At 33.5% G+C, this 72,089-nt stretch overlaps 4 protein-coding genes across 9 annotated transcripts in view; 2 read left to right on the top strand and 2 right to left on the bottom strand.

The window, feature by feature from the left end:
- The window catches only part of LOC124544087 (insulin-like growth factor I), a 16,076-nt gene extending 9,851 nt beyond the window's left edge, over positions 1 to 6,225 (bottom strand). For 2 of the 4 annotated variants that reach the window (XM_047122512.1, XM_047122513.1), the window contains exon 1: positions 6,048 to 6,225. The gene's annotated coding sequence lies outside the window, so the exon portion shown is untranslated. The remainder of the gene's footprint in view (positions 1 to 6,047) is intronic. The other 2 variants (XM_047122514.1, XM_047122515.1) reach the window with 1 other exon arrangement.
- A 14,632-nt stretch (positions 6,226 to 20,857) lies between these two features.
- On the bottom strand, positions 20,858 to 30,884 carry LOC124544515 (ras-related and estrogen-regulated growth inhibitor). Of its 3 annotated transcripts, none has more exons than XM_047123112.1 (7): positions 30,631 to 30,884; positions 29,286 to 29,413; positions 28,227 to 28,363; positions 27,918 to 28,076; positions 26,515 to 26,667; positions 22,958 to 23,123; positions 20,858 to 21,352 (listed from the first exon to the last, which is right to left on the bottom strand). In XM_047123112.1, the coding sequence occupies exons 2-7, from the start codon at positions 29,398 to 29,400 to the stop codon at positions 21,117 to 21,119; spliced, it is 966 nt and encodes a 321-aa protein (XP_046979068.1). In that variant the 5' UTR covers positions 29,401 to 29,413; positions 30,631 to 30,884; the 3' UTR covers positions 20,858 to 21,116. The 3 variants fall into 3 exon arrangements, with proteins under 3 accessions (XP_046979068.1, XP_046979069.1, XP_046979070.1); XM_047123113.1 differs by having other exon boundaries at positions 30,640 to 30,884; XM_047123114.1 differs by lacking the exon at positions 30,631 to 30,884 and adding an exon at positions 29,821 to 29,839.
- Positions 30,885 to 34,269: 3,385 nt separating this feature from the next.
- Positions 34,270 to 40,882, top strand: LOC124544180 (probable glutamine--tRNA ligase). Its single transcript, XM_047122640.1, has 12 exons — positions 34,270 to 34,508; positions 34,589 to 34,987; positions 35,193 to 35,307; positions 35,387 to 35,755; positions 35,832 to 36,019; positions 36,162 to 36,388; positions 36,697 to 36,833; positions 37,319 to 37,490; positions 38,072 to 38,309; positions 38,930 to 39,075; positions 39,754 to 39,943; positions 40,753 to 40,882. The coding sequence occupies exons 1-12, from the start codon at positions 34,392 to 34,394 to the stop codon at positions 40,798 to 40,800; spliced, it is 2,346 nt and encodes a 781-aa protein (XP_046978596.1). The 5' UTR covers positions 34,270 to 34,391; the 3' UTR covers positions 40,801 to 40,882.
- A 2,136-nt stretch (positions 40,883 to 43,018) lies between these two features.
- LOC124544207 (MAP kinase-activating death domain protein) lies at positions 43,019 to 71,685 on the top strand. Its single transcript, XM_047122670.1, has 41 exons — positions 43,019 to 43,195; positions 46,907 to 47,117; positions 47,649 to 47,829; positions 48,003 to 48,144; positions 48,411 to 48,549; positions 48,786 to 48,943; positions 49,780 to 50,030; positions 50,452 to 50,704; positions 50,900 to 51,026; positions 51,480 to 51,512; positions 53,198 to 53,289; positions 53,609 to 53,819; positions 54,293 to 54,451; positions 54,535 to 54,745; positions 55,048 to 55,149; positions 55,227 to 55,321; positions 55,764 to 55,952; positions 56,324 to 56,476; positions 57,020 to 57,154; positions 57,259 to 57,312; positions 57,930 to 58,130; positions 58,216 to 58,390; positions 58,642 to 58,820; positions 58,922 to 59,080; positions 59,172 to 59,439; positions 59,512 to 59,639; positions 60,592 to 60,711; positions 61,190 to 61,337; positions 61,528 to 61,865; positions 62,131 to 62,272; positions 62,736 to 62,863; positions 63,485 to 63,610; positions 63,892 to 63,933; positions 64,902 to 64,910; positions 66,893 to 66,965; positions 67,054 to 67,100; positions 67,754 to 67,912; positions 68,300 to 68,538; positions 69,123 to 69,234; positions 69,411 to 69,505; positions 69,818 to 71,685. The coding sequence occupies exons 2-41, from the start codon at positions 47,016 to 47,018 to the stop codon at positions 69,972 to 69,974; spliced, it is 5,832 nt and encodes a 1,943-aa protein (XP_046978626.1). The 5' UTR covers positions 43,019 to 43,195; positions 46,907 to 47,015; the 3' UTR covers positions 69,975 to 71,685.
- The last annotated feature ends 404 nt before the right edge of the window (positions 71,686 to 72,089 follow it).

Here is a 72,089-nt window from a genome sequence, read left to right as displayed (position 1 = left end):
GTAGGTCAGTATTATAAGAACAATAATTATGTAACCGTCTTATAAAAAACACGTGATTTAAAACAACATTCCATAAAACTATGCGATTTATGTTAGCAGAATGCTTTATCATAAATGATTACAAGTAGGTAATTAATTTTTGCATTCATTTACATACAAAATATTATAAACATTGAGTTAGGTTAGTTTTACAATAGGTATTGGGAAAGATAACAACTATAGTTTTATATTTTTATAAATTCCAGTATAAGTCGATTGTATTAAGACTATATTACGATAGATGGTGCAATGAAAAGTTGTTAGTGAGTTAGTAGTGAGCGTGAATACCAAGTACTGTGTCAGAGGCAGTCAATCGGTCACATGCAAGATGCGTGCACTCGCCGTTTCTAACTCGCTTTACCGCGCCTTGCGTTGACCTCTTTCATAGGGCTTTTACATAGAGTTATCCTTGAATTATATGATATATTTTAAATTAATATTCTAGAATCATCATAAAGTATAAATTTGTATTGAAAGTTTTAATTATTTTCATAAATAAAGTACTCAAATTATTCGCAAATACTAATAAGTTATTATTAAGATGTGAATTGTTTATAATGTAGACGAGTAGGTATAATATTATCCCGATTAGAGTTTTTGGTAGCCCTAGAGATCCCACAGTGTCTGATGAACGCTCGCTTCGGTGCTCGTGCACTCGATTGAATAATTACATCTTGATCTGCAGCCTTGCCAACTACCACTGCTTTAGTCAATAAACTTTGAGTACCATATTTGAACAAATATAAAGCCGCAGCTGTTTAAATCAACACTTAAGATCGGATTGTTATTTAAAAATCATACATAGGATAATAATACAGATTAAAAAAAAAGCTCAGGTATCAAATATATATATAAATTTGAACGTAAAATTATTATAACAAGTTTCAAAATATTTAGTAATTGAATCTAAATTTTTAGATTGTACCGCAAATACTTTTATGTGTTATTTATGTAATTAATCATTATTATCATTACCATTCTACAACCAGACTTGATCTACAGGTGGGTTATAAGACACTTCTTTTTAATCGCTTGTTTTTATAATTTTGTATAGCTCAATGAGTTGTGAAATAAATAAAATGGCTTATAAGTCTGAGATATAAAGAAAAAAAAGCTTAAGATTTGTATTCGTGTGTCTATAGTGTGTACCTGTGTCTTATAAATGCTTAGCAACAAGACACGGTAGTGCGAATAAGCAGACGATAGGTAATTCAAGAGTTGCGGGGTCAAGTGTATCGTCGGCTCTCCCAATTGACGTTTCGCGGCAGCGGTCAGTGCCTTCAGTATACACACCGATACTCTAGCACCAAATAAGTGTATTTTCTTTTATCTTTACGTCATTATTTGAAAAATAATAATAGGGTAATAAAAATTACATAAGTTTGTCTCTTGTTTGTGATTCGTTGTAAAAACTTTAGGTAACAGAAACACATTTTTTTCCTTCTAAATAGATGATACATGTCATTTTAATTTGATAAAATAAATTTAAAACTTTTATATTAATTAGAATGGAATTCCTTGCCGTTTTAAGTTCAAATTGCTCAAATGTAACAGTGCAAAAATCTAGAAGATACCCGGTCTTATTATCTCCACTAGGTGATTAGTGATAAAAGGCTCGTTAGATTTTTTTACAAACCAATTTAGGATTTGCGATTCAACAAGGATTTGCTGCTAATCTACCATAATTTTGACATTAGCCATGTTTTATTTTAATTTCTATATATTTCGTAAACACTTAAATGTAAATAATTCATAAATAAGAAGGTAAATTATTATTTTTAATAAACTTCCATTCAAAGAAATATATAATATAAAACTACGAGCATATAAACGTACCTACTTATCTTTTTAGTGTATGATGTTGTTGTTATTGTTTATTTTATTTATAAGTCCACAACAGACACAGTAAATTGAAATTATTATTAATTTTCATTTTTAAATTACTCTCTTATTTTCTGTCTGCATGTATGTATTCGTATCAGTAAAATTGTTTTATTAACACGATATGGCAAAGATTTGATTTGATTTCAACATGTTTAATTTAAAATATTTATTTCAATTACGGTTATGTTTTGATAAACATTATCATATAAGTTTTAATTAAAATATCTTGTGTCTCGTGTCATCTAGCTTTCAATATTTTGTTGGAGACAGACATTCGATTTAATGTCTGAGAGGCAAGGTCGCAGGTAGCAGAATGCCCGTTCGATGAACGCCTCCGACCCCAATTTAAAATTTGACCTTATAAGATTCATACACTTCGCTTACTACATTACTTTGTGAGTGATTTTGATTGAAAACAGTTGGATTCAGCACTCGGAACACTATGGGTTCAGTTATTATTTAAACTTTTGACATATACAAAATAACGCTAATAAAATTAATTGGTCTAAATTTTTAAGAAGGTATTTTATCATGTTGGAATGATAGTGTAGTAGGAAGTTGTATAACGATACCTACTGATATTTTAATACAAAATAGAGCTAGTTTCAATCAGGGCGTCTCATGCTGCAAGATACGCCAAAATAATGTACTCTAGTTCATTTGACGAAGGTCTAACGCAGTAACAGTGAGTGTCTTAAACTATGGTCACAGGTTCTCCCGGGCCGGATATTCGCATTTGCCGTTGATATGAATTGATATGTAAATATGTGGTGCTTAAGAAATAGAAACGTTCAGTTGCCATGGCAATAAAATTCATATAATAGGTAATCAATAATAAAATATTGATGGCCATCGTTTCTATTTCTTAAGCACTACATATGAATAACCCATGCACCTTTATGTTTCAATATGTATACCATACATGCATATGTTACTTTAAAGTTAAATTTGTTACACGATGGAACAAAATAACAATGTTTTAGGGCTTCTAATGCTTATCGAAACCTTTTCACTCGACTGTCTGTTCGTCTGTCACATCCTATTTTACCAAATGTGGTGCACAATATTACGAGAAATTTGATACTTATATTGATTTCCGTGCCTATTAAGGGATTATAGAGTCAATAAACATACTCTGAGTTTGACCCACCAAAACTGAAAAATAATGTTTCAAGTCCACATGTAATATCAAAAGTCTTGGTCTTGAAGAATATAAATAAGTTTTATTTTAAATTCAAAACTGCATAGTTTGAAAAGAGATTTTTTTCAATAAGAAAGCATTATTCTTTTGAATCATTATCCAGAAAATCCTAAATAATCATTTTTTTAGTTTTGATTATATTAATGCTACATACATGACAAAAAAAGGGAAAATAAATACTAGTGTGTAAATTGGAAATTATGTATATGGGTCGTCTTAGTAGGAAAATGGTTGTACGTTTTTATGAGATATTGTTGTTATACACATTATACAAGGAACAAACGCAAACTGTTGACACTTGTTAGTCGGCAGCACAGAAACTATAATAATTTCGCGTTGTCATATTTATGGTTTTATAACATAATTCCAGAGAACTAACTTTGTTGGAAATGGAAGGTATTTTTTATATAATTTAGATATTTAAATTGAAACTTTTGTGCCATAAACATCTACTACTATAATATAATCAAGCTGAAGATTTATTTAATAGTTTAGGTTGTATTCTTATCCATTTTTTTCTATAAAGACAATATTTTTGGACTGTATACAATAAAAACAATCGATTCCAGAAAAAAAATCACCAGAATTCTAAAGAATAACAGTAAATACGTCAGTCTTTATACTTTAAGTAAGGAAAAGAGAGGTACAAAGGCTTTGTACCAATAAAAGGGATCTTTCTATATAACAGGTAACAACTTTTGAACAATAAAATAATTAAGTTATTTAAATTGAAATAAGAATAATAATAGAGTAAATTCAAAATGAACCTTCATGCGAAAAGGAAATTTTTTTTTCTTCATTTTAATAACAGCAACAAATTGGCTTTGGCGGCATCGATAAAGATTTACGATACACGCTCCAAAGTTAAGATCCATCATAAAAGTTCTATCTTTTAGTAAACGACAGACTGTTGATGTTCTTTGTACCTTTTTTATGAATAGCAGTATTAAAACGAACAATGTATGCCTACATATGTGCCTATACTTAAGCTGTCGTTAGGTAGTAGATCGCACCCGTAACGAAAAAAATATATGTAGGTACATTTACAGTGTTGGTTTGTTCAATCCTACAAAAATATATAAATTTAATATTACGATGCGAGTTAAAAGTGTATTTTGAGAAAACTTTTGAAGTAAACAACAAACTACCTATGCAACGAAAAATGTTACATACTATTTAATTTCCAACTTTAGGATGATTTTTTAAAATGTTAATAGTAACCTATTTATGTGATAATTTAATCTGTAAAAATAAAAGCTTCAAAGCCGTTTTACCTACTTGGTTTATTAATTTTTGGTGTATTCACCTATTTATTATTAAAAAAAAAAACAAATGTCAGACCTAAAACGGTAAAATGAACGAATGAATAAATAATGTTTTCTTTTTTCCTTGCCTTCAAATAGGAAATAAATGTTTATTTGGAAGTTTGTCATTTCTGTTAGTTATATGGAAATCTGCCTATAGGTTCCTGTTTATCAGTTAATGTCAGTTTTTAAAGATTTTTGAAAGTCACCTAAAAGCATGCTTAGGATTGGTTTTATACTAACGTAAATCATGTTTTTTAATTATTTCATATTTCATATATACGCTTGTAACAGTATTATTGAAAAAAATAATTATTTAAAAGCATGAAATCAGGGTTATTTAAAAGAATGATAGTTTTTATGCAAGAGTTATTTTTTCAATTCTAGATGTATCGGAAAGCGATGGTGAGGGTTCTGCTTATGAAGCAAAGTTTTTTTTAAATTAATTATTTAAAAGTGTGAAATTGGTCAGGCTCATGATACTCAATATGTATGGAAGTTCGATATTTTTGATATCAGAAATATACCTAGAAATCAGTTTCTAAGGTACCGTTTATTAGTTAAACACAGTTGATGAATATGAGCACTTTTGTATGGTTTTTCGACGCAAACTAAAAACAAATAATAAAACTACTAAAACTATGATATCTTTTTTACTACTAAAAGTTATGATATCTTTTTTACATCGACATTCTCATCATAAAACAGCCTGTAAATTTCCCACTCTTCTCCATTGCGGAGAAGCTTTTTGGACGCTGCACCTTTCCAGCACGCTGTTCCATTGCTGGAATACATATGTGGCAGAATTTCTATGAAATTAGACACATGCAGGTTACCTCACGCAGTATCTTCAGTGGTGCTTGCCTGGGTTGAACCCGCAATCATCAATTAAGATGCACATGTTTAACCACTGGGCCATCTCGACTCACATATCATCAATATTCATTTTTTTTCAAATTAAAGAAATTTATTTTTAGCATCCCATTAGTTTTATTGTTTTTATTTTTGTTAAATGCTTTAACAGACTAGCATTAAAACATAGCAACCGTTCATTAATGAGAGTTGTTTAATCACGTAGTCAAGATCTTTGCAGCAGGGTAAATATGAAACTTGATTTGTGGACTTAGGTTTTATAGAGAGTAACGAATTTTGTAAATGTTTGAATGGCAAGTAATAAAATATTAAGCTTGTCAAATGTCATAGTTTATCACTGATTATTTTTGCTTTAGCATTTTAATAAATGACCATGTAAATCACGGACGGATTGACTTATAAATATGTGTGAAAAATAATAGTTGAATTCTAATTATTTTGTTAGACAAAATTAGTGTATAAAGCAATGCAGGTAATCTAAAAATTCTTATGACTTAAGAAGAGTGAACTACTATATATTGTTTCCGATGAAAATATATCGTAAATATGATAATCGGAAGCATCGACTAGATAAAAAAAAATACAACTCTAAATTATTGTTATTGTAAACATTATCACAAACAAAAAAATGGAAACATACTTTGTTCAATTTAATATCTATTTATTTTTTATGTATGAAATTAATAAAAAAAAAAGGATTTCGGACGGTTTTTATGAAATCACTGATAATGCATATCAAGACTTACCTTTGAAGACCTGGAATTTTGGTGATGTATGATTGTTTCACAATCGGGCACTTGCGCTGATCGGCGCGCGAAATTCGATCGGTCGCAGTCGTGGCGCACCGCGCACGCTATAGCGTCGTTCAGTTGCGCTGCTCACGCTGTCACCAGCGCGTACGTCGCTCACGCTTATAACTGATGATGGGCGGTGTGTGCGCACCCACCACGCCCCGCCTCGTCGCGCCCCGCCCGTAGCGCCTTCGACACGTGAAAACTTTGCACTGAGTGTGTCCATGTACACCTTGTTCGCGAAAAATGACTCATTTTTACTGTTATTATTGATTTAAATTTATTATCTCTTTATTTATTGATTATTGTTTATAAATATAACAAAAGACAGCACTGTAATTTAAATTTATGGTATATATTCAATTAAGTACGTAACATTTAAGTGATATCCCATATTTTCGTATTTAAATAACATTACCTAGTAAGTAGATAGTCGATAATATAATTAAACCGCTTTCGTAAAAAAATATATATAAAAATGGTGTTAGCTAATTTAAACAATAGTTTACGCAGCGATATCACAATTAGAGACTACTATCTCGATAGTATATTCTTTAGGCGGAGTCAACAAACTAATGATTTCAAATGTAACAAGAGCTTGTTGTTTTCATTGTTATTTTTAGAAACGAACTTAATCATACTTAATTATGTAAACAAAGAAGAATTGACGACAAACGTAGATATTCTTGGCTCTCATTTTAGATTTTTTGTTTAAAAACTTATGTCAAAAGACATAACTATAGGTTTTATTTAATACTTAGTGTATACTATTAGAAGATTTATTTTTAAGATCATTTGTGACCTACATTGTTACTTGCGCGTTTATTTTCATTTCACAGGAATATATGTAGAATGGTCTTTAGTAATTAGTGGTTTAATTACTACTTACAGCTTCTGTACAAATATACTGAAAAAGTTTAAAAATATTTAGTTAAAATGATGTCAATTTTGAATATACAATAAGCAATGGAAATGGCGTAACTTAGAAGCTGAGTATGTTCATTGTGAGTAAACATTAAGGTATGGAATATCCCGCGGTGAGACGGCCACTGTCTACCAGACGCCTATAGCAAGTCACTGACATTAGTTATTTATAGCAATTTCTTTACAATAACTCGAAGAGTTTAATATAGCAGTAGTATTTAAAGGAACAGTGACAATATATTGATGGATGTAGTCCTTTGCGTGTTAATGATAATTAATCATAGTGCAACTGTGTCGCCTGTTGTCATTTATAATAGGTACGAGATGTAATTAATTAACTCAAGTGTTTACACGGTCTTGAGACTAGCTTTTGTTCGCGGTTTCGCCAGCGTCGGTTTAATAACTCATCTGGTGCAATAACCAGTGTGTTATGTCATATGTTAAGGATATTTTGCGATAAAATATTATGTAGAAATAACTGTTTATAAAATGTCATATATTTAAGATGTCTATGTGATTTTTTCATGATAGGGTTGCATTGGGGATTCGTACGTTTTTTTAATCATTGGAACTTACGAAACTATTAAACATGTATAATATGTTGCATACAGACTTTATACTTCATGGAGAGCCGAGATGGCCCAGTGGTTAGAACGTGTGCATCTTAACCGATGATTGTGGGTACAAACTTGTACAAGCACCGCTGAACATTCATGTGCCTTATTTTTTGTTTATAATACATCTCCAGCTCGACGGTGAAAGAAAACATCTTGCATGTTGTAGTCTAATACAGCGATTTCTCCTAGAAATCCTTTGAGTACAGGTGCTGGATCCATTTCATATTTTTATTTAAAAAAAAAAATATATTAAGACTTAAATAGCGGACAAGTATTTGTCACATCTAAATTACAAAATAATTTAGAAACAAAAGGTACAGCAGACCTGATTTATCATGAATGTAAATTTATCCCACTGAGTTTCTTTCGCCGGTTCTTCTCAGGTCCGAGGCGTTTCTTTCCGACAACATTCTCAATCAACAATGATCGCTAAGGTGAATAATCGAATAACCACATTTCTCTAACCAACATTACAATATAATATTATTTAATTATTCACATCTATTTTTAATTATATTTTTAATTTCCATTATAAAACAATAAAAATGCTCGAATATTAATATGTACTTATTATGTATCTAAATAAAAAAATAATTGCTTAGAAACATTAATATAATCAAAGAGTTTTATTATTCTCTTTAGAAATATTTTTTTCCGCTACATTTGACCAGTATCCAAGATAAGTTCTTAGCAACAATTTATTTAAAAAAAATTACACACTAAAAATGATGTTAGCCTTGAATACCATATTTTTCTTTAACGTACCTACTGAGATTACAGTGTAAATAAGAGATTTTAAATATATCTAATAATAAAGCATGATATTTGCTAAATATTAGCTTTATTGTCGTCTCTGAGACAGCGTCAGCAGTTAACTTCACTTTTGTGTAGATTTCGGATTATTCAACAGTTAAAATGACACAATAGATAAAATGATTTAAATATTTTTTTCAAGTAATAGCTATTATCGTAAGTACAACACCGTTTAACGTACGACAAGGTTTCCTTACATATCTAGGTATCTCCTTATACCCCATAACAGAAATACCAAAAACTTATTAATATTAAGCTTTCATATTAATCAATCATCCAACATATTAATTTTAAGCGGAAAGTCAGGTGAATCTCGTAAACCTAACGAATATTATAAACGTATAATTGTGTTAGTTTGTATGTTTCGCATTTATAGCTCGGTCGATCATCATAAAATTTAGCAACACGTTGTTAGGGGTACAGAAAAGGACAAAGGGTACCTAATAAATCTCCGTCATTACACACGCGGCCGAATCCATGGTTTAGAGGTCAGATAGGTATTTTAGTCACAAACATAATTATAAACAATACTATTGTATGTTATGTATGTATGTTATTCGTTAGTGACACCTTATGGTTTCTACATCCTTTAAAACTATTATATTTGTGAAATCTCCTAAAGATTCCATTAACATTGAAATAATATATTATAGGTATAAGACGCAAACGGTGTCTTTAACAGAGCATATTTATTATTTTACAAATAAAATTAGATTTAATATATATAATGACAGAACAATGCATTGAAAAAAAAATATAATAACATACAACAATGATAAAAAGTCTAATGATAATCTGTAAATATTTCAATTAAGTTTTAGATAAAGATAAATGAAGTTAATAAAAAGATTTAATTTGTTCGATCTAGCAAAATGTCCGTTAATTATAATGATCTATTAACTGTTATAGTGATTATTACACGTTATCATTCATTCTGTTCCTTTATTTAATTAGAATAGATAACATATGACAGTTGCGGTTGGCGCCGCTAGACGTTTTAGGGAATCACTTACAGCGTACAGTTATTGACTACGACTTTGCTTACATTATTTAAAAATTCTTAGAAATAAAAACACTGATTTATGATGATTATTCGGTGTATTCAGTTCGTAAATGAGGAAATTTTAAATGTGCAGCAAAAAGCTTATATTTAGTATTGTATGTATAGAAAAGATTAATTTTATCATATTTACAGATAGATAAAATCGCGAGTGAACTTACTTATAAGATTATACCAATAATTACTGACAATGATGACCTGCACCCTTGTGGTGATAAGAAAATATTTCATGTTTTAAACATTGCCCTAATTCTGTTGCTCCAAATTAGACAAACAATAATCTATTTACAGACATGGATCTAAAATTGTCGTTAGATTGATGTTTCCAATCTAGAACGCGACAAGGCCAGTTATCGGCATTTGTTTTGTTCTCCTATTAACAACTAATAAACAACGCCTCATTAACTGCAACTAAGTGATAGAAATAGCTTTGAGTGATTGGCCTACGACCTAAAATGCACCTATCTAGATCGTAGGTTCGTCTCTTCCTTTTTAGCTTATCTAAAGTGCCATGTCTGATATTTCCACTGAGTCTTTCCCAACCAAGGATGGATTTAATTTTGCTCTTATAGCTTTATTTATTTAAGAACCTACTTTCATGTAATTTTCTTTTTGGTATGAAACATTAACGTTTAAATTTAACAGGCCGGTGGCTGGGCGTGACGTATGCTTTAGAAGAATATTAATGTGTCTTCATTTATTCTTTTGTCAAACATTAATGACTGGTAATATTATAACTCGACTTTTAACGAATAACGAATTAAACATGTAGGAAATGCATTACAAAGGCTACAAAGCAATTTTTATTGAGAAAAACTGCAAACATATCAAAATCAAAAAATCAAAATCAAAATAAACTTTATTCAAGTAGGCTTTTATAAGCACTTTTGAATCGTCATTTTACAATTAAGTGAAGCTACCATACATTAGGTATCTCATTGGTTTATCTTATTTTCTATGAAATACGCTTTGAATATTATGATATCAGCAGGACATGCTGCTAGGATTCCACGTGACTATAATATTTGCAAAAAGTTTGTTTACGTCATTATGTGTATATATTTAGCAGGTGCATTTTCTCCTACGTTACGTCAAAAATTAGATTTTTGTTGAATAGGCATTTACGAATCATACAACAACAAAATATGTATACTATGTTTAATGCTCGAAACATGCAAATTCATGAATCAGTCTGTTTTAGATAACGACAAAATAATGACCAATAGTGAAATAAAAAAGGAAGGAAAAATATAGATTAGGTAAGTACATATTATATTATTAATATTATAATTGAAACAAATTGCCTATAATCTCTTACGGAGTCTTCTAGATCGGAGGCAAGAATTATCATGATGTAAAATAGTTTGAATTCCAAATAGTAAGACGTGATGAAATGAGCACTCAGTGCAATAACTTGTTTCCCGCTCTTCGTAATGACTGGAAACCTGTCTGTTCATAAACGCACATTCGTACATCTAAGGTTAATAAAATATTATGATTTTATATATTTCTTAAAGGTAGGCGATTATGTCATGTTAAATATTAAGCAATTTTAAAAAGAAAATATATTAATATAATTTTGCACATTTTGCATAGTCTAAACACAACTTATGGTCAATTTCTTGAGCACTTGAGAACTTGTTCAAATAAGTACGCAAAACCGATTTCTAATTAAACCCATTTGCCGTTAAGGTGTCTAGCCTGAAAGTAAAAGAAGCCTCTGTTTGCCTTTTTTAGTATTTAATTTATAGTTCTTGAGAGTAGAGTCGGTTCTGTTTTGATCATGATTTGTAGTAAGTACCCATAAATGCTAACATCATATAAGTTTATAATAATAAACTCCCGGGAAAGGAGAGTTTACGACGGCGAGCGAGCAAATGAGCCTCTAGCAGACATTCTTTATTTATGTTAACTTGAAACAGAAATCTGCGAATAATTTAAGTGTCGGCTTCATTTATAGAAGCTCTATGCGTTTTACAAGTTGAGTTGCCGTCAAAGTTGTGTTTAAAATCTGTTTCGTCGAACAAACGAGTATTTTTATTACACTCGGCGACCGTACTTCAAATGTATTCATATTTCATCTGTATAATCTGACCGACGTCTGCGCAGCGTAATATTCTTACGATTATTTGTGGCTGCGTGTTGATACACATAAATTACAGACTATAAGTTTCCCGACTCAAGTACGCGTTTCGTGTGCATCAGATACAACATGCAATTACGGTGTTATGATTGGACACTGTCTACGAATGGCACAATGAGTTCTGATTACTTGTGGGGTTCAAAATTATCTTCCATCGTGTTCCTTGGACGCTCTTTCTTATTTGCAAATGACAAAAATACGCGATAAAATAGTTTGTACCTTTTCTTCGCGAATAAAATTGTCTCCTAAATTAACAAACTAATCAATCATATACCTATTCTACATAGGTCTATATTACTTTTTGGGAGATAGAGTTATATTTATGTGAGCGCATCTGGGGCTACAAGCCCAGGGCCTCCATAAGAGGGGGCCCCACTTATATTTCTTATGGGCCAATACGTTTTGGCGGTGATTATCATTTGTATTGAGTTAGCCAGTCTTCCTACCAATTATTGTATAATAATTTAAAATAAGTGATGAATAAAAAGTATTTGCGTAACTAAAGTATGTGGACATTGCACGCTCGTCTTATGTATCGCTTAGATGTATATATAATTTGATAATAAAATGATCATATCATATTTCAAACATATAATTAAACACATTTTCTATAAAACAACGTATGTATACTACATCATACATAAATAGATAAATATATATTGCAGCGCGTTAAAAACATTTGAAACCTTCGAAACACAGTCTCGTTTGATTTACGACATGGACCCTAAGTCAGTGAAGAGTCACAAATAAAATAACTGAATCTAGTGTCACACTTACAGTTAGTCGAATGCAGTATCTGGTGGGCAGTACAACAACAGGCAATAAAATATTCATTACTCATGTGTCACGGCGGCATCCTCCATAGTGGGAACGCTGCGAAGTTTATATCTAACACATGTAATGTTTTCTTTTTGTTCTTATTATGTTTCTATTGTTAAAACAGTACTAATATCAACATTGATTCATTGAATTCTATGTATCGTCGACGGTAAAACCACGTAACATTATATTCACATTGTTAAAGAAGTATCATTAAATTTACTCATCTTGCTTTGCAACGGTTCGGTCTCTCTTTGTAATTATCTAATTTTATACAAAATAGAAGCTTTAATACATAATAATTGTAGAGCATAAAATTTAACGATGTTTCTGTTAAAAATTGCACCGATGTATTTATTTGTTGAGTGATTCTAAACACAGTATTTACTCTTCAAGCTCATTAATGATAAATCTTATATATTTATAAGATTGATTCTGAAGATAAAATTAAATAATAAACAATATTATAATATACAAAATAAATTTTACTTGCATATATGTAATGTTTAGGATAAAAAAAATCAATGTTAATAACATCGTTGTAACATAAAGTTCAATAAAATAATATATATCTATTTCTCCATATTTAGGTACATGAATAGAGCCCTTTAACGTATGTGTAGCGCCATAGAGAGTAAACGTAGTCGAACATCGAGTGTAATAGATGAATAGAGCCGGTACTTTATTGAGTAATATACGCAGTTGCATATTGTCAGATGCAATTGCAATAGTGTAGGGATGTAGGATGAAGCGTATCCAAATGGGATATAAATAGAGCATATACGCAGTAGGTTAGACGTAGCGACCTGGTTACGCTAATCCCCTGTTTGGAATGGTCTGAATGCTTCTGTGGTCTCACGGAAATCATGTGGCCCTTCTTTAAAATAAATAACAAATACAATTATGAAATTTACTTAAATATTTTTCTACACATATGTCGATATGATCCGTTATAAAATAAAGATCTTATTTGAGTATATTTGTGAATGTGTTATGTTCACTTTAAATCTTGCTAGATCTTCAGGCCAATTACACGTGTGTGTACGTATGTATAATGTCGAGGTTGAGGTGAGAAAGTTATATATTATTTAATGATTACATTGATAGAAATTGCATCAAAATCTTCAGTTTTCCTGTCCAGTCTACAGAATTATAATAAAGCTCATTACATATCCAATTACTTCATTTTTTAATAAATTTTCCATACCTTTCGAAATTTGAAGAAATGACATTATTAATTTACGAGCCCCGTTACAACGATATACATATTATAGTATATACGCATAGCATAAAAGTCTAAATTTATTTATGCTGCAATCATTATTTGGACTAAAATATAATATCTTTATTACTCATTTTGACAATGACGAACATTTTGCTTAATATCATGTTATTTCTGTTTAGTCTCTATTGTCACTATATTTTGCGAATATGACATTTCATAATAATATAGTGTGATCAATACTGCTAAAAGTAGAGCTATTCTGTAAAAACAAAGTCGACACTTATTGCATATTGATTGTGACATTAATCAGAATAATTATCTATGACTTTAAGTAAGTTACTTTCGAGATGGCCCAGTGGTTAGAACGCGTGCATCTTAACCGATGATTGCGAGTTCAAACCCAGGCAAGCACCGCTGATTCATGTGCTTAATTTGTCTTTCTAATTCATTTCGTGCTGATTTCGTGTGACAAATTTCATAGAAATTCTGCCACATGTGTATTCCACCAACCCGCATTGGATCAGCGTGGTGGAATATGTTCCATACCTTCTCCTCAAAAGGGAGAGGAGGCCTTTAACCCAGCTGTGGGAATTTACTGGCTGTTGTTGTTGTATCTATGACTTTTAAAAGAAGCCCAATTCAAGATTTTGATTTTTTATTTTAGTAAAGTTAAAGTCTTTATGATGAAATATGATGGGGCGAAAATTAATAAATGTAATTAATTATGATAGTTTTCCTGTCTGAATATCTTCCACGATGGCTTATCTCAAAGTCAGCAGACAATCTCATCCATCTATGCACAGAAAGTGTGTCTGTTAACACACGTGTACGCCCGATGGCCTAACTATCATAGGTCGGACCGCAATTCGACACAATGCGTCGGGCGCAAGACTCAATAATTTTTAATTTAATGGTTCAGCTTGCGATTTTAACCCAGTATAATAAATCGGATTAGACTTTGTAGTCATTAAGAACAAAAAAATATGAAATAGTCATTATTACATAGTATAAAAACAAAGTCGCTTAACGCTGTCGTCCCTATGTATGCTTAGATGTTTTAAAATTACACTACGAATTTCAATGCGTTTTTTATTAATAGATAGATCGATTCAAGAGAAAGGTTTATATGTATAATACATATAATGTACTAGTACTTTGATAATTTTGGAGGTTTCTTAAGTAATTTCGTAAATAAACACTTTTTTGCACTAACATTGCAAACCCTACGAGATAGATCAAAACAAGAGTATTATAAAGGTCTTCAAGAAAGTGAGTCAGACATTCTGTAGTAAGTATATTGTATAAGCATTGCAGCAAGCCGGGGTGTTTCGTTAGTAAGTTATAATATTTTATACGATTTCATGTACTTATACATAAAAGTGAATATATATACCCGAACTTATAGATCAATCTTTTTCTTTAATATTCACGGATTAAAGGATATTTTGTGGCATTCTTTTGATGAGTCATATTTCGTAAAGAATCATGACCTTTGTACTGCAAGGCTCGTAACGCAAAAACACGCGGTTAACGTCTGACATGCATTATACGCGTGGAAACGCATGTGCAAATGGACAAACATAGCTCAAGATGGCGTGTCTTCAATAATAACATCCTCGACTTGATTTATGAAGTATCTACTAGTAACTTTAACCTTTATTCTGTAATTTTGTTACATAACATATTCAAAAGAACTAACAGTATATACATATATGTACCTATATATGTTTTGTTGACGTATTTTTGTAAGTCGTTATAGCAATAAATAAAGATTATTATGAGTAATAAGTTTTACAATTACTGTTCACTATTACAAAGTGTTCTTTGTAAAATATAATTTTGTCACTACATAAAAAAACCATTAACAATAAACTTTGTAATAGTCCAGTGTAAAGTTTAGCTGTTTTTCTGCAAAATAATTATGCGATGTTTTCTATAACGTAAGTCTAGTAGTTTATTAATTTATTTTTTAGTAAAAGGAATATTATATATTTATTGTTATATAACAAAAATATATATCTTTATTAATTAGTATTAGGTATAGCATGGTAATGGTGTTATAATGATTATGTACTCAATGAACTTTGTTAAATCAAAAATGAATACTGAAACGGTTGTAATATTTGGGATTTTATACCGATTTTAGATATATTTACCTATTACTGTAGATAAATTCTCGTTTAAGTTATAAGACTAATGTTTATTGGGTTTCCTTGTATATATTATTGTCAAAACGAATACGTCTTTAATTATTGGGTCCCGGTTGTATGTGAAATTGCGTATGTAAATTATACATTCTTTGTAGGGGTGATTTTTTTTTGAAAAATCGTCTTGTTTTTTTTACTTCATTTGTTTTTGTCGTCAGTTGTATTGTGTGTTCAGTATTTTATACTTACATTTGTCTTTTCTTCGCTAATTATATTATTTACCATTCGCTATACACGATATCTTCAAACTTGTCTAGTCTTAGTATTGGAAAGGTTTATTTGAATACTAAGACTACTTAACAAGCTGTTTCAATTAGATTATTAGTTATTATTAGCTTACAATGCTAAAAAAACTACAAAAGAAGGTTTTTTTTTAAAAGAATATTTTTGTACACCTAATAGTGTACACGGTTGATACTTACTAATGTATACGAGATATTACAAATAAAATATAGAAATAAGTTAACCAATATATAAGACACCAAATTTTTCGTTATTTAAATATTGTGTATAGGTTAATGGCATTGTTTTATGTTATAACCCGAACGAAAAAGAGTGGTGCTATAACATTATCCCTTTGCTTGTCTAAATGTCTCTAGTAAAGTGAAAGTAAAGTAACAGCCTGTACATTTCCCACCGCTGGGATAAGGCCTCCTCTTCCATTAAGGAGAGGGTTTGGAACATATTCCACCAAGCTGTTTCAATGCGAGTTGGTGTAATACACCAACTGTGTATTACACCAACTGTGGGAAGAATTTCGATTAAATTTGACACATGCAGTTTTCCTTACGATGTTTGCCTTCACCGCCGAGCAAGAGATGAATTATAAACACAGATTAAGCACATACATATAGTGGTGCTTGCCTAGGTTTGAACACGCAATCATCGGTTAAGATGCACGCGTTCTAACCACTGGGCCATCTCAGCTCAAAATGTCTCTAGCACCGTAGCATTTAAACGGATAAACTAATTTGAATTTAGTTTGATCGAGAGCGTTTTTATCTGTGACTATATAAAATCTGTTTGAAAAGACAGCCTTCGGTTTAATTTATTAAGAATAAATTTCAAAGGGCGTATAAAGTACATTTATTTCGATAGGTAAGTAATAAAAGTCAAAACATAAATATTTCGTTGATACTTCGTTTTTTTAATTCGACCGATTGTCGCTTTAATTAGTAATTGCGTAAAACAAAATAATTATTATAAAAATCAAAATAAACCTATAGGTAGTTTTAAGTACTTAATGTCACTATTGAATTAAATAAAAAATAAACCCAGGCAATTATAAATTATTCAAGTTATTCTTACTAGGCAAATGTTAATAATTCGACTATATTAATACCCTGTCGTAATGTCATGAGAAAATATATAATGTGATATCGTTTAAAAACTACAATTGCACAATTGCAAATTGCTTGCGTTTATTTTATTTCCTTATTATATCAGGCTTACTGCTTAGCTTGGGTCAGGAAGAGGGTGCTTTCATTTTAAAATATAAACAAATAAACACAACTAATTGTAATAAATTTAATCTATACACGTGGTGTGGTCTTTTGACCTTAGGAAATCATAAATTTTCCATTCGGATTGTCGAGACGCTTGTTGCCTACCTCTTTATAGTTGTTAACTAAGACTAATAGATACAACTATTTATATACTCACCCTAATGATCGAGTAATTACGTAATATTATAATTATTATTTGTATAGTAAAAAGGTAATAAAACTTCTATACCTACTAAGTATGCTATACTATAGATATATAATTAAAATAAACAAATAATACTAAACACCTGTCCCAGCTAAAGATTAAAGGTGATCCCTTATCCCTCACTCCCTCCGTCATGTAAATTATTATTATTATTGTAACAAAGAGATTTGAAAAGGCAAAAAAGAAAAAGTTATGATATTTTTTTATGCTGTCTGAAACTAAAAGGATACCATTTTACGTTGGTCTCGCTTTGCGCTAAGTTTGCCTGTTAGCGCCATTCAACCCAAACTGGAAGTATTTGTATTGATATGCATTCAATCCTGCATGGTAGCTCTATTTTGCGGTTTGTATTATTTACCATTGAGAGTTATAAGTGATCCGTCTGTAGTTTATTAATACAGTTTTATGTTACGTATATGAAATGCAATGGTTAAATTAATTAATACAATATAGGAGTCGCTTGCCATGCCATGCCAACTTTTTTGTCATCACTTCATAGTATATAACAGAGGCGCTTAACGCTGTCTGTCCTTATTGTATGCTTTGATCTTCAAAATTACACAACGAATTTTGAATCGGTTTTTTTTTATAGATAGATTGATTCAAAAAAGAAGAAGAGAAACACAGATAATTTTAGTTTCTAAAGTGATGTTGCTAGACGCAGCGGTTTGTATTGTCTAATGACTGAAAAACTGTGAACGTTGTAAGACATCCTGTAGTTTATTTATTATTAGCATTGCACCCGTGCCGGGGCAAGTCGCTAGTATTCACTAAATTGGATTTTATTTCCCAAAAACGTATGAAAAATTAATTAGTATTGCGGAGCTGATATAAAAAATTGACTATTTAATTTGACTCGAAAAGTAGTCGATTATACGTGAGACAGCTGGCATTATTTATGGATAATGTGCTTAGTTTCGACCGAAATTTGCAGCCCTTACAGATAGACGAAATGATTCTGAATACGGAAATTTTAGGTTTTATTTTTTATTTTTAATTTTAAATTAATTAATAAATCTTTATCCATTTATACAATTTTCGTAAATTGACAATTTTTAGAAGGTTTGTCAATGGGACGTCAAAGTACGATTTTGGGGGACAGATTTCTGCCCCCCTACACGATCCCAAGGGGTAAGCGCGGTTCGATGGGATGTAATAAGTGACACCCCATCGAATAGCGCAGGCGCAAAATATGTTATCTCTTAATGTCTTAACAATACACGAACGAGCTTATAGAAATCTTCAAGATATTAGACTAAAGTAGTTTGTTACATCTATTTGATTTAATCTAAGCGAATATGCTTAAAACTAGGTTCCATGTTACCTATATTATAATACATTAAGGAACAAAAATCTATGAAAGTACTGAGTCTAGTTTTCTTTCGTGCTCTGAGTTCATATTTAAAAAATATAAATAATAATTATCAAATAGCCCTCTAATAGTACTCCCTTTTTATCTTTGTATTCTCATTATCTATGTATGAATATGAGATTTATTGAAATGCAACTTAGCCAGTATCCTCATAATAATATTCCAAAATAATATCGATACCAAATAGAAAATTTTAAAAGACATTACGTTTAAAATTGGTAATAGGATAGGCAACGAGTAAGATTTATTAGCGCTGACTGATTCTGGTTTGCTAATTCTAATTTGCTAATTTTCCGGTGTAGTAATCTAGTCAATGAAATACATTGTACAGGAGTGCATATGCTTGTTATATTATCAGGAAAAGTAATAGGTACGATTTAGAAAATCTTAAACGCTGCAAATCTAGACGTAGTTAGACGTGTACGAAAATATTTTACCTACAATAAAATAACGGTTTTGAACGAGTACTCTTACAAAAGTATATAAGAATAATTGAAAAGAAAAACACATGAAAGCCTATGGGATTAGGTTTTAGAAAACCTGTAATACTGGTCTTTTTAATTTTTTATTGTTAACTTGGCGATCCTGGCAATGATGAATCATGGAGTTGATGGAAGAGAAAAGGAAATTCGATTTTCAATTAATAGATAATAATATTATATTTCTATGATTTTTCTGCTTTTGAAACAATTGAAGGTTGTTTTGTTAATACTTATAAATTAAGCAATAAACTTCATAACTTTTTTAAATCTTGTTTTCTGAGGGACTGAAAAATAACCAAAATGTATGTATTCTGAACGTTCAAGTTTGTAATATATTGCAGACAATGAATACACTACAAAACTTTTTATTATTTTTTTTTACTTTGGCTTATTTATTTATAATAGAGTTAATAAGACAGTTATAAATATTTATATTTGAATATTCATATATGTCCGATTTGATTTCTCGTTAGATATCATATTGTAGAAGTGTGGGCGCAAAAGCTCTCTCTAGCTTTACAGAAATAGCAATACGTAAATATCCAAATAATAAAATATACCTTTTAGAATTACGTTAACTTCCATATCAAACGAATTGCAGATCGTTAATATTAATTGACGTATTTATGTATATTTGTAAGCATACTTTAGTTTTGCATTAACTTATACGTACCATATCTTAATGCTACTGTAAAAAACTTTACTTTTTCGCTCGATACACATTTTTAGTATCCCATAAACTTATATCTACCTCTACATTAATTCCTCTTAATAATACCCATGTCGTATTCTATTCAGACTCACCTTCACAGTATGTTCCCCAATTATAGCGATCTCGTCATAAATATCCACCTTAAATTGATACCTTATGTACCCAACACTTCAATTTTTAGATGATATTTGATCTAATGTCAAATTATTACCGACTAATTAATTAATCCGTTCGCCCTTTTTAAGTCTAGTCGCCTTAATATCCACTCTGGTTATTCTATTTTTAAATAAGTTTTACACCATCGCTTAGACCTAAATATAAGTGAACTCGTAGTGTATGATCGATCAATATTGTATTATTCTTTTAATAATTTTATCCAATCAACGATGATTATGAAGGATGATCAAGGAATCATGATGTACAATTTATATAAAAGGAAAGGGTTTTAAGGAAATTGCTACGTAGATATGTATATACATACTTTTAGCATTTCATGAAAAAGCCGTAAATGAAATAATATAGGTATTCGATGCTTGTGCCGCCCGACTCTGGAGCCTGCCTGCTGTAACCACTGTTCTTATAATGTACAAACGAAGATAAAATATTTTTAATGATCGGTAATGCCATAAAGCTAAGGAACATACTGTGTCAAAGTAAATAAAATAGTTTTCTTTGGTCAATTATTATAATCGCCATTTTATACAATACAATTATATCCCTTATTTGAAACGCAAGCGTTCTCATCCGAATACCAAATATTTATCCACTGACAATTCAAAACAACTTATCATATTATCAATGTTTTTCCCAGGCTGATTAATGAATTAAATATTTTTTAACATTATATTTTAACTAACAGTAAATTTCATGAAAAACATGAATCAATAATGTTGGTAACATTAATTTTTCAGTTCCTTTTGAACAACAACTATTAGAAAATTTAATATGTACTGGTGTTGTTCCCTCTCATCGATACACTCATTCTTCTGACAGGCACAGGAACAGGTCGGACCGAGGCTGGATGCCTTGGTCTTTCCGGTCTGGGCGGAAGACGAGAATCCGTACTCGCGCGAGCACGGAACTCATCCGTACTCTCTGAATGACCCGAGGACGATGTGGAATCACTTCTTACAATGCCAGCTGATTCTTCTAATTCCATATCTGTAAATCGACGACCTGAAAAAACAAAAGTAAGTATTAACCAGAATATACTAGAGGACATTAAACCACTGCCATCAAAACATTAGAATATAAATGGAGGCGGGATATTCGTAGTCGTTACGTAATAAATAATAATAAGGACAGGATAAATAGACTATCTACATATCCAATCGCCAAAAGTAATCTACAATGTCTGTGTTCTGTAATAAAAAAAGTTTTTGATTTATAAATTAAAATAGATTTAAAAAAATGTTGTTCTTATATTTTACAAGTTGAGTTGTGTTAATAATTTCATATTATTCACAATTATTAAAACAGTTTATATTTCGTAAGCAACTTTAAGATTACAAATTATAGAGATAAAATATTCTTGTATAATAAATTGATATCATGGTGTTAATATACTGTATACATGTATTAGTGTGTTTGGTAAGTACCAAATTGAGCCATACACCAAAGCTCTTCGGGGAATGCTGAAGACTGACAGTTGTATCTCTTATATGAGAGTTATTTTTTAATTATCGTTTTAAATAAATGTTAACATTCCTGCTCAAATTTTTAAATTATAGGTTGTTTATTCTGTAATGTGTCGTTATTGAGTTTTCTGTCGTAATCCAAATTTTTTAACATTCAAAGATATGCTAAATTAATAACAATAATGAAAAGTTAAAATTGAAAAAACGAATGTATAAATGTAAAATTTCAAGTAAAAAAATATTTACTAGAAAATAATACTATTTATATAACACCGTAGGTTAATGTCGAACGAATATGTGCAGTAGAGTAATATTTTTTTTATATGGTAGGTGCCACCTGATGGTAAGTGGTCACCATCACCATCACCCATAGATAATGAAGCTGTAAGAAATATTAACTATTCCTTACATCGTCAATGTGCCACCAACCTTGGGAACTCAGATGTTATGTCCCTTGTGCCTGTATTTCCACTGGCTCACTCACCCTTCAAACCGGAACACAACAATACTGAGTACTGTTATTTGGCGGTAGAATAACTGATGAGTGGGTGGTACCTACCCAGACGGGCTAAAAATATACTATATTATCTCGAAAATGTTTAATAAATCTTAACCAAGAGGATATTTCCAATAAAAACGGATTTTAATAAAAACGGATCGGCATTCTCTCCGATTTTTTTTATTACGAAGGCACTTACTATACTTTTATATTTATATGTTTGAATACGAAATAGGGTTTACGTGGGTGTACGTGACGTGATATTAGAAACGAACGACACCTCGTGTGTTTATTGCGTTTTACATGAGGCTCAAATAGCACAGGCCCTTCATCTCTTCGCACGCAATAAATTAAATTTTCATTCATGTCATATTATAAACGTTTCGCATAGATTTATTTGAAATGTCTTTGTTTTTTGAGATTTTGAGATTCTTCTAGTTATTTCCGCTGTTTGTAATAAAGAAATAAGAAAATTTCCTCGTCTCTTATTTTCTAACTAAATTCAAGGTCAACAAAACATTATCGTATATATTTGTACAATGCAGACATATGATAACCTAATATGACTATTTGATTGCTAATTATAATTTAATGATTAAAACTACTTTTCCTTTGTTTGAGTGTAACGATGCGAGGATAACTTACAAAACGTGGGATTGACACTAGTAATGGTTTCGGACGCGGTGTCAGAGATCGCGCGTGAGAGCGGTCGTCCCAGGGCGGCGGGATGCACGTCAGCGTCAACGCGCCCGCGCGACCATTTGCTGCCCACTCGCCAGAAGCGACGAGCGTCACGGAAAACACTCCATACCTGAAAATTATACGGCCCTTTTTACAACTCTTATATAATACAGATAACAGGTGAATATCTTTCTCAACCACTGTATAGGTTTTACAGATTTATCCATAAACTAAGAATATAGTCCTAACGGACTTTTTCTAAGTATATTATATAAATGTGTGCGTTTTGTAGAGATGTTATTAAACATCTACACACGTGTGTTCTCCATTCCATAACGTAACTTTATAAGTGTAACTTTGTTAGTTATAATTTCGGGTTTGTTCTCTAGATATTTTGGCTTTGTCACGCCTCAAATTTTGATATTTCTTAGATAATACACAAGGCATATTCTTCATCCGCAGATTTGACATGCAGATTTTCTCATAATGTTTTTTTACACCACCGAACACGAGATGAATTATTCTTTTCACGCCTGAGTTTAAACTTAAAATAATCGGAGATTCAGTTCTTCCAACCACTGGGCCATCACATCTCCTAAGTTAATAGCTATTTTCCGTTGAGAATTTCCTATTCCATTTTCGATAAACCTTTATGTAGACAGTGGACATATTTGGCTAAGTTTATGTGTCAGTATAGAGTTGTGAAATGTTACATGTGTTCGAATTATGTATACCTAATAAAGTCTCTGACGTGATTGAGGGTAAGTGCAGTAAGAAAAACAATTATCTATATTAAGTAGCTTCCATCGATATTTTGGAAATTACCAATTATAAAAACTTTCTGTAATTCCATAATTATCAATTGGCCACTGTTTGGCCGATACATTGATTTATCGAAAAATTCCCACTGCTGGGCTAAAAACCTCCTCTCCCTTTGAGGAGAAGGATTGGAACATATCCCACCACGCTGTTCCAATGCGGGTTGGTGGAATACACATGTGGCAGAATTATAAAGGCAAATTAAGCACATGAATCAGCGGTACTTGCCTGGCATTGAACCCGCAATCATCGGTTAAGATGGACGCGTTCTAACCACTGGGATCTCAGCTCAATTCGGTCTTACCAAAATTACTTTACTCATTTAAGAAAAAGAATCGGAACCAAAGACGTATTTAGATTTAAGTGTACGTCATTAATTAATTTTAAATTTTACATTTAACCTGAATAATTTGCATACAAAGTCCGAATTAATATTAAATATCTAGAGTCGTCTGTGAATATTATGATTTTGTGAACAATGATACAGTAGGTAGGTAACTTGAAAACAACTTTTTTATGGTGTTTTAAGTAATAATTCCATTCTAATATTTTATTTAACAGAAGAAAAAATAAAACAGAATTTATATCTTTATTGTTTAATATTTTTAAGTTGAAACAAGAACATGTGCGTGAGAATTTTTAATTGAAAGGTAGAGTTTTTATACACAGTGTACATGTATTAAACATAGGTAAACAAGTTCTGACTTAATCATCACAGTAGCTTCTGACTTATTAAAATATATTAGATATTTTTAAAAAATCAAAATATTATAAATCTGTTACAAGCACGCCTAGCTATGTAACCCAGCGCCAGGTTGATTTCGTATTGGGGAAATATGTATGATTAATATTTCTTACACCATCAATGTCTATGGATGGTGGTGACCAGTTACCACCAAGGCTTATGGATGATCACATGATCCATGAGACGCTACACCTTCTGACTAATATGGTAAAGTTTTTTTTATATACATTACAAAATCAACACATCGATTAACTTTACCAATTGTTCTATTATTTTCGATGTAATATTTGATAAGGTATCTTATTGACAGGAATATACAAGATATTTCGTGCCTACGGATAAACCTGTCACAAAGTAGGTCATCATAAGTACTATATTAAATGATTTCAAAGTTACGACTTCAACATCCGACGTCTAGAAATTGTGAATATAAAAACTTTCAAGGCTTTCCTTTCCTAAAATATAATATTTACCTTCTAATATACGTACTTCCATATATACTTTACTTTTTAAAAAGCCTTGCACTCAGGAGTTATATTTACTATCAAAATAATTTGATATTGAACAGTTACAATACCTTTTCATTTGCTGTAGTTATATTTAGATAAAAATGACCTTCAACTCTTGCCTCTACAAATGTGGAATCTCCCTTTGATAAAATTTGCATTAATATTTCGTATTTATTGTTTCAACTTAAAGATAACACAGTGAAACATCTACGCTACGTTAAATATGATGTGTTAATCCAACCACAATTGCTTTGTAAAAATATACAGGTTTCAATGTGAGGCACGTTCCATTCACATGATCATAAGCTTGAAAATCAATCTGCTTTCACAAACAACCGATTCAAATACCTGATTGGTTGATTAAGGTTCCATAATTTGTTTATTGTTATCGATATTTTAAATAAGATTTAATTATGTCAAACATAAAGTGGTTTAATGACATTAAAATCTAATATGACTTTTTCTCCATAAACATTTAACTATTTTTGGGTAACTATTTACCATCAAATACTTAAAAGTAATTTTGCTGATAATATAATATTATTTGATTATCAACTACCTATGTGACGCATCTATTAATTAATCAGGTGGTTATAATGTCATAACTGGTCGAAAGAGATTATTTTTTGGAACAACGTTACACCATAATACATATAAAGCTTGTCTTACTGAGGGCCTTATGTAAGCTCGGCTGGATTAGTAGCATCTACTCATCAGTATCTTAAGACCAAACAGCAATTAATTATTTGTATTGCCATGTTCTGTTTCGAAAGTACAAAAACCAATATGATTAAAAGATCAAAATACTTTTATTTTGTACGATTGGTGACAATTTTATGGTGGAAGGAAAATTTACGGCAACGATGGAATACTTAAAATGGTAAAATGTTTTACAGTGCCAATTCATATTAGACAGTGACAACTTACCATTATGCTATATGGCCATACCTATTTGGTATGATTCCTGATTAATAATTAAAAAAAAAAATTATGTCAATTAAAATTCAACAAACATACAAATAGGGACTTACAATCCCTAAAGATTACAAACCCAAAAGTGTGTTCGTTACATTGTTGGAGCAAGGATCGAAAGGAATAATCGTGGCTTTTTCATCCAGATAGTTTACGGTTCGGAGAGTGAATTAGGTAACTTTAAATAAACTTTTATTGAGCTTCACCTTTTAGTATGTGTGAAATGTTTCTTGAGACTGACTTTTAAACAAGTTGTTCGCGAAGAAAAGTTCGCTTTTTTCTTGTTAGGGACAATATAATCTAGCATCAACCAAACAATTATTGCCCAATAGCTGGTCATGATATGAATACTTGCATTTTAAAAAGACTTTTTAAATACCATTAAATCTCGTACTTATGAAGAAATATAAAATACCGAAAGTGTTGTCGCGTTTATAAACTAACTATATAAAAATTTAAAGGCCAGTTATTCTTACTTGGTCGATACTTTCCCTGACGGATATTTCGTGAAAGCACACGCAGCCTATTTCCTTGCTTCTTCGTTGTCCTTCGTCTGTACTCACCATTCGATCGCCGACTTGGTCCACTTTGTTTCCTACTAATACTACTGGAGTTTCTAATATACTGTCCTGTAAAGAGAATACAGTGTAACATTGAAAGCAAATATATTAAAATGGTTTATTATAATTAGTGAAAACGAAATCGTGTAATACAACAGTATTATATAAATAGCTTGGTAATGTCTTATTGGACAATGGACAAAAGCGGGCTTAGAGCCTATTCTACTAAACTTATTAGTGGGTTGGTATTCATGAGAGTATGATAGCGATGAAGTATACAGCAGACACTCAGACTACACAGACACAGGCAACTGGAGGAGGTATGTTAATGCTGTCACGGTAAATTAGGATTTTAATACCCCAATAACAATTATAGGCGTCATAAATCAACTTTAAATTGAAAACTATTAACAGAAAATATTTTTTTCTTTACATCAAAATTATCGATTCGTAATTTATTTTCTTAGTTTTTCAATCTCGGAGCTTTGTAAGCAGGGAAGGTCATTAAGAACTCGCGTCTCAGTCTAATTAACTTCTAAGCGAACGTTTTTCATATGGCTTCTTCATTATTTTATATTTAACCTAATTTTAAAAAACACCTTCATATGAGCAATAGTGATGTGAATGTAGGCAAAAATATCAAATAAAATATCTAAAAACGTTAAGTGTGCTACCGGTGACTTTCCACGAGTAAAAAAAAGCGTATAAACAAAAATGTATTTTTTTTTGCCAATAATATTCGCAGACGTACAAATAAAATACTTTTCATCGTATTAGGATGAATGGTTAAGAAACAAATAAGAATCAAAACATAAGTATCTGAAAATGTTTTCAACACGAAAATTACATAACGATAAATTTTCGTATTAAATCGTGTCACTCAAACGTAAATTTTGAAATGTTAATTGATATTAAAGAGTATCTTAAATTTAAGGTATTTTGCTATTGGTCTTGTAGAATTTAATAAACCCTTTACAACAAATACAGTAATTAAATTATGTTGAGTATTATTGATTGCATTTACAAAACTTAAGCAATAATAAAAGCTCCTTAAATTTATTAATCCGTTGAAGCAGAGTCGATTTTTTTTCCTGAATAAACTTACTTTAAACGTCACATCATTTGTTTTTTGTTCGATAAATTGGCCTATTTATTATTTTTACCCGTATTGAAGCCTGAACTATACTTTAAATAGGTTGGTGTTTTCTTATTTTAAATTAGGTATAGTTACCAGTTCCACTCTATGTAATGAGAGAATTTTTTTTTCTGAATTTAATAAATAAACGTTGCGTAAGTAACTTATAATTTGGTATACTGACCTTAATAGAGGAGGCCAGCCTACGTCGTCTTTTGTTATAATTGATTAGAAATTTCAAGCGATGGCACTCGTCAAACGAACACTTGTCCGTTACAGAATACATTAGTATAAATGCTTCCGCCCATCTAATATTACTTTCTAAATTTACATATTCGCTTTCCTGTAATGTATAAACTACAGAAATTAAAAATAAAAAAGATATTGTGTCTTTTTTGTTTATATAGTAATTACTTAAATTTGTCACTGTCGTTAATTATTATCATGATTTAATTTAAGATTTTACTGTGATGAAAAAAGTAATATTACTCACGTGAGGATCTCCTGCCGAATCTAATATTTCAAAATATACAGTTTCATTATCTATTACTGTTTGGTAGGTATAAGTTTTTTCTAAATCTGGATCATACTCGCCGATAAAACGTCTTGTGATGAATCTTACTACAAGCGCTAAAAAAATAAATATACATAATATCAACTACTAAACACATTTAATGGTATGATATAGATAGCCCGGATTTCCCAGTTCCGGGAACCTAACTTATAATCTCGTTAAATACAGATATAAGGTCAAAGTTAATATTAAATTATACATTTAATTGGGATAATTCCATTGTCATGAAACGTATTAAGCACTACTTATTGATGGATAAATTGAGTTCATTATGGACCAAACGTACATTTCATATATTGCAATTAGATTATCATTTTCTCATAATATTACATAGTCGTCATTTAATTAAAAAGTTATGCTCTATCGCACGCTGACGAAAGAGAGTTTAGTAATTTATGTTGCTAGAATTTATTAATATGGATTACATTAATTAATATGGATTAGGTTAAGGTATAAATTTAAAGAAATGAAGATATTAGCTGTTGCTTCTCAATATGTATTTTGTAATGTTATGTATGTACGAAAAAATATTACTGATTTTATGAGAAAATGTGATACTCATAGCATTGGTACAAGGAACAAACACAAACTTGTTACTCCTGTTACTCGACTGCATAGAGTCAGTAACTCTTTTGTGGGGCAATGCATACGGTTTTACAACAGGATCCCAAAGCGTTCAAAATGCCTCTGTTGCCAAATTTAACAAAAATATTGAGGAACGCTTTTGTGCAAAAGGTTATTATACAATTCATGTTTATGATTGATACCACGCCTTGGGAATGAAACGATCGCCTCCTGGCTATTTCGTTTCATTTAAATTGTTTATATAATACATGAGACAAAAAAAACCGCTGAGTTTCTTTCGCCGGTTCTTCTCAGGTCAGGGTATTGACTATCAATAAGAAAGTGTAATACTTCTTTATTGAATAAAGCAATTTGAGTTTGAGTAGTAATAACAATATAAAAAGCGTATTTTACCTGATTTCCCAACTCCCGACTGGCCAAGCACCATAACCTTAAAGGGTTTAGGCTTAGGATAAACTACGAGCTTAGCCAAAGATGACTTTGGAGATGGTGTTGTTGTCGTCATCATCACATTATTACATCTAAAACATGTTTATATATATTATTTAAAATTATACAACTATAGGTTTTCGTTTAGGTAGCTACATTAAAATAAAATTTTATAACTAAAAAAAATACTAATTACTACTTTCCTTGTATTTATATTCAAGATTGGTATAATAAACCAAAAATAGGTCGTAAACTACTTGGTGGTAGGGCTTTGTGCAAGCCCGTCTGGGTAGGTACCACCCACTCATCAGTTATTCTACCGCCAAACAACAGTACCCAGTATTGTTGTGTTCCGGTTTGAAGGGTGAGTGAGCCAGTGTAACTACAGCCACAAGGGACATAACATCTTAATTCCCAAGGTTGGTGGGACATTGACGATGTAAGGAATAGTTAATATTTCTTAAAGCGTCATTGTCTATATTTGATGGCAACCACTTACCATCAGGTGGCCCATATGCTTGTCCGCCGACCTATAGCATAAAAAAAAATTAAATTTCCATTGTTATACATAGTTTGATATCAAAATTTCAAAGATGTAATAAGAAAAAACAGAGAGCCTTTTGCCAAACCACTTATCCGTTTAAAAGTAAATAATATAAAATACGGTCTTATTCTGTAAATCACTAAAAGGAACATCATTAATAATATTAATAAAATATATTGTACAGAATATCGCGTAAAATATTGCGTATTCTACAGATTAAAGATTAATGTGTAGATGACTCACTAGTCACGGCTGAAAACATTTCTTGTTCTAATATAACTAAAAATAACAATTTTCTTTTCATTGATAATGTTTCAATTATTCCGTAAAAACAAACCAGTTGTCTGGAAGTGAAGTCTGATTTTAAACACAAGCATCAATAGCAAACATATGTAGCATCTGCTTTGGACTTGGGTATATGTTTCGATCATATTTGTTCTTACAAATCATACTATTTTTGTAGAGAATCAAGACGTGTACCTACCTGATTACAAATCTCTATCAAATTTATTTGTTTGCTCAATAAGCTTGTGTGACTTTGTTTTAGTATTCAATAAAATATTTTTACAAGTTTATATTTTGCTACGAGAGTTTTCCTATTATTCTATTTTTCGCTCAGTTTTTATCCAATACACACATATAGATACGACCTTTTTGTAGTAAAAATATTCTTATAGGATACTGGATGCTTACTGTTATATCTCACGTCCACAATATTTCAATACTAAGGTTAATTTATAATCAATAATATAATTTAAAACTTACAACAATTACCATAGAAGTGTTATAATATGACTCCACAGTTGTTGAACCAAATTTTCGTCTTTTATAAGTTTGATACAAATTGGTACTTCGGTACAAGAATACATATTACATACTATAATACTCGTTCAATAATATATTCAGCGTCGTATAAGAGTTGGTCATAATCGCTTTGAATGAAACAAATATATTTATATTTTAAATCCGTAATAAACCGCTGTCAACGATCGGAGTAAACGCGAGTATACCGCGAGGGACGCCGGTAGATACTGACTTACTGACTACTGACTGCGGATTGCTCTATCGTAAGGACCATTTACGCGAAATAAGAAAAGGGTTTTCTGATATAGTAAGAAGTTAACAGTAAGCTAACAGGTATAAGATGATTAAAATAATAAACTCTTATCACTATTCGGTGTTCAGCGCCGATAATCCGGGAAAATATGTTAAAATTCATGGCTTCATCTATATTAAATATTTGTTAAGCTTATGAACGATTTTTACAATAAGGAGACCGATTTAACGACGGCACTATGAATGTGAAATTAATAATATATTGTACTATTTGTTTTCTAAATTATGATTGGCAACTCTGTAATAATTATATATTTTCAAACAAAGTTTATGAAAACAAAAATATCTCTAAGTCTATACACGTTAGGCTACCTGGTACGGCTTACCTGAAAGCCCTAAACTGTCCGTAGATACGTTATCTGATAAATCTATATTCTTACATATGTATATGTTGGGGTCTATTGCTCGTAATAGGAAGTAATAAAGCACCAAAATGAGGTGCCTTGATGACCGGTCGGGTGCGGCATGCGTGTCTATTTACTCACACGAACAGAATTATCAGGTGTTTCTCTCCCACGCTATGTCACTCATGATAACAATGAAGGTACACTTTGATTGTGCCTTAAACATAATCATCAGCTATTGTATAACATTTTCAATCAGACTTTTATAAATAATACTTTTTATCTTGGGCAATTAGAACGTTATATCATAAATATCTTCTGATATATCAATTTAACAATATGATATGAAGCAATATTGCTCAAGTGCGCAATTGTATTTATAACGATCCATGAAATAGATTTGTATACGTATAGTCGAAATATTTCCCCTATTATAAGTTTTTCGAAAGTAATTGATATGCTTTGGAAAACTTTCGAAACTCTTGCTTCTTAAATTCCCCGTTAGTTTATAATTAATACTCAGGTGCTCTATTTGGAAACAAACCTCTTGGATGATTAATAAAGTTTTAATACTGTTGTCAATATTGTTAAACAATTCCGTTTTAGTTTACCTTGACCTGAGTTTAAGCTTGATCTGACTCAGGCGAAATGGTGGTCATAATTTTAGAGTGTATAAGGATCACATTTAATTTAAATTTGGAAAAAAAGAAAAATGTAACGTCATGACAATTTTTAAAGGAAATAATAAAGATATCATTTCTTACTTTGAAGAATTATTTATTGATCGAATCGTCGTTATTATTATTGACATTCACATTAATTTTTTAAAATTATATAAAATACAACTTTTTAAAGTACAATAACACAGCAGCGTGTCATATCAACAGAAAGAACAGGTATAAATGACGTAGTTCTGTTTTATTTCTTTTTCAAATTATTTATGGTTTTTATGTTAAATATAGGTAAATAGGTATTCTAATTTATTGAGTAATAAATTAATTAGTAAGGGTAAAAATAAAGATAGCTAATAAAATATACACAGAAGTAGTTACCACTCACAGTAAGATGAAGGAAACGTATCCATTACATGTGCCTATATGATGTTAAAAGTAAAAAGAATTTGTTCAATTACTGGTCTATTCTACTTTTATGGATTAAGCTTATTCGACAATGATGATTTCCTTCACTGCTGATAAAATGAATATTAAAAACCCAAATTAAACAAAAACTAATGCAGTTTTACCTTCCGTTAAGTTTAACGTATTCTATAATATTACAAAATATTCAACTCTACATATATTCGCCGTGGCTTCATAACTCGTATAACATATCTGATACGTTTATGTATTGTCTAAACATTGTTTTGTTTCGACCTATTTGTTTTTGTAATATTTGATCAATGTATTTGTCAATCTATGGTATAATATGAACGTAACAAACTTGATTAGACAAGTTTACAATTCAACAATTTAACCAACGAGCCATGAAAATCCTCTTTATGAACAGCGACAATTTTGACGTGATTTGCATAATTTGTTATCTATAAATACATGTGATTGTATCATTTTGTATAAAAAAAATAAGAATGAACAAAAAAAGTAAGTCAGATTGCAATCACGCTTGTGTCGTATACTTATAAAAGCTAAATATCTATTAGCTTTTTAAGCTTAGCTATTTGTTTTGGTTTCGCACAGCTAAAATGATTCTAATAGTTTCACTGGTGGTTAAATAGTGAGATTTTATTCACAATTTAGGAAAATAATGCATAAAATTGGGTATTATTTTTAATTCATTTTGTGGGAATTTTAAAGAGCGATCTTTATATTATATTTATGTATGAATTCGTTCATGTTCGAATACGAATTTCCACCAGCGTCTTTACTAGTCATTTTATTTCGGTTGCTTTGTAAATAAATCTTAGTTTTCATATTTTTTTAAAAAGCTAAGAAAATTGTATTGTTTTTAAAATAATCTGTTTGAGGCATTTTTAGGAAAAAAATCAAATAAATATTATAATAAGATCGTTTCCCGTCTCGCCATTTTAAATTTGGACCGATAATTATTATTTAAATATTGACAAATATCCATTATTTAATCGTTTTTATAAATAAAAAAATAGATTTGGATTGATACTTTTTATTTAAATTAATTATTGAAGTTACATTTTTGACGTATTTGGAAAAAATCTAAAAAACCAGATAACTCAGAATTTTTTCACTTTTGCATTATGCATATTATGGGGGTTAAAATTATTGAAAATAGTCACCCCTATCACCTCCTAACGGGAATACGTCGAATTACCAATAAACCTGTATATTTTGATACACACAAAGATCTTACTTACAGCTTACCGACTTAAAACGGCTAAGCGATTGGGTAATAAAATGAATAAAGCACTCTCTTTATTCAACAAAATAAAACTCTTCTAGGTAGTTAAAATAAAATGCTTTCCGTCCTTAGTACTTAATTACTCATGAATTTGATGCAATATGAAACTAACACCGCTTATAAAACTTGCCGCTGTTGCTTTTACTATACTCTAATTAAAAAATAATCAAGTTTAATGTAAACAACTTTATCAAATTATATATATAGTGAACATTTCGTCACTGATACATCTCGAACGTATACGTCATAAAAATAATAATATAAAGTGCGTGTAGTTCAAAGCACGAAAAAGTATCGAATTCGTATCGCAGTCATTGAGCTCATGCTACGAATTGCGTCAGTTCGACACGATTACGTTTGTGACGTCATACTAGCGTAAGTAGAGGCGGCAAAGCAATTATAAAAATATTTTTATAGATTTCCTCAACAATTAATTTATTGAAAATGAAAATGAAAAAATATGTAGTTTACTAACTTCATTATGAAAATAACATATGATGGTGATACATCACTTAAATGTCATCGTTAAAATGTCAAAAGTCAATTTCAGCTGGACGTGTCAAATCTGTCATCATGTTTTTATTTAAATTCCATCAGGAGATTAGCTTTCGGCAGTAGTGGTTAGATGAATAGATATATACAGTTTTAATTACTCGGAGAAATCACGTATTAGACAAAATGTCTACCGAAGAAACTGTAGAAAAATTTAAACTTCTAGGATTAAGTGAGCAAAAGGCTAAAGAAACCTTAAAAAATGCCAACGTTACCAAGTTTTTACTCGCCTCATTAGAAGAGGTTAGAAAAGCAAACTTATTCTGTAAATAGTTATATGATTTATAAAAATTATTGTAAGTTTAATATATATATTTTTTCAGGTAGATATACAGAATATATCGAGTAGCACGGGATTATTAATTTACCATCTGGCCACTAAGATTAAGCCGCAAATTAGCGACAAACTTTCATTTATCTGTAAGTACATAGTAGATGGTAAATTTGATTCTACATTAAGAGTTGATGCAGCATTAGAATATTTATTAAGTCATGTCAATGAACCTAAAGTTGATGTCGATGATTTTGAGAGTGCTTGTGGAGTGGGAGTGGTTATTACACCAGAGCAGGTTGAACAAGCGGTCGAAAAACATATGGCTAAATATAAACAAGAGCTCATTGAAAAAAGATACCGCTTTAATTCTGGTATTGTAATGCAAGCAGTCAGAGCTGACTTAAAATGGGCAGACGGCAAAGCTATTAAGAATGAAGTTGATGTACAGGTATTTAGTCATGACTTATATAAAAACACACAAATTTTTACTATCTCCAGTGATCTGTTTAGAAAAAAAAATAAAAAGTATTCAGCAATAATTAATCATTATTAGCTCAGCTTGGATTATTTACACAAGTGATTAAAATTCAAATAAGTACTACTTTTAGTGATAATTATTGCTACTTATGTTCTTATTCCAATTATGTTTGCAGATCTTGGATTTATTAGGTCCAAAAACAGAAGCCGACTTAGCACCTATTCCTAAAGCTGAAAAAAAACCTAAAGGTGGAGATGCTAATAAAAAGATAAAGAAGGAAGAAACTCAGAGTATGTAATTTATTTTAATTAAAATACAATTAGTAATTAACAATAAATATTTTAAATTTTATCAATTAAATATTTGTAGGTAAAAATGCTTCAGAAGCCTCCGTATCAAGTGGAGAAATTTCAGGAGCATTAAGTATGCCAGAATTGATGAAAAAGTTACCTTTTCATGCTCCTGGAGAAAACTATAAAAGTGATGGCTATGTTGTTACCCCTAACACCAAGCGGCTATTAGAAGAACATCTTAAAATTACATCTGGTAAAGTCAGGACTAGATTCCCTCCAGAACCAAATGGTATTCTCCACATAGGACACGCTAAAGCCATCAATATCAATTTCGGATATGCATCTGCCCATGATGGTGTGTGTTTTCTAAGATATGATGATACAAACCCTGAGAAAGAAGAAGAAAAGTTCTTTATCGGAATCAAGGATATGGTAGAGTGGTTAGGTAAGAAATAATTTTTGATACAATATTTTTGTTACCTTTATTTAAATTATTCTACATTTTATGGAATTCCTTTCAGGTTATAAACCATACAAAATCACACATTCATCTGATTATTTTGATCAGCTTTATGAATGGGCTGTAAAGTTGATAACCAAGGACCTCGCATATGTGTGCCATCAAAAATCTGAAGAGATAAAAGGCTTCAACCCACCTCCTTCTCCTTGGAGGAATCGACCTGTTGAAGAGAGCTTGCAGTTATTTGAGGTAATTACATGGTTAGAAATTACTTCTTTGTAATCATTTACTAGTGATTCCTTAGAAAATAGTGCGAAGTATGTATTTAAGTATGAACTTATAAATTAGTAGTAGTTATCTGTTAGAAATTAACAATTAATTTTATATCAAGGATATGAAAAATGGAAAAATAGATGAAGGTGAGGCAACATTAAGAATGAAGATTACATTAGAAGAGGGCAAACAAGATCCAGTTGCATACAGGATAAAGTTCAAACCTCACCACAGGACTGGCAACAAGTGGTGTATCTACCCTACTTATGACTATACTCACTGCCTCTGTGACAGCATTGAGCATATCACTCACTCTTTGTGCACCAAAGAGTTCCAATCAAGGAGGTATGACTTATAATTGTATTCTATTATTATTGATATATATATGGATTCTTAGCATTATGACTTATGTTTTATAAATACAAAAAAGCTAAATATATTTACATAATTGGGGTTAATAAAAGCCGAAGTACATAATACTTATATACAAGTACAGTACATTTGAGATCCTATTCTGTAATGACAATGTAATTGATACTTTATATTTTGGAGACCACATTCCAATAGTTAAAATTTTATTCTGTAATAACTAAAAGAAAAATATGGAATGGTACTTGTTTTAAAATGTTTCATATGAGCAAATAATTTTACAGGTCCTCATATTATTGGCTCTGCAATGCTCTCGACATATACTGCCCGGTTCAATGGGAATATGGACGGTTGAATGTGAACTACACAGTTGTGTCAAAAAGAAAAATTGGAAAACTTATCGATGAAGGAATTGTTAATGGTAATATTCTATTGTATAAAGTAAAGTAAAGTAACAGCCTGTAAATTTCCCACTGCTGAGATAAGGCCTCCTCTTCCATTAAGGAGAGGGTTTTTGGAACATATTCCACCACGCTTTTCCAATGCGGGTTGGTGGAATTCACATGTGGCAGAATTTCGATGAAATTAGACACATGCAGATTTCCTCACGATGTTTTCCTTCACCGCCGAGCACGAGATGAATTATAAACACAATTAAGCACATATATATAGTGGTGCTTGCCTGGGTTTGAACCCGCAATCATCGGTTAAGATGCACGCGTTCTAACCACTGGACCATCTCAGCTCATTCTATCTATCATCTATTGTATATGTAATTTAAATATAATCTTAATATTTCCGAAACTATATCACTGTAAATTAATTACAATTTTATTCCCAGACAATTCATTTAACAGTAACAATTCCCAGAATAAGTTAATAATAAGGGGTTATTTCCATTTGCAGATTGGGACGATCCTCGCTTGTTCACGCTGACGGCGCTTCGGCGGCGCGGCGTGCCGGCCGCGGCCATCAACGCGTTCTGCGCGGCGCTGGGCGTGACGGGCGCCGTGGGGGCCGTCGACCCCTCCATGCTGGACGCCGCCGTGCGCGACGCGCTCAACGCCACCGCGCCCAGGTAACGCGCTACATTGGATTGTGCTGCGCATGCGCACGAGTCTCTCTTAGTGGCTCGTTTACATTCGATGATTGCTTAGTTATACTTACCTTGTTTATTTAGATGAAACAGCTAAGCAAATACTCTACCTTAAATCATTATAATAGATAAAAGACGTGTCAGCTATTATATAATGGCCAATTATAAGTTTGTAAAAGATTGCTTCGTAGGTCTTGGAGATAGATATAAGAAGGTAGGGTATTTCTTATACGCTATAGGCAAAAATATCTGTTGAAATGGCATATTTTTTTGTTAAACGTAAACGGAAATCACTTTATTAAATTGGCCAACAAATATGTATTGCTTAGTTCTTTTTCTTTATTAGAATGTCTACAGTAGCTAGAAAACAAATAATATACTTTTTGTCCAGAAATAATTCCACCCATATTTACACGATAAATACATTATTTATATAAAAAACAACATGTTACTCTTAGCTCTATTCCATGCCTATATATACCTATTACATAAAATTCTGAATGACAAGTGACGTGGATACGTTAAACGTTGCTAATAATAATTTGATTATTCTTGTATTTCAGAGTGATGGTTGTTCTTGAACCTTTAAAAATTACGATTACTAATTTTGAAAGTGGAAAACCTTTGACGGTTAAAGTTCCGGACTTCCCAAATGAGCCAGAGAAAGGATCTCATAGCGTTGTATTAGATAAAGTCGTATTCATCGAAGCGACCGACTTCAAGGAGGAGCCAGAAAAGGGCTACCGGCGACTGACGCCGACACAGTCGGTAGGGTTACGACATGCTGGGTATGTTTTAAAGGTTAGTAACATTTCATTCCTATTATGGTAGTCGTCGAGATGGCCCAGTGGTTAGAACGCGTGCATCTTAACCGATGATTGCGAGTTCAAACCCAGGCAAGCACCGCTGATTCATGTGCTTAATTTGTCTTTATAATTCATCTCGTGCTCAGCGGTGAAAAACATCGTGAGGAAACCTGCATGTGACAAATTTCATAGAAATTCTGCCACATGTGTATTCCACCAACCCGCATTGGAACAGCGTGGTGGAATATGTTCCAAACCATCTCCTCAATGGGAGAGGAGGCCTTTAGCCCAGCAGTGGGAATTTACAGGCTGTTGTTGTATGGTAGTCGTTGTTGCGGGTCAAAACTCATTTATTGAGAAATTCTCAGAAGGGTCCCGGCCGCATTTTAATTAACACTTCTTTGCCTCAAGAGGTTCGTTAAATCGTTGGTCTTGCGCTTTCCGGTCGTGCCTTCCGAGAGGCTGTCTCTTCGTGCTATGAGGAGTGACTTTCTCGCCAGTGAACTATGTTCGGCACAGTTGACTGATTTCTCTTGAGAATGGCCGATGAAGTTGGCAGCATATCACATTGATCATTTTAAAGTTTAGCTGTTAATGTAAAAGTTATTCTCATAGGTATCAAAAGTCATCAAAGATACTACGGGCAAGGTTACGGAATTAGAATGCACTGCGGAGTCAACTGAGTCTGCAGATAAACCAAAAGCGTTCATCCACTGGGTCTCACAGCCAATTTCTGTTGAGGTTCGACTTTACGAACCACTGTGAGTATAACAACTTTTTCTTATTATATACATGGTGCGTACTTAATCGAGTTTAGCAGTTTTTGTATTTTTTTAATTATTTATTTGTTTATTTATTTAAAAGGTACATCAACATCACACATATTCAGCACTTATAAATAACATATAAAACAAAAAAAAATTAGGACCTGATATGAGTGACAATTACAGATGTACACAACATTCACACAAAGAAAAAATAAAACTTATTGTCTACCTGTTCAATTTAAGTAATAATTAAAAAAATATATTAAAGAAAAATCATAAGACTAATCTTCAAATAATCAAAAAATAATCATAAGAATTATATCTTAGGAACAGTACAGTGATAAAATGTGACTACGGACGAAATTTTTTATTGATAGATTTTATTCTTAAATCTGGGCAAGGCATCAGAAAATATGTCAAGATGCGGGATCTTGGATCTTAATTACATTTAAATATGTGTAAAAATTAACCTGTTATCTCAATAATGTTAATAGAGTTTTCCGAGATTTCCGTGAGAATAGAGCCAACTTTTTTTGAAATCTATAAGAATTTAAGGTGGAAAAGGATCGTGTAACTTTCATATTGTTAAAAGTTTTGTTGTTTTGAAAACGGCACATTGTCTTTTAAAAGTGAGTAGGTTTATAAGAAACTCGTTATTCGACATCCACGCAGGTTCAAACACAAAAACCCGGAAGACCCGAGCGAGGTCCCGGGCGGGTTCGTGTCGGACTGCCGCGCGGACACGCTGCGCGCGGTTCGCGCATGCGCCGACGCGTCGTTACGCGCGGCGCGCGTGTACGACAAGTTCCAGTTCGAACGCATCGGTTTCTTCTCCGTCGACCCGGACTCCTCGCCCACGAACGTATGTAATATGTATCAATCACATTTAAATAAGAAAGCGTTATCCAGCCAATATTTCCCTCTCTTTCTGACAATATTTCCCTCTCTTTCTTCGTCTCTGTGTCTCTTTCTATTATAAACGATTTTATGTAACGGTGTTGTCTTTTTGTTGATAATTTGTTTAATGTATCTCTTATTTAATACGTAATATATATTGAAAGTAAGTTAGTTCTGACTGGCTCCAGCGGTGCTCGTTTTGTTTATTTTTTCGTTCTTGTTGTTATTTTTATTTTTGTTCCTATATATTACGATTACAGCTTGTATCGGTTAATTTGTAAAAATGCATTGATCTTTAGGTAGCACTCTATAATGAAGTATAAATTTTAAAAAAGTTCTATGACCATTAGGCATGAAAAAATGTTATAATTTATTTATTATACTTTGTTTTTTTTTTCGTAAAGATCGTACGATTTCTTAATTATGATTTCCAGTTGTATAGCTCTAACGAAGTAAAAAACAACTTCTTTCCATCCTAACCCAAACCAAATCCATCCAGACTAAACTCAAAATAAATGTCATAACTCATAAGAGAAATCAACGATATTAGTGTTGCTATATTAAAATTACTCATACTTGACATGTATAGAATTATATGTAATGAATATAATTTGTTAAAAGGCTAAAAGAAATATTAAATTGAATTATGCACAAATGTCGAGAAAATATTAACTGCAATGTGACTTAAGTTTGTTTGTAATTATTTGTGTTATTATGATTTTAATTATTATTTTTTAATTCCATTTCTTTGACTAATTGTGTTTTTTTTTTCAGATGGTTTTTAATAGAACTGTTTCACTAAAAGAAGACGCTGGAAAATAAATCGAAATCGTTTTTAACGAATGTTTAACATTACCTAAAATTGTACTTTTATATTTATTTATAAAATAAATAATTTATTATATGCAATTGTTTTATTTCAATGCACGCCACATATTATGACACATAGTTCATTATTTTTTTATATAATTTTCCTTTATGATCACAACTTATATATGTATATTAATATATTAACAAGAACCACACCTTATACTACGGTAGGAAATACAAGGGAGGTCGTTGTTTGTTGTGCTAAACTCTACCAAATGTGGGAAACAGAGTACTCTTATGATAAATCCAGGAATATTAGTTTTCGGAAAAAAAACGACCGGTCATAGGTATTCCAGTAACCGATTTGACTCCTTGACACCCCAGAGCAAGCGGAAAATATAGACATACCGAACCCCCTTTTTATCTGGCTGTAATTATGATTAACGCGTTTCAACCACATAAAGTGAGAGGATAATTAGGTCTCGCCGGCCTAAAACAAAATCAGTGGTACCCATTTCAGAGGTATTCCTCCTTTTGCGACCTGACACTTTCGCAAAATTTCCATCTAGCACCTTTCGCTACCCATCACGACATAAAGCATGCTCGATAGCGTAAGATCGCCGTCTCTGGTCTTCAGAGCGCCATACTGTTAGGTTATCGCTCCTTGTTCGATAGTACGTCACACTTAAGGCAGGAGAGTGTCATCTCTCACCTCGCTACCGAAGCAATCGTATCCGGACAGCACCTGCGTTTGTCTGAATGTGAAAGTTCCGCGCCTCCTTTTCACAGCTACGTAAGTGAGGCCGAATCACTTCTATTGATGGGGCCCAAGTTCTCCTCGCTCCCTCGCTGGTTTATAAACGTGACTTGGATATTCGCCCTATCTCCCTGAACGTTAGGAACATATATGTACATAATTATAACAATTAGTAAAAAGTTGTAAAATTTTGTACGCTTAAATTTCATTATCTTTGATTAGTCGTCTATATTGTAATGATAGTAAAACAATCGTTTATATAGACAATATCTTCATAATAATAACCAAACAGTACCTACGTCTCAACGAGCAAATCCGCCTAGGGTTTCAAGGGCGGATAGCGCCCGAGAAGCGTCGCCGGCTTCCTGACAGTAGGTACGGACTATACATTAGGTGTAGGCAAAAAGGTTTTTTAAAAATATCTTTTAACGTAATAGTTTAAGCAAAATATTTCTCGTATACGAATAGAAGGACGATCAATGATATTCTAATAAACAGATATGTTATACCCATACTGAACAACAGAAAAAAGTGTGCCGCTCCGGGGACCGTTTATTTTACATTTCGTTACAAGTAAAAAGGATGGCTTGATAAAAACAATAAGGGAAAGGGATAACTAGATGTTTTAATTTCGCAAAACGTATTACTACGTAATTATGATGTATTATAATGTATTATAACGTATTACTACGTAAAACGACTAAAGGCAAACCAATTGAGACATGAGACGACAAAGTACCAATTGGGACGTTTTCTAGTCTTCACTTTTTGCGCGTTAATAACATATCTGTTTACTAGAACATCATTGAGGAGGATGATATATATTTGTAATATAATAAAAAAATCTCGTAATTATGCGTAAAAACGCTCTATTGTTAATTAAATGAGGAGTCTAAAAAAAAGATAGAGGAGCCCCGACAGATCACGGTTATCAGAGTTGATTTAACTAGATTACATCAGCTGATCAGCCCTTTGAGATATCATAAAAAAACCATCGAAACACTCACTCGCACGAAATTAGTCACGAACGTGATTACAACGTTTCAATATATCATTCGAAATAAAATTATATTCGACAAATAAAATTTAAATTCATATTTGGGTACCTCGATAATTGTATGTCCGTAAATAATAAAATAGGCAAGTAAAGTGAGAAGTATTCTTATAATTTATATATTCGATCATGTAAACTATTGTGATTAGATTCCTTCCATACATTTTTTTTTCATTTTATAATAACAACATACTAAATGATAATTTTTACGGAATATATTTCGCTTAGCGGTTGTTTTAAATCATAATTAGATTAATCTCAGATTTCATGAATTATGTGAAAGTAACATCCCATGCAAAAGCAATCAATAAAAAGTATACTCTGAGTGTGTTGGGAGCGAGCGAGGCGGCCTTAGCTTGAAGGTCTCGTAGGTCGGGCGCTGATAGTACGACCGCGGAGGGCGCAACGCGGCGCGCGGCGGCTTTATCGAGCGTGGGCGGCCGCGCATGTCAGCACTGGCCACCGTGTCGCGCTCACGACATGCACTACGCGGCATCTCGCACTCAAGTGTAATTCGCACGAAATTCCACATTTGCGTGCGACGGGCAAATAATGTAGAAAACAGTGCGAGCCACAACCCTCGATGTAAAGTGAAGGTAAGTTTCGCAATATCCTTAAGCTATGAGGGATCCCTATAGGTTTTGTAACATTTGAACGGTGATTACCATGGCCTGTTAGAAGTGATATTAGTGCGTCACTCGCGTACCTGGTTGTCGTCTGTGTGACGTAATTTTAAGATATTTTTTTGTAAATTATTGCATTATAATTTATTTTTTATTTTTACGCCTAAGTCTTTTCTTTATAAATATTTTATTATAATTTAATACATAAAATTTTCATTATTATTATTTTATATATTCCAAATAATCATAAATATAAAAAAAACAATAACAAATCGTATTTTCTGTTATAATCGAAAACACCTTTTTCACCGATACAGCCTTATCTCGTCATTTAATCGATCTTGGTAAGGAGCCAGTTTACGAGACGTTCAATAATTATCGAAAAATTGGATTGATGAAATCAACCCCTTACTTAATCGAAGGTCTTCCCACTTATCTAACTTTATCAGCGTGTGATATTGGCATTGAATATCGTAACAGTGGGGGAGCAATTAGTAAAGTAGAACAAAATTAACATATCGTTATTTTAACGGCGGTGTGCACTTATGAGCTATTTAATTCTCCTTTTTAAAGCAATCAGCTTGAACAATTTGGCCTAATTTTGATAATATTTTTTTTTAATATGAAATTTTATTCAGAATTATTTACTAAGCATTAATAATATCCTTGATACTGACTTAAAACAACTCGTGTAACTGAAACGGTGTAATGTAATTACAAGTACAATGTGTACATTACGCATTACTATTGTTGAACCTACAGAGCTGTAACAAATTAACTTTTTCATAATGTGATGATTCGTTGAGCCCTTTCTTCATTGGGATTTTATCAAAACGTAAACCTTGTTTGGTAAATTAAAAAAAAACGCGAGTAAAATGTTACGTACTATAAATATTTATTCCTATTCCAATTCTAGTTTGTTTATTATTTAATATTAAAACATTACACATACTCTTATTTACGAGTATATTTTATTAAGTTGTTAAGTTTTATTTTTTTTGTTTTAAGTCGGTTCTATTGAATCCGATAAAAGAGAATCGCAGTTGTCTTGTTAACTCTGGGATCCTAATGTGACTAAAACATTGCCCCAAAAAGATACGTCGAACAAAAGGCGCGTTTCCTTAAAATATTAAAGAATTACGAGTACTTAAAGGTTTATCACAAATTCTGAAAACTCTCAAAGTATTTCAATAATACCGTTACCTAAATTACCTTTCATTCGAACATTAGAGTATTTTCATTAAAACTCTACAAAAAATATTTAATTTTATTTAAATGCATTCCTCGATTTTTTCTTGATTCTTGAAATGAAAGACCTGGGCTAAAGCTTCTTTAGAGCGAATAGAAGGGAAACATAGAAATAAAAAAAAAAAAACTACTGTACAAATTGTAAAATTTCATAATGAATTCTTGAATCCTTTAAGTTATCATTTACACTACATACTCATTATTATTATGGAGTAGGTATATTATTTGTTATAATCTAACATAGCTTACTTACGCACTATATTCAGACACAGACAATTATAGTATTATTTACTAATGTGATACATTTGTGAAATAACTATACGATTAATATCGTAAGGATAAAATGAACAACCAAATTTACACCTGATAATCATACGGGTCGTATCAAACGTGCGATAATTTTAATGTTCTTTCCGAATATATTTAAAATTATAGCCTGGTGGTTAAAATAAATTAAAAGATATATATTCTTTTAAAAAGCTATTATTATATTATGCACAATATAATAATTAGCTATAATATTATACACAAGTTTTCTTGCCTACACTATTGACTGTTAATAATTGAGAGCCTGGAGCGAATTCCATAGGATAATAGGAAGTGGTAATAATCTTGCAAGATTTGACCTAAACAAACTAACAAACATTGCAAGTTAAATAAAAACTTCTAATAAATCGGTACCAACATCTGTGTCGAGTATCCTATCTCATATATTGTTTAGGAAATTATCTTTCAATATTTGAAGTCCCAGCAAAACTCATAAACTCATCTATAATAAGAAATATTGCGACAGTATACGAAGCAATTCATTCCCCTATCTACCCACATGATGACGTTATTAGACAACGCAAAGCTGACGTCATGGACGATAATAATCAACGGATTCAGTTTTACTTTATTTAGATTTATTTTAGCTAACTCATTTATAAAATATCTTTACATAGTATAAAACAAATTCGCAAACATAACTACATTATTCATTTAATATAAATCAATATGACCCTTTATTGCATGTAATTTAAATTAATATTTTCTAAGATATTATAGATATAAAATACAAGGAAATTGCGGTTTGTACTGACTAATGACAAAAAGCTGTTAACGTTGTAAGACATTCTGTGTTATACTAAGTAACAACCTTATACACGTGTGAAGCCGAGGCGGGTGGCTAGTATAGAATATATATTAAGCCACCTAACATTAAATGAATCCTATGAAATAAGAAATTCAGATAACGAAAGTATTATGTATGTAAAAATATACAAAAATAAATAATGCTTATATATATAACACTGTTTCAGGCGATCGTGATTTGTATACCTAGCTGTTATTTTTAATTGTGATTTGAATATACTTATGTATTTTTTCTATGCAAATAGTTATTTAATTTATATTTACTTGAAATGTAATTGATAATAATTTAAGCGTATTTTTACTTACCCTTTCTATTTAGTTATTTTCTTTCTGTTATTGTAATGATTCTTAGATTGTCATTGATAACTTACATAAGTTTTTCAATTTATCCTGTTGAATAGGATATTAATATGTCATTCAGAATTGATATAACAAATTCATCCGACTCAGATAACGACTATTCAAACAGCTATTCTATTATAACTTGAATAACGCCTAAATGTACCTAATACAAATTAAATGGAGATGTCGTAATATCGGAGAATATCATTTCTCCGAAAAATAAATGAAGGGACAGAATGTTAACCCTCACTTTTGAAGTCGGTCTACACACCCATGTTCATTTATCCATCTAATATAGCAAGATGTCATTTATCTAATTTTTATAGTTTTACTCCCGGGTTCTCGCTATACTGTCCATTAAAGTTTTATAGTTTATTGTCCATAAACGCCCTAAAGCTTTGTGGGGAGTACGCCTGCGGCATGAGCAGTCTGCGATCAAATTAGGTCAGTGCGGTAAATAGGTCAAGGGCATCCGATCGTGATGCTATACTATATACCTAGGAAAATTAATTTAATGAACAATAAAAGGAGATTATATATAACGTCCTTTGATATTACCAATCTTCTCTGTGTTAATATGGGTGTTAAATATAAGCTTAATTATATCGAAAAACATTAATTGAAAATTATGATTACTGCCTTTTGGTTGTACATTTTTAGGTTTAGCGATGTAAAACTTCATAGGTTCGATTCTTAATCCTAGGGCTAGGCTATATATAGAAGTGGGGACGCCCACTTCTAAGCTTTAACTTTGGGCAATTTCATCCCTACAAAGTACATACTAAGATGTATTATAATGACGATGTAATCTAATTATTTGTACATGATTAAACATGACAATTTGTCTGCTAGAAAATCTTTAAATAAAAAGTGAGAGCTAATTAATATATAATATAGTTTTATTTTATTATTATTACCATATTACCATTATTGTTCTTAACGTACCTTGTTTATTTTTAGGAATATATCCGTGATAACTATGACAAGCAATATTTTAATACAATATAATGGGTTTAAACAAACTCATGTTTAGAGATTCAAGGAAATTAGGATTGTGCATATCAAAAATATGGATATTCAAAAGCAGCATTTATGTCCACGGTTGGTGGATTATTTAACCATCGTTGGGGCCAAGCCGTACACGTCAGGCAAAGGATTGGCACCAGTCCAGGTGATTATAACAATTCGAATTAATCTTCGTTATTTCAAGCACATCTTTTATATTAAATGCCATATTGTTATAAAATGGTGAGGCGTGTATTGCTACTTCTCATTTATCAATGATTTTGATTTTTTTCTACTCATTGATATAAGATTTCAAAATAGTGTGGTTAAATGAAAAATATTCTTCGTGAGTGATTGCTGTTAGTGAGTCGAGATGGCTCAGTGGTTAGAACGCGTTCATCTTAACCGATGATTGCGGGTTCAAACCCAGGCACCGCTGATTCATGTGCTTAATTTGTCTTTATAATTCATCTCGTGCTCAGCGGTGAAGAAAAACATCGTGAGGAAACCTGCATGTGACAAATTTCATAGAAATTCTGCCACATATGTATTCCACCAACCCGCATTGGAACAGCGTGGTGGAATATGTTCCAAACCTTCTCCTCAAAGGGAGAGGAGGTCTTTAGCCCAGCAGTGGGAATTTACAGGCTGTTGTTGTTGTTGAGTGATTGTTAACGTTAAAACTGTGTCTTTCTAGGCACCTGAACTTCTTCGTCGTTATCCTTTAACAAACCACGATGACTTCCCGCTACCTCTGGACATGGTGTACTTCTGCCAACCCGAGGGCTGCATGTCAGTGGGCCCGCGGCGACAACTCGCTCACATTACAACGCGAGACACCACGTCCTTTGTCTTTACGCTTACTGATAAAGATTCTGGTACGTTTAATTTTTTTTTCAAAGTTCTCAGTTACTTAAGAAATTAAGTTAAATCACTTACAATTTCCTTTAATATCTTGTCATTCTAATTTTCCTTTTATGGATCACATATTCTAAAGAGCACGATATCTCATTATTGAAAAGTCTGTTTTTTAAGTCATTTTATAATATAGGTAAAACTCGCTACGGAATATGCATCAACTTCTACCGCGCCGTGGAGCGCGCGCCGGCGCCGGGCCCTCGCGAGCGCAGCGTGCTTCGACGAGAGTCGTGGCGAAAGTCTATGGAGAAAAGCTCAGATTCAGCATTCTCCAGGTGGATTTTGATTACTTTTACTATGTTCTTTTGATTACCAATGTATATGTCTAAAGATAGTCGTACTAAGTCTTGCAGAATGTACAGATCGGAAACAATAAGGTAAATTCTAAGTAATTATAAATTCTAAAGAATGTGTAAATACATCCAAGACAAAAATATATATATCCGGCTTTTTTAACATATATATCAACTGTGCATAGTTCAATATTATTAAAGACTAAGGGAGATCAAGGAGTGTGAGTAACGCGTAGCGCTCGTTTTAGTGACTATAGGAGCAGCAACGTAGCGCCGAGCGACTCCGAGCGGGACTGCAGCGCTGCGCCGCGACTGGCGCCCGCGCAGCCGGACTCGGAGAGCGGCGGCTCGCACTCGCCCAGTCCGCGAGCAGCCAGGAAGAGACAGGTTACCTGCCATGTTTACTTTGTGTCAACTAAATCGTGCCATATGCCTTGAAAACAACATATTTAAAAAAATGCTAAAAAATTTAAAGTTTGGTTTGGTATCGATAAAGATACTATAACTTAATGAAACATAACTTGATCTACTTGTAAGAAATAATTTCTCATTTAATTGTAATTTTATAATGTATGAACATATGTCCCAATATTGTTTTTCACAGTATATTTGTGTTGTTGCAGCGGGTGCGGAACCATTCCTTAACGTCCATATGCCTTTTATCCCACCATCCTTTCTTTTCAACATTCCGAGAGTGCCTCTTTATCCTTAAAAAATTAATTGATGCCTGTAACGAGTCTTCCAGTCCAAGGCGCGTCGGTGCGTCTAGACAAATATTTAGGTATGTGAGTCTTGTAATATTGCGTTTGAATATATCCCCATGTAGCTAAATAACGTATTTATAATAAATGTTCATGAATATTAACATAAAACAAACTATTTGACACGTGATTAGATTTACGTAAAATGAATTATTTGCGTTATCGCATCCGACAAACGCCCACGATGTATTATAGCCGTTATATGGGTTACACTTTAGGTAACTTCTGATCGAAATAAGTTTAGTCGGTCATATTAATAGATAATATTATGTTAACTAAATGATTATACAATTAAAATAATGTTAAAATAATTAAATTATAACTTTTACTATTTAATGATTTACAATTCGAAAGCATTAAACAAGAACATTTAATTAGAGAAAAACAAATTACTTTTTTTTTTTATTATTATTCTTTATTGCACAGATCAAACATGTACAAAGGGCGGACTTAACGCTATTACAGCATTTTCTGCCAGCCAAGAACTACTCGTATGCGATTAATGTAAGGAAGGCGAGCATTCTACCACTGAACCACCGATGCGTAAGAGTCGAGATGGCCCAGTGGTTAGAACGCGTGCATCTTAACCGATGATTGCGGGTTCAAACCCAGGCAAGCACCGCTGATTCATGTGCTTAATTTGTCTTTATAATTCATCTCGAGCTCAGCGGTGAAGGAAAACATCGTAAGGAAACCTGCATGTGAGAAATTTCATAGAAATTCCAAATGTTCCAAACCTTCTCCTCAAAGGGAGAGGAGGCCTTTAGCCCAGCAGTGGGAATTTACAGGCTGTTGTTGTTGTTGTTGATTAATATAAAATAGATCGATAAAAACGAGAAACGCTCGGAATCGCCAGAGATACGGTGTGGTCGGTGCTGACGGGGCAGGCTTACGACAACACGCCCACGATCGTCGTGCACGACGTGAAGGAGATCGAGACGTGGATCCTGCGGCTGCTGTCGGCGCCCGTGCCCGTGCCCGGCAACACGCGCCTCGAGTTGGAGGTGCTGTCCCCCACCGCGCACGCGCCGCTCGTCTTCGCGCTACCGGACCATACTCGCTTTACGCTCGTCGATTTTCCTCTCCACTTACCCTTGGAATTACTCGGTGAGTTTAGAGTCCTGCGATCTTTATATCGAGAGTCGAGATGCCCCAGTGGTTAGAACGCGTGCATCTTAACCGATGATTACGGGTTCAAACCAAGGCAAGCACCGCTAATTCATGTGCTTAATTTGTCTTTATAATTCATCTCGTGCTCAGCGGTGAAGGAAAACATCGTGAGGAAACCTGCATGTGACAAAGTTCATAGAAATTCTGCCACATGTGTATTCCACCAACCCGCATTGGAACAGCGTGGTGGAATATGTTCCAAACCTTCTCCTCAAAAGGAGAGGAGGCCTTTAGCCCAGCAGTGGGAATTTACAGGCCGTTGTTGTTGTTGATGTTTATATATATAATCGTTGAAATAATGAATGTCAATAATTACAATGAAACTATACCCGTTGACCGTTTCAATTGGACCCAACAGGCATCGACACGTGCTTAAAGGTACTAACGTTGATCATGTTGGAGAACAAAGTGGTGGTGCAGTCCCGCGACTACAACGCGCTCTCCATGTCCGTGATGGCGTTAGTCGCTATGCTGTATCCGCTGGAGTACATGTTCCCCGCCATACCTCTTTTGCCCAGCTGCATGAGTTGCGCTGAACAACTACTGTTGGCCCCTACACCATTTCTCATCGGAATACCGGCAACTTTCTTTACTTACAAAAAGAACTTCAGGTAATTAGCATTTCAGCCTTTATTAAATGTTTCTTTGAATTTGTAAGCTTATCTTTATTGCTAGCTGGGTATATGTACCTTAGGGAAAATCATAAACACGTGTCTTTCAATTTTTTTAGATGCTTTGAAATATCAATAGCCATTAAGTAATATTTTTTAAGAGTTGGGTTTGTATTAAATGAAATAAATTTACAGATTACCAGATGACATTTGGCTAGTGGATTTGGATGCAACGAAACTCACGTGCCCTACTGGTAACGATCAGGACTTACCACCTCTTCCAGAACCGGAGAGCTCAGTTTTGAAAAATCATTTAAAACAGGTATTTTAATTAGATTCTTAATTGCAACACAGCGGTGTGATCTTATTCAATCACTTATTAATTTTTTTCTTATACACGCAAATCGTGAGCGCATTTTTATTCGTGTCGCTAAGCAAATGTGGCAGTTTTTTGTGTTCGAAAATTTACTCCTCACAATTATTGTTAGATATAACTGAATATGCTCCCTGACCAATATCTAGCTTCCACTTTTTTCATCTTACTCTCAAACTTAAATGCTCAAGAAGTTTTTTATTCATCAAATGTTCCTTTTTAAAATATGCATGTTTCTTGTAAAAATTTGGAAATATCATTTGACGAATGAAAAATCTCTTATACTCATCGCAAACTTTTCCACTTTTACACTGAACCTAAATGACTTTAACTCTATTTTATTCTGATTATCGACTTTTCGTCCTCACTAACATTCTACTCACTTTTTCCCTACTTCGCTAGGCTATGCAAGTCATGGGAACCGCCGGAACTGGTGTAAATATATATTCTTTTTACATTGCACAATTTGACTATTTAATCACAACATTTTGAAAGTTTTGTGCCAGCATTAGGTATTAAAATGTGCCGACCTTTTAGAGCTAACACGACAACTAAATTCTAATTCGTACCTAACAAAGAAAATAAACAAAATCCACATTCCATATCTAAGAGGGGGCATATAAAGAAAAACTTGACTGAAATGAGTGCGAGCAATTATTTTCAATGTATGTCAAACCTAAATACACGTAAAAAAAATATAAATGAGTAATCGCGATACCGTTTCAGTCATTGTTTTAGTTTGCATCGTCGAGCATGTCAATTGTTTGTGGTTTTGTAAAATATTTTGTATTTAATTTTAGGATAACACGCCAACTAACACCCACGGAACACCTTGTTAGAAATTTATTTTTAACCTACCTACTATTTTAAAACTTTTGCATGCATGTTTATAAACTGGGTTTTAGCTTCATATTAAAATAATTTTAAGTGTTACGCGGGAGTTTAGTTTGTTTATTTATAATATTAAGTATGAATTAAATGATTTTCTAATGTTAAATATGATTGATGAATGATGTGCTTCCAAACTGGCTAAAATGTGGCTTATGGTAATATATTTTGTAGTAGGCTCGAATGTAGTAGAAATATGATTGACGATTGACTAAGCAATTATAATAATAATTCTATGCTCATACAATATACCCTGTTCCGACAAAGCACGTGTTTCTTTAAGTTATTTTCATGCTACACTTTTAAAATACTGAAACATAGACAAAGAGTAAAATATATTCAGCTGCCATTTGCCGGTGCTGATATTGAACCGCACGTAGCACATTTAATTTAATGCTTTTATTTATATATCTTACAATATTTATACAACTACGGATTGTAATTACAATGGTAAACATTCTTAATTCGAACCAAGCGTTTAACATTTATAATATATTCTTAAGGATAAATACTGTGTGAAAAATAGGTTAAATTAAATATATCGTTTTATTATTCGTTTGTACACCGTCTGTTTAGGTAGCACCCACTCATCAGATACTCTACCGGCAAATTGATATACGTAGTATAATTTTGTTACGGTTTGAAGGGCCGGACCCTTCAGACAGCTTCAGCCAGTGTAACAGGCACAAGGAACATAACATCTTAGTTTCCAAGCTTGGTGGCGTATTGGCGATTTAAGGAATATTGATTTTTTCTTAATGTGTATTAATATTCCTCAACATGTCTATGGGTGGTGACCACTTAATTGTCTGTTCTTCTATCTATATTTCAAAAAATATATAACTATATAAAAAGAAAATCATCATATGCCTTAATAAACAAAAATATAAACAATATTACCACATAGTAGATATAGAGGAATGTAAGTAGTAGCTTTAAGTTAAGACGTAACGGTTATGGTATTGAAGATTTGCATTATTGTAAATATTTACGTTTGGTAATGAATCTAATGCGCTAGTAGATTTAACGCTCGGATATAATATAATTACCGCACGTGTCAAAATCTCTCGGCTAGCAAGATTGAGAGCGATATGCTTGCTAAATACAATGCATCCTGATCCTTTCTGATATAAACGCTGAGTGATTTTGATATTGAAGTAAATGACATACTATATTCTGCGAACGTGATACTAAATAAAAATGTTATATGTACTATTTTACTTGTTCATTAGGCTATAAACAGTTTAACGAACAGCTCTGCAGAGCAAGCATCTGCGCCGCTAATGCCTTCAAGAAGAGACAGCGTCGGAGGCGCTACGCTGAAGTAAGTTAATCTGATTTTTTATTTTTACCTGTAACGTTACAACGAATTTAAAGCCATATGTATTGTAGATTTTCAATAATTGTCACATCATAGTAGGTATAATTACTGCTTCATTCCATTAAAATGGAAACTATAAGCCAGTTTAATAGAAATTACGTGGAATGCGATTTATAACGTCACGAATTCAGTAAAGTTTAATGCGTGCGCTGATTTTAGATGAATATAATAGTTTTACTTCATAATGCCTTTGATTTAACAATGAAACAACACATTAAACAATCCTAATGAGGAATGGTGAAAACGTTAACCCGTTGTTTAGAGTTCAGCCGGCGTCGTTCCGCGAAGGCTCGCACAGCACGCCCGAGAGCCGGCGGGTATCGGTTGGCAGCGCGCACACGCAACGCCTGTCGCTCGCGTCGCCCCATACGACACCTTCGCCTAATTCCCCGCAACTAGCGCCGCAGCCCTTCAACCCGCTCATATATGGGAACGACGTAGACTCCGTAGACATCGCTACCAGAGTTGCCATGGTATGTATTGTTTCGATGTCGTCAATTAAAATTATTCGAGTCGAGACGGCCCCGTGGTTAGAACGCGTGCATCTTAATCGATGATTGCGGGTTCAAACCCAGGCAAGCACCGCTGATTCATGTGCTTAATTTGTCTTTATAATTCATCTCGTACTCGGCGGTGAAGGAAAACATCGTGAGGAAACCTGCATGTGAGAAATTTCATAGAAATTCTGCCACATGTGTATTCCACCAACCCACATTGGAACAGCGTGGTGGAATATATTCCAAACCTTCTCCTCTAAGGGAGAGGAGGCCTTTAGCCCAGCAGTGGGAATTTACAGGCTGTTGTTACCAACTATAATTATAATCCGTTGACTTTTCTTAATTGTTTCAAGTTTTCAAATGGTTGCTAAACCTACTACATATATCACCAATTATCATTTTTTTAAAATGATCACACTGTACATTGACATGATGAACATATATTTCAGGTACGTTTTTTCAACTCGCAGAATATATTGGCTAACTTTATGGAACATACTCGTACACTACGACTATATCCGCGACCGGTTGTGGCCTTCCAAATAAACAGCTTCTTGAGATCAAGACCTCGCACCACTTCATTTTTGAACAAATTTGCCAGAACCCAAGTAAGTAAATAATTAATTATTTACATGTATACTTTAATTAGTTACTGATTTTATATATTTTATTCGTATTCTATTATTTGTAGGCTGTAGAATTCTTGGCGGAATGGTCACTGACACCGTGTAACGTGGCATTTCTTCGCGTACAAACTGGAGTGTTCGATCCTCGTCAAATCGGCGACAAACCGAAGTGGTTTGCGGATCAACTGCAACCAATCCGTTTTGCCGTATGGGACGACGGTAGCTCCCTTAATGGTGCATTGCGTCAATTACAGAGACAAGAAAATCAACCTACTGGTAGGACTATCAAATAACTTTGACCTCGAGTTGATTTCTTGTAGAAACAAAAACAAATATCCTAATGCAACCGCAATTTATATTAAAGATTACATTTTTGATACATTATTTATGGTAGCTTGTAAATAATTTGACGTTAAAATATAAGCTTTAATATATTTATCCTTTAACATCATAATACTCAAAACAAATTTAATTATCTACTTTTTATTGTTAACAATAATCACACACCCTATTAATCAAATTAGTGTTATTATATACTATATTACAGGCGATTAAATAAATAATCTTTTCCTTTTTAGACGAAAGTGGATCAGACTCAGAAGCGACAGAAAGTACCAGTTCCTCATATTCTTCTTTAAGTGATTTCGTTTCTGAAATGGCTTCTTCTGATTTATCACCAGGTAAATTTAGATCTTTTAATGCCAGTCATAATGAGTTATTATCAAATATTTTCACATGGTTTTTTTTTCTGTAACAGGAGGGAATGTTCATCAGCAACATGTAATTGGAGAAACATACAATGCGGTTGTACAAGTGCCAATGACGCTGTCATCTTCATTAGACCCTAAAACTGTGAGTTTCTTTTTATAACTGTTTACATTTAAAATAGCACTAGTAAAAGCTTTTTTATGGATTCACTCAGAAATTCACGAAGGTGGTAAAATATATAAATAATTAATAAGAGTATAACATAATATCTTTAAAGAAATATAGGTGCACTATTTTCATTTATTTGTTAAATAATGAAATAAAACGAGACATAATGCAATTTCTCTAAATTAGCATTTCGATTGTCTAAAATTAGTAATTTTTATTAATTTTATTAGTTGGCTTTGCAACTCGTTAGTTTTGATATCTGCTATTCTTTTATGACAATGTGATATTTGCTGAGTGGCCCTGATGGCCACTTTTTTGCAGTTACCGATTTAGCCATTCACGTCGACAAAAACGTCACGAAAAATGACATAAACTATTTAACTAAAACAGTATATTGATTTAAGTGTATTATACACAGGTTTACAGCCCTCCATCATCACTAATGTTCGGTGAGGTAGAAGAAGTACGTAAAGAAGGGCGCGAATCCACATCCCCGTCGCCATCCGCCTCCAGCTCCGAACACAGCGACCTCTCCGACGATGACGTGCCGGGTGTCATGGATCGGCCCGACGTTGTCGACACACACCCGCCGCCTGTGAAGAAGAGTGTAAATTAATACATTGAAATAAAACTAGTTTTAACGGATTTAAATCGCGTATATTCGCGGGTTGAGTCTACCCGTGACCACGAACGCTGTAAAGTGCTCGAAACGTCGGGATGATAAAAATAATTAATATACGGGATTTAAATCCGTTAAAACTAGTTTTATTTCGATGTGTAATAATCGCGAAAATCTAAGACAACATTAAATTAATACATCTTTGAAACTCTAGAAGCTAAATAACGCTCTTTATTTTTTGGTTTACGCAATCGTAACTTTATGTAGTTCTAAAATAAAAAATAAAATGTTTCGAACGTAATTTCTGAAATTATGAGAAAAAAAATTGCCTTTTGTATAACATTAACCATTTGATATAGGACACCGACAGCGGTAGCTTGGGGCGCGAGTCGGACTCCAACTCGACCACGACGCCCGCCACTATAGCCTCGCGTCGGCCACGCACGCCTGCGGAGCCCGACGCGCATTCCGCCGCGCACTCCGCTGCGCATGCGCACTCCGCAAGGACTAGGGTATACCTAGATTTTTTGATAATTACCCACGAAGGCGCGTCCCGCCACGTCAAAGTATCGACGTTCTTTATGTAATAAGATTGACGCTCATATTTACGAAATGACGTAGTGTGCATAAGTCGACTACATAAGAATAAAGGCAGCAAAAAATAGATTGTCATTAATGATATTACGATTTTAATATGTACAGGTAATAATGATTGAATAATACTTCGTTACGAGCTAAATCGAAATAAGAATGAGAATAATCCTATCAATTTAAAGTTTGGTTCGACTCTACCAATAGTGATTACTCAAAAAGCGAGCAATTTCTTACGAAAACTTACTCATCATACTTGGTGGTATTTCAATTGCAAAAAAAAATATATTATGTTCAAAACTAAACAACAGCAAGCACAGTATTCATCATTCCACACCATTTTCCACCAATGAGTCAATGGCCAGGTTACTTATAAATGAAATAATGTTTGTTGAATTAGATTACACAGCTTTGTTAATAAATATTAAAAAAAATAAAAGTTAATGTTAACATATTTATCGTAGAGTTCGAATGCCGGAGTTTCAAGACAAGCATCACAGACTTCACTATTGGAACAGTTCGCAGCACAGGCGAAGGAGTTGGTGCGGGAGACCACGCGCCAAGGCAGTCAAGAGGGCTTACTAGCCCATATGGACAAGGTTTGAGAAAAACTATTATTATAATATTTAATACACAACGATATTTAAATAAAAGCATACTACTTACACGTCTTAATTTATCTTATTATAATCATAACACGAAGAAAGGAAAAGTAGCGCAAGGAGAAGAAAAAAAAATGTTCGCGCCTTTCGACAAGGTATCCATTATAGTGCGGCAAATGCAGTACAAATTAGATAGTTTTACGCTGTGACCATTAACTACTTCAATAATGCGTCGTAAAACTCCACCATGCCTTGGGATTATTCATTATACTTACCACAACAAATTATATTAAATCAAGTCGTTTAGTAAAGTAGCTATTTTTAATATTGTAGTATAACACATTTTGCACAATCGATTTACTATATACATATAACAAAATAGCACTCATCGCTCACAAAACATTCACAAAAAGGGTAAATAGTTACATTTAGTCGTGTGCACATAGGCTTTGTAAGATTTTCACTCGTGTGTGCATAAAAGCAAGTAGCTGGCAATTATTAGCGTGCCATCACTCATAATTTACAAGTACAGTAAAATGTATTCTAGTTACTACTGGCTAATTGTATTATTGCTAATGAAACATTTAATTTATTGTGACTTATTTTTATAATATTTAATGTGTGTCATGTCATATATATACATGAAAATACATCATGGATTGTCATTGTAAAATAAAAATTTTAACTGTAAGAGAAAATGCCAAAGAATCCCAATTGTGATGACCGTTTAATAAGTATCTTAACTTTTAATTTTGAAATGTTAATATTATAGCTAACATTGCACGCTAAAAAGGCGGCTGAAGAAGCATCAAAGAGTGTTCAAGAAGCTTCCAAGTCCGCGTTGGAAGCGAGCAAAACCGCAACTGCTGTAAGCAAGAATACATTTGAAGATCTAACTTACGTGGGCAAATCAACTTTTGGAGATTTCACAAAGAGTGCCAAGGAAGTGGCTGCGAAAAAGGGCTTGCTGAAAGTTAGTAATTGCTATTATACTTTGACTTAGGCTATGTACATTCATAAGTATAAAAATATATAAACTATTTTTATAACTCAAACAGGGCGAAAGTCAAGAGGGGCCTCTTCCACCAAACGCAAGACGCGATTCGACAGCGTTACAGACGACAAACCTACTCGCTACCACTCATCGAGATTTCTTTTCTAACATCAGCTCTGACTTAAACGGCCTTGCGGCTTCCACCTCTAGCATGTTCAGCGACTTCTTCGGTTCGAAAGGTATGTTTTCAATAGCTAATTATAAAAAAAAATATCTATTGATTTTATTGAACAAGATTTAGCGTATATACGTATGGCAAGGTGATCGACGGAGAACAAAAGGTTTCTGATGATAGTTGAGATGTTGGATGTATGCGGAATATTCCGAGGAATGGATTGGATTTTCCTATACTGTGACGTAAAACTAACATTGTCGCAATTTAAACTCTCTAGTAAATATTTACATGTTAAGCCGTGACGTGTGCCAGCAGGTAAGCAGCCGAAAGAACCAGAGGGCGCCCCGCTGTCCGCTACGTTTGGCCCATTCTCGCAAGGCGCACGCGGCTTGGTGCAGCGCTCGCCACTCATTCGCCACGCCGCGCCCACGCCCGTAGCACCGCAGCCCACCACGCGCTCCGCCAACAGCGAAAATCAGGCATTCCTCAACGATGTCAGTTTACACATTATAAATAATATCTTGTGACGTAATTTTTTAAACTTTTGCGAAGAAATAAACGCAATTGAAAAGTACACAATAACATTTTCTTACAGTTAGTACAACACGTTCTGGAAGGTGAAGGCGTCGGATGGCTAAAACTTAATCGTTTGAAAAAGCTGATGGAAGACGAATCTTATAGAAATATGGTACTGAGTAAGCTGAATAAAAATTTCAACAGAAAGACGACCCCTACTGACAAAGTAGACGATGTGGTAACTGTCAAACTCGTATTACCTGATATGAAGAATATTATACGACTCTATGTTATTTTTATGACTAACGTAATCACTATTCATTTTGCAGTTTATCAGCAAAGCTGTTTGGAAGGGTATGTTGAAAGTACTCCAAGCCGTTATCCATGGTCTAGAACACACATACTCAAACTTTGGTCTCGGTGGAATGGCTTCAGTTTTCCAACTAGCGGAAATGGCACATACGCATTACTGGAGTAAGGAAGTTGCTGGCTTAGAACACGGAGGAATGGCAGGATCTGCACTTTCAGAACACTACGGAAGGCACGATATTGAAACTCCTTCATCTACGCCTTCTTCCAGAAAAAGTTCACAATCAGGTAAAACATAACATCAACGCCTGACATAAAAACTCCACCCCAAATATACTAACGAAAATGAATATTTTGTAGATGTACCGGTCGTTAACTACCCAGAAATGGATTCTAACGATTCTCAGAGCACAACGGAAATGTTTAAGGATATGTTGAATCAGAAGAGAAACCAACTTTTTAGCAAGTTAACATCATTTGATTCCGATGTAAGTGACTTTTAATATCTTTGAAAAATTATCAATGTTGTTAATTGTTACTTTGTTGCATGGTGTATATAAGATCGCATTCAAACAGTGGCGTAGCTAGGTGAGGAAGGGCCCCGGTGCATAGAAAAAGAATCGGGCCCTCATCTTTTCCATCCTTTTTAACTAATAATTACTCTTTAAAATTATATATACCAAATAAAAAATCACGGTATTTTCTAGCTTCCGAAGCTTAAGGTTTAGTTTAGAGGGCCCCCTGAACTCCGGAGCCATAGTGCACTGCACCACCTGGCCCTACGATAGCTACGCCACTGCATTCAAAAGTATATAATGGAAGAATTGGTGCTCTATTTGTGTCTATATATGTACAAAATAATAAATGGTATGCATGTTACTAAAATTAGCTTTTGTTTGTATTCAAATTATATTGTATTAAAAAAAAACTATAAAAAACTTCGTGTCAGTATTTCGTATATAATGCAAATAATGAGCGTGCTTAGCTAATAATGTTGCTATATGTTAATGGAGTATTTAATTTATACTTTGGTAAGATATACATATTTATATAGGTACATATTTTTTTTCATTTTGATAATTACAAAAAAAAAATATTATGGAGCTTTATTTAATATTATTTTAAAATCTTAACTTACTTTAGATTTTTTTTTTATAATAAGTGGATATTGAATTCGGTTTGCGTTACATTTGATATTGTAATATATGTTAATTTTAACTACGAATATATTGAGATATAAGTATTTCTGTTAGTCTCCTTCCTCCATCGTGCATTTTGATGTGCATTCAAGTAGTATGTTTATATTTTGTACCTTAGCTTACCCTTAATGTTATAAATAATCCTGATATAACCCCGATGAGTATGTATAGTGCGTGTAGTAGTCATTTAGCGGCTAGGGCGAGGCCGGCACGGTGTAAGGGTGAGGTGTGCTTGTCGCAGGCGGCGACGTCGGAGTGCTCGCAGGACAGCGGCTCCATCACCACCAACCGCGCCACGCTCGTCGACCACCGCGCCTCCTTTAAGTCCAATCTATCTGACACCGACGTCATGTTCCTCAATGTAAGTCCCCACTGGCTTGGTGTATGCTTCGCCGTCGTGTTGTCTGCATTAATAAAATTTGTAAGAATGTTATGGAAAATATATAAACAAAACGTAAATAAAGCTGTGCACACAAGCGCATCGACTGATTATGTCATTCTATAATGCACACTCCATGATTGTGTCAGTAGATATATGCATGGTTCTTATTTATGTTAGGTATCTAGTTTAATTGTTTCCCTTGTAAGTCTTATGTGTTTTGTATAGATTTGGTATGAATCTACATTGTTTCTTTTTTTAATTTTTTTTGTGATAACGACAAACCATATCCGAATGATAAAACGAGATTTTATAATTATATTACATTGATTGAAATGTGCTGAAAATAGAGTTTTGTCAGTGCAGCCGGGCTGTTGTGCTGTAATCTTGGAATAGATCTTTTTCATAATGGCACAAAATATGATAGAACTTATGTCACAGATTTCATTGCATTCGGCAGGTTAATCGCGCCACTGCCAAAGGTCGTACAGCGAGCGTCTATTCAGCCAAGTCGACGCTAAGCGGCCGGCCGATGGCAGGAGTGCCTACAACCTCGCCGATCACGTCCCCTGAGACGGCCCGTACTTATCTCTTTCAAGGACTTATTGGTAATATTTAGTTTAAATTGTTATGATAACTCCATAATTACAATAACACTGTCAGTATATTATTTAATATGCCTATGCCTATGTTTTCAAAACAATTATACATATATCTCACGAACAGATTACTTTAATTGCTATTTTTTTTGTTATTTAACCTTTACCTAAATAGTGAGATTTTTAATTCATATTTTAGGCAAAGAACGATCAAATTTATGGGACCAAATGCAATTTTGGGAAGATGCATTTCTTGATGCTGTTAGTCAAGAGCGTGATATGATTGGTATGGATCAAGGAGCCAATGAAATGATGGAACGTTACAAATGTTTGAGTGAAACAGAGAGGAAGCGTCTCGAGCACGAAGAAGATAGACTACTGTCCACTGCTTTGTATAACTTGACAGCAGCAATGGTATTGTTTGGAGTAGAGGCAGATATAGTTCGAAATAAAGTGCGACGACTTTTGGCTAAAAGTCATATCGGACTTGTTTACAGCCAAGAGGTCAATCATCTTTTAGACGTCGTACATAATTTGGTACGTTAACCCAATTAAACTACTTTCAAAAAATAGAAATGAATCATTAAGTCAAATTTAAAAAAATAATCGCGTATTTAATCATTTTTAATGCATTTGCAATTGCATATTAACAATAATACTTGCATTATAGTCCTTTCCGAACATTGAAACCTTGAGAGATATATTATAAATATCAATAGGAATTACGCTTACGTTTGTTCAAACAATTCTGACACATCACAAAGAGTTACTTGAATGATCACAAGAGCCGGTTCGGTTGCAGCACGGGAACGACATAACGCTGAAGGCTTTGGGCTCGCGGCAAGTGCGGCGCGCTACCTTCACCGTGCACGAGGCCGACGCGGCCGGCGCGCTGCGTTTCCTAGAGGTGCGCCACGACGGGCTCGTACTGCGCACTACACACGGTATACATACGATACTATTGTATTCTGGTTATTTTGATCTAGTTTTCACTGAGTCTGAGTGAGAGTATTTTTTGACTGAGAGTATTACTTACTGAGTCGAGATGGCCCAGTGGTTAGAACGCGTGCATCTTAACCGATGATTGCGGGTTCAAACCCAGGCAAGCACCGCTGATTCATGTGCTTAATTTGTCTTTATAATTCATCTCGTGCTCAGCGGTGAAGGAAAACATCGTGAGGAAACCTGCATGTGACAAATTTCATAGAAATTCTACCACATGTGTATTCCACCAACCCGCATTGGAACAGCGTGGTGGAATATGTTCCAAACCTTCTCCTCAAGGGGAGAAGAGGCCTTTAGCCCAGCAGTGGGAATTTACAGGCTGTTGTTGTTGTTGTTGTTTCAATTACTATCAGAGTACAAACGACATTTGGCGAAACAATTTTGATTTCTAGTATTCTCTAGGAACTATCGTCGAGAGGTGGTGGTACGAGCGTCTCGTGAACATGACGTATAGTCCCAAAATACGCGTTTTGTGCCTTTGGAGGAAAAATGGTGGTCAGACGCAGTTACACAAATATTACACTAAAAAGGTATTTCTTACATGTCTCGAGATTTCTATATTATTTAGTCAATGTTTGATAAAGCATTAGAATTGGGATTTCTATCACATTCATGTAAGAGCTACGGCTATTTTATTAATTGTCAAGAATTACTTCCTAACAATACAAGACACGACAAACTTTTTTTTACGTTGGATAATCTCAAGATTATATTGCAATATAACAAAATGTAACAACCTGTTTAAAAATAGAGTTCGTGCGCAAGAAGTTGACTCGTCTTCAATCGTCAGTCGAACGCTTATCGTGGTAAAAAAGCACGTAATATAGGATTTAAATTAAAACGTACATCTGATAAAAACGAAAACATCAGCGCGCCAATAAGACGACTGGTACATATTCTAACGCCCTACAATATTGAGTAGTGTTGTGTTCTGTACCTTTATTATCATTTTTCAATAATAAAGTAGATTTATACCGTAAATACAAAATATTTATTTAAAAATTAGAATAAAATCGATCGATAAAGTCTTTAAATCTATAAAATAATATCTCCAAGATAAATGAAGCCGGCCGAAGTTGGGCCGAAAGTTGTAAACGACATATTGATATCTGAACTAATCTGAATCTGACTCGGAATGATGTGCTCCGCAGTGCAAAGCGTTGTACTACTGCATCAAAGAGGCGATGGAGAAGAGTGGGCGGCGGCAGGACGCAGCCGAGCTGGGCGGGGAGTTTCCCGTGCAGGACTGCGCTACCGGGGAGGGTGGACTCATACAGGTTACGCATGCGCCGCCGTTAACACTAATGTGCTGATCCCAAATCCTTCCTGCCTCAGCCTCAAATCTAGTCCTGGATAAGAATATAATCATGGGTCAAAATAATATTCTACAAATCACAAGATACAGTCTTTGTCTACATTCGGAGTATTGCGCACAAATCCTGAGGAATTGTCTGGACATTACACAATAGACTCGAGCGACAATATACCCACTTATATTATTTACTTGATGAGATAGAAAAATATTTGATCTTGTAATGTTTTTTCTTTTAACTTTAAGGTGTGCATGGAGGGCGTTGGTCTCCTGTTCCATCACAGCAAGGTTGGTTACCAATTTTAAAGCTAATATTTTTTTGTCGGCTTTAGTTTATGTTTATAAAATAATGATAAACCAAAATCTGAATATTTAGTTTAGAATTGAAATGACTTCAGTTTTGGTACTATCATTACGTGTTAGTACAGGTAAGATAAAAGTCAATGTTCATGCTTTATTTTGGGAAATGTCTCAATACAAATGATGCAAATAGAATGTCGTTCAAGCGATTGTGCGACAATCTATAAGAACGGGACGGCGTCCCTCGCTAAACGAAGCTTACCGTCTGAGTATTGTGCCGGTGACGTTAGTGCATTGCATTATAATAACTTACCTCCGTACTCAAGAGTCTCGACATTCACGGAGACATTGATGTCGTATAAATGAGGACTTCAGTATTTTATCTTTTTAGCTGTATTGCAAACATTACATCATACGATTCGCTTAATCGACGCTCCCTAGCAAATTGATTCTGTCTGTATTTTATATATTTTAATGACTTAACAAAATGACCTAGCAAGGACCACTCAAATTTTCCTATTTCGATTTTTTATTACTTATTTTATATGTGTACTAACGATACAATCACACTGTGCTGATCATGTTCTCCTATATTTATTTTTATTTTATTTAACAGCGGTTTAATTTTATTCAAGTTTACATTTATAAATTCAATACAGCTTATGTTGATCGAATATCGTGTTTTACCCTTTTTATCTATTACTAATTCGATGTAATAGTTAGTTATACTTTATTAAGTTCTAAGGTTGTCCATTCGAGTTACGTATCTAGTCCATATATATTCACATATGATTCGTGCATGTGCTACTGGCCCGCCAGCCGGCGAGGCGGCTCGCCGCTCCGCTAGGAACTTTTGAGATGGTCCTTGACACGCGCTCGGCCGCCCTCAACTAATATCTTCTTTTTGTCTGTTCTACCCTTTCCGGACCCGCCGAACCCGCGCCGCTGCGCTGAAGGATTTCGAGGTACTCAGTGGTTCATAACCTAGTAATGGCAGACTGACGATGATCGACGCGATCTTTGCGACCTCGCGCTCGTGTCGTGGTCGCCGACGCGTGCACGTTAGCGTTGATCGTTCGAGGTCGTAGGGCTTTACTTGTAGTTTGAGGCTTACCGATTGTTTTAGCCGTTGTTAGCGTTGTTTTAGTTCTCCCGAGTGCGGCGAGCGCCCGCGCGCGCGTTCGTGCATGCACATAGACGCCCTTTGTTTATTTGTTCATTACCGCACCCGATAGCTTGCATTCGTATCACGGATCGTCCGGCGAGCGGTTTCGATCTCTCACTCGCACCACGTGCTGAGAATAATCGGTCCCCTACACCCGAACCCGAGCGAGCGTCACACGAGACAAAGCTTACCGACGCTAACACGAGGTCAGTCGTAGAGCATTTGCCATCTCACAAGTTCTGGCGCGCCACCGCCCGCCTCCCTATCCGTCACGCCACCCGTCACGCCACCCGTCACGCCACCCGTCACGCCACCCGTCACGCCACCCGCCTCGTCACTCGCCTCGTCAAATCCCCGCCTTAGCAAAGCTTCCTTCGCCAGCAGCACGATCCTCATATCTCTACATACCTTGTTCCAATCTCACCTTTGCAAGCCTTGTTAATACTAATGTCACGTTAATTTTATTCGCCGTCCAAGTGTAATCCTCAGTTTTTACAAACATTTATGACGAGGAATTTGCAATGAGTGAAATTACCAAACATTATCGATCCACTAGATATGTCGCATGGCTGGCATGCATGCATTCCTTTTATAGGGACATGAATGTTTTCAATTTATAAAACCAATAATGACATTTATATATATATATATATATATAAATATATACAACATTTAACAATATATAGCTTGTAAAATATATGATTGATGTGTGCTCAGTAGTTTTAATATATCATATAAGTAGTAGCTTTGCATGTTCTAATTGATTTCATGTACTTTATACATATGTGCCTGCTTCTACATTAAAACTCAACATTGAAAAAATACAATTCACTAGTACGTAGTACATATGACCCAAGAAATATATCAAAATTGAATGTATACGCAAGAAAGATAGTACATAGCTGTAGATTTAGATAATGTTAAGGCTTACGTGTTTTATATATCTATCAGAAAATGTCGTCGATAATATTGTTAGTTGCGTTTCGATCATAATACAAAGAAACATCACAATTTACTTGACTAGGTAAGTTTCAGTATTCGAGTTATTGATCTAGGTATATTTGACGATGAAATCCTCGACAATTATCGAATGATGTGTCTGGTGTATGTATTTAATTGAGAGGTGTAGAGTAATTGGTCAAAAAAAGTCTCGTTTCGTTTTTTGTAGAGCGAATTGACTAAAAAATAAATCAAGCAAGAGACATGTAAGAAAGATGAAAAGCTGACTAAATTTTATTAGATTGACACGGTTTATTTCCCTAAGATTGAGAACCACTACTCTAAGGCTGTTGAATATGCAAAATATGAAATTAAAAATATGAAATTTCAATATCAAGTGCTATGTTGTTTGTAATATGATAAAGATGTTTTGCGAAATTACTTCAAAATGATACATTTGATCCATATATATAGATATAAATAACTTTGTAACAAATTGCCTTTGGATTTATTATATTCGCATTAACTTGCTGTTTACTTAAACATAGACAAACATCGAATGAGAGCACTTTTTCACTTAACCGTAGTGTCTTAGCGACGTAAAGGGCTTAACACGCTTTTTGAGGTGCACTAAAGGGAATCTATCATAGGTAGATCTGCCAGAGTGCGTTTTTAGTAAATTTTCGATACTCCGCTCTAATACTTCTTTATGGTACTACTTAGTTTACTGCAAACGCAATCTGCCAAGTCCTGTATTCCTGAGGGAAATCGAGGCTGCGTAGCCGCATAGTATGTACGTACCGCGATACATTTTGTGCTATATTCTTAAAATCTATTTTACAGTTCTTTGTGCGACTCGATCACATACGAAAATGCTTCACACAGAACGGCGGTATCTTCGTTTTAGAAGAATTTAGTAAGTGCAAAATTGGTCTCCGCTCTAAGAAATCTTAATTATAGAATTAATGATTCAAAGGTAATCTTACTAAATTGTCTTTCGGCAGATCCCAAAACGAGACAGATAATACAGAGGAAATACAAATCGATAATGGTAAGGTATCAACCACGCTTGTTCAGCCATCGCCTCATCTCCTTTCATTTTTTATTTAGTTCATGGTTCCTTGTTTTATGTTGTAGGCAGAGAAAGTAGTGCTTGATCTCCATCGTTTCTTCTCGATATGGCTTACTCGGTACTATCTCGTTGTCGAGGTCAATGGAAATCAACCGAATTATGCACCTTACGTTTCATAACTCACTCTGATGTATGTACACGTCTTGTTTTTATTTTTACCTACTATTTTTATCGCTTTTTCGTCTATTCTCGCCTTTACCTCTCTTTTTCAGACGTATGGATAAAAGAGTTTCGTTTCCGCTTTCTTTTAAACTTAATTATGTTTTATTGTCTTTATCATACATTATATATTTTATAAAAAAAAGTTGTATAAAGGTACATATTTTATAATTTTGTACTGTACATACATTTTATATGTATTTATGTATATTTTTTAAGATATTATAATAAATGCACCGCAATCGCTCTCACTGTCGAGTACCCGTTCTAAATTTGAAATATAATAAGTAGAGTTAGAAAAGCTTGTCCTTTTTATATAATTTTACTATCCCACGCCGTTTCTTATTAAAACCTCTTTTCCGTAACCTTATAACAATACAGCTCTAGAGATATAACTGTGGCCACTATAACAGGCGGATCAGATATGTTACGCGGTGCTGTGCGTGTTCTCATACTTCGCGGCGGGACACGAACAGAAGAAGGCAATTTTGGAGCAGGCCGCGCGCATACAGCCGACCGCTGCCGGCAACATCGAAGTGCCCGTCACCACGCGGACGCAGTCTAGTCCACAAGTTTGTAGCTTAAAATTTCAAATTGCTTTGCAACTATGCTATCAATATTATCGATCGGTATAATGTTCACTTAAAGATACTCTAATCTTGTAACAGTTCATTTCATAACGGAATATGAAAGATTGGCAGTGTTCATGCAATACTCGTGTGACAATGTGTTTGGCTAAAGTCTCGTCAAAAGTCTATTATAGGCAATTACTGTATGCAACTCCTGCATTTATTCAACAGCAGTTTTCTCTTTATCCGTTTACGTAACCCTGTCATGAAGTGCCTTTTTAGATAGCGCAGTCATTGTACAGTGACTATACTGTGTACAGTCTAGCAGAGATGAGCTATTATGACAGCGTGCATATGATTGATTAAAAATTAATACATTATTTAATTTAGATGGACCGGCAAACCTCGGACATTCGTGTTGGGGAAGTTCCTGAAAGACGGCTACCACCAGATAGGCAGCCGCGGGTCCTGCCCGATAAGCCGAGAGTGCTGCCAGAACAACCAAAACAACCTGATGGGGGTGGAGTTGAGAAGAGAGGACGTGAAAGTGCAGAGGGAGGGTCTAATGTCATTAGTGACAAGAGGGAGAGTCCGGAGAAGACGGAGAATACGCGTCCAATGGCGCACAGGTCCTGTTCAAGTTTATCGTCTTCGTTTGTTTCGTTTTTAGATATTTGGAAATAAATTAATAAAAGATTATGAATCCGAATGGTATGGAGACCATGGAGACTACCCCTTAATCAAGATATTTTTTTATAGAAATAAGTAGTTATTTATCATAAGAAGTCGATTGTTTGTGTTTGATTTTGCGTATTCATTCTGCAATTTGGATTCAAATTGCAGCAGAGATGGCTTCGATTTGACAAAGTTTAACAATAGGTATAGTCGAACCAGATCAAATGTAGTATACTCCAAAGTCTTCACTATCCACAATGTAGTGGAATTTCCTCCATATTGTTATCACTAAACTATTGTCTTTTTAGCAAATAATTACAATAAAACTAAACAAAGACACTAAAATTATGAAAAAAAGTTTTAGTATTTTTTGCCAATGGTCACATTCCTAAGGCAAACTTTCTCCTCTGACTGAAAGAAGGTATTTAAACAACAGTCAGTCATTTATAAGCCGTTACTTATATACCTAGTGTCAAATCCGAATATCGAAAACTCAGTTTCGGTAATATTTATACGATCAAGTAAACCATATTTACAGGACGGAGAGTTTGCCGCCGCGCCGCCCGCCGCCCCCCGCGCCCCCGCAGACCGCCCGACTGGCGCGTGCGCATTCGCAGGCCAGTCCACCGCGCCCTCTCGACCCACCTACGGTACCAGCCACAGTAGCTAAGACAATACCACGCCACTAAAAATAATAATTTACAATTCTATAACGTACACAACATAAAATTAAGTTTACGAATATTGTATTAAGAACACGTTTTAAGTCGATTCAGTCGGCATCTCTATAATTTGAAAATAAAATCAATTCAATAACTCGACGCAGATCCCGCCGCGACCGGGAGGGGCGCGCACGGGCCCGCCGCCGGCCCTGCCGCCACGCCAGCAGTCCGCCGCTGCCGATATCTGTACTAGTCCTAGGTATTCAAAGATAGCTTATTTATAAAAGTTATTAATTTCGGGATTTTTTCCATGTTTTTTATTTTTGTTCGGTGGAGCTCGATATTTCGACATTGTCTACGAATGTCTTGTTCACGAGACTTCACGAGAGTTCTGTTCTGTGCGAACAAAAATAAAAAACATGGTAAATATCCCGAAATTAATAACTTAATAAAAATAACCATGTTAATTTAAAATCCTATATAGCTTATTTATATATTCAATAATTAAAAAACAACTCCCTAAGAGGTAGAAGTAGGTATGTACATATGAGCAAGTACATTTCACCTGCAGAGATTCCGCATCGTCGAGTCCCGTACGTCGCGGCACGCTGTCGCGTCAGAGCTCGGCGACGTTCGCGCCGACCAATCCTTTCACAGCGCCGCGACACACCGAGTTCGTCATCCCGCAGCGCAACAACTCGCGCCGCCCGTCCGCTGATAGAAACTGAACATCCTAGTGTTCGTCCTCAAGCTGTTTTTGAACCCTTTTACGTTCTCTATTTAGAAAAAGAAACGTTTTTTTTATTTAGGAAGTGATTTCATCTTTTTTTTCGGCGACTATATTAATATTGTGAATTACGTACACAGAATTGGCTTTCAATACATTATTAAGATTACGATATTCAAAACAATCATCATTAATAATTCCCCCACTTATAATTTACTAAAATATAAGAGCCCTGTGTTGTATTCAATAAATCAGAACAATTGATTGTTTCAAATATCTAAATTAAAACAAAGGAGAAGAATAGCATTACATTACACCCACCCATTTGAAAATTTGTATCAACCGCAGTTATTTATATATAACGTAGATAAATACCACGAGGGTATCTAAATGTATAAAATATAGGGGTGTAACTTCGTTAGTACCGACTATGCTGTCACAATTTAAATTTAGTTTGTTGTGTCCAGCTCAACTGGCACACGTAAATGTATCCAACAAATCGTGCTATTTGAACAAAGCTTTTTCGCTCCAATTTTCATGAAAGTTATACTGTATTTATATTTTATTCCGTACACCAGCTTTACTTACTTACATCAGACTAGGTCTTCGCACGAAAATCGCTATTTAACGAGCTGAAAGCACATAAACTGAAGTGGCGTTATTTATCTCTATATATAAATATCTGTAGACATTGCCGCTAACCGATATAGTTAACGTTTCCATTTTTTTTCTTATTATAAAACTAACATAAACCGTGTCACATGAACTTAATAAAATGATCCCTTTTCTTAGGGATAAGGTCACTAAGGACTAGGAGTTAAAACATTAAAACCCGACAATAACATAGATGTTATTCATAAAGAAACTACTACACCTGGTCATCAATTCCTTGCACATGCACTTCATTTTTGCAACAAATATTGTTACAAATTATTAATATAATAATTACCTATACATAGTTCCTATTTCAATGAAAATATCGCACGCTTATCGTGATCACAATTACTATATTTATTAAACGTGCGATATTTCAAATGTGTCGTTTAATCAAGCCCTTTTTGTAAATCATGTATTGTCATAAAAAGCTTGACTTCTGTTATCAATAATAGTTATATTATGACATGCAAATATAATATTTATTTAATTGTATTAACATTACATAATAATGAAAATTACATACAGCTCAACCCGCACCAATAGTAAATAATATCGGTGATAAATAAATATAGGGTCTAGTGGTGTTGCCAGTAGGAAAAAATATTTAAAATAATTGACAAGTTATATTTTCATAGAGAAGAAAGATGTTTATAAAAATAATAAAAATTCAGTTTGTAGAAATAGTGTCTTAATTGTACTTAACCTATATTGTTATTAGTTTATGCAAATAAAATTAGTAATTAATATAAGTTTCTTTAAAAACGTTAAAGTTTCATTATATAATTGAGGATATTTTAATGTTAGCATTGGCAGTATTTTGTTAACCGGTTCAAATGGAGGTTTGTTCTTTATAGACACATGAATGTAACCTAGTACGAACGGAGGAATGTACCAAAAGCCTTTAATTATTGCGCTTCCTGCTCTGTTGCTGCATTCAATATAAGAGCAACATCAGGACTCTTTTGCCAAGCGTGATAAAGCATTAATAAGAAATGAAATCCAGGGTTTTCAGAGTTTAATAATTGAATTCAATAAACAATAGTGTTTACTTATGACTTCATTGTTTAATTTACCCATTTCCATTTTCCTTAAAAATATGTATGTATGAATCCCTTAAGTACTAAGTATTTATCATTGGTTATTAATAAAATAAACAGATTATTAACTTAGATATTTTTTCTATAATATAAAATTAAATGCTTTATATTTTTGATGGATTTTTTTTCATATTAATATGAAGACTACTGAACTATAATCGAGTGGAAACCTAAAAAAGTGGGGAATGGAATAACATCGTATAGCATTTAGGAGGCCAGTATGCTTGAGCGATTCGCTTGAAATCTAGCTTAATGGTCATTCTGTCGCGAAGCAGCAGTTTTGTCTGTTAATACGCGCATTCCATTAGTGAAGAATGATCTCCATTATTGGAGGTTAACTGCAGATGGATAGATGACTAGTT

Source organism: Vanessa cardui, chromosome 4, assembly GCF_905220365.1.
Source record: "Vanessa cardui chromosome 4, ilVanCard2.1, whole genome shotgun sequence".
In the NCBI taxonomy this organism is placed as follows: domain Eukaryota; kingdom Metazoa; phylum Arthropoda; class Insecta; order Lepidoptera; family Nymphalidae; genus Vanessa; species Vanessa cardui.
Note: the sequence above shows the minus strand (reverse complement) of the source record. Positions and strands in the feature narration are given on the sequence as shown.

Coding starts and splice junctions, on each gene's coding strand:
- LOC124544207 (XM_047122670.1), top strand. CDS start 47,016: ATGGATATTCAAAAGCAGCATTTATGTCCACGGTTGGTGGATTATTTA. Junction 57,155..57,258: donor TACTAGCCCATATGGACAAG/GTTTGAGAAAAA, acceptor CATAACACGAAG/AAAGGAAAAGTAGCGCAAGG. Junction 63,611..63,891: donor GGGAGGGTGGACTCATACAG/GTTACGCATGCG, acceptor TTTAACTTTAAG/GTGTGCATGGAGGGCGTTGG.
- LOC124544180 (XM_047122640.1), top strand. CDS start 34,392: ATGTCTACCGAAGAAACTGTAGAAAAATTTAAACTTCTAGGATTAAGT. Junction 34,988..35,192: donor AGAATGAAGTTGATGTACAG/GTATTTAGTCAT, acceptor TTATGTTTGCAG/ATCTTGGATTTATTAGGTCC. Junction 38,310..38,929: donor ATGCTGGGTATGTTTTAAAG/GTTAGTAACATT, acceptor TTATTCTCATAG/GTATCAAAAGTCATCAAAGA.
- LOC124544515 (XM_047123112.1), bottom strand. CDS start 29,400: ATGATGACGACAACAACACCATCTCCAAAGTCATCTTTGGCTAAGCTC. Junction 28,077..28,226: donor ATTCGGCAGGAGATCCTCAC/GTGAGTAATATT, acceptor TATACATTACAG/GAAAGCGAATATGTAAATTT. Junction 23,124..26,514: donor TCAGGGAAAGTATCGACCAA/GTAAGAATAACT, acceptor TATAATTTTCAG/GTATGGAGTGTTTTCCGTGA.